Source organism: Zeus faber (assembly GCF_960531495.2).
Source record: "Zeus faber genome assembly, chromosome: 3".
Lineage (NCBI taxonomy): Eukaryota > Metazoa > Chordata > Actinopteri > Zeiformes > Zeidae > Zeus > Zeus faber.
In genome coordinates, this window is record NC_137190.1 from 27,070,244 (window position 1) to 27,142,332 (window position 72,089).

The 72,089-nt window shown below is 43.9% G+C and overlaps 1 protein-coding gene across 1 annotated transcript; it reads right to left on the reverse strand.

Moving 5' to 3' along the window:
* Positions 1–31,659: 31,659 nt before the first annotated feature.
* Positions 31,660–52,807, reverse strand: uacab (uveal autoantigen with coiled-coil domains and ankyrin repeats b). Its single transcript, XM_079998299.1, has 19 exons — positions 52,325–52,807; positions 51,497–51,627; positions 46,775–46,863; positions 45,594–45,658; positions 43,579–43,636; positions 43,334–43,404; positions 42,910–43,016; positions 41,816–41,997; positions 41,243–41,280; positions 40,316–40,381; positions 39,965–40,072; positions 38,325–38,357; positions 38,115–38,207; positions 37,440–37,470; positions 37,293–37,345; positions 33,702–36,416; positions 33,374–33,526; positions 32,604–32,669; positions 31,660–31,895 (listed from the first exon to the last, which is right to left on the reverse strand). Exons 1-19 carry the CDS (start codon positions 52,358–52,360, stop codon positions 31,824–31,826), a joined length of 4,167 nt encoding a protein of 1,388 aa, XP_079854425.1. The 5' UTR covers positions 52,361–52,807; the 3' UTR covers positions 31,660–31,823.
* Positions 52,808–72,089: the final 19,282 nt, after the last annotated feature.

Here is a 72,089-nt window from a genome sequence, read left to right on the forward strand (position 1 = left end):
ATTACGAATAATAATAACTTCTCATTATACTTATTGGTTCATTAAACGTATTAACTAATGAGTTAATAATTAAATAATAATATTAATAAATAATAACACATTTTATTTGTACAGCACTTTTCACAATGCTCACACAACACTTTCCTTTAAATTAAAAAAATGATTAAAAAAACTTGAAAATAAATAAATAAATCAAATGCATTAAAAAAAAATCTGCCAGATTAGTGCTCGGATGGGGCAAAAAAATGGCGGGACTCTTTTCCACCTTTGACAAATTTTGATACTGTAGGCCACACACACGCACACACAGCCAATGCCAAAACCAAGGCAGAGAACATCCTCTTTAGGACGGGCGGACACCCCCACCGTCGAAAACCAAGGTCTGCCGGTGCTCCAACTCAATGTCGAGGGCCTTACCATCGCCAAACTCGAAGTCATCAGGCATCTCGCCGATTCCAACAAAGTGGCAGCGGTCCTCCTGCAAGAGACACACTGGGTGTCAGATGAAAACCTCAAGCTTCCTGGGTTCTCCCTCGCTGGATCCTTCCACAGCAAGAAGCATGGAATGGCAACCTTCGTCCGAGATGGTTTGAGCTGGGCAGCCACCAGCCAATCTCCACCTGGCTGCAACATCGAGTGGCTGGCCACTAAAATCCAAGAAACATCTGTCGTGAACGTATATAAGCCCCCACCAACAGCGCTGACTGCATCATCACTTCCATCCGTGACTGCTCCTGCCATCTATGCAGGTGACTTCAACTGCCAACATACGGATTGGGGTTACCAACACACATCACAGGATGGAGAAGCACTGAGTGAGTGGGCCTCTAACGTTGAGGCACTACTGCTGTACGACCCAAAGGAGCCCCCAAGCTTCTGCTCTGCACGTTGGAACTCTTATACCAACCCAGATCTGGCCTTCGTCATATGCCGCAGTAACGACCTGAAACCGGAGAGACGTGTCTTGGACAGGTTCCCTCGCTCACACCACCGGCCATCCATCATCAAAGTACCATCCCTAGTACAGCCGGTAGCTGGCAAACCGGTCAGGAGATGGAACTTCAGGAAGGCGAACTGGCAGTCGTTTACGGTGGAAACAGAAAGAAGAACTGCTGGTCTCATGGACCCAGAAGCAGAAGACGTGGATGCTGCATACAGTGCCTACTGTGAAGTCCTCCTAAGGGCAGCAAAGCACAACATCCCACGTGGCTACAATAAAAACTATATCCCGGGCTGGGATGAGGAGTGCAGCTGCCTGTTGCGCCAACACCAGCAGGCGATCACCAGGGAAGAAATGGACGCAACAGCAACAACCCTACTGCAGAAGCTGGATGACACCCGAAGGGCTAGGTGGACGGAAGTAGTGGAATCCATTGACTTCACCCACTCCAGCCGGAAGGCGTGGCAGACCATCAACTTGCTCTCAGGGAGAAAAACAACACCTCGTAGGTGTCCAGTGACTGCAGATGCTATTGCTTCCCAGCTCCTGAAAAATGGTCGCTTCCCTGATGCGGACAAAAACTTCGCACGACTGACATCGTGTGAGGTATCATCCCTCTCCAGAGCAGCCAGCGCTGATGCTAATCTCTCAGGAGACTTCACAGCAGCCGAGCTAAAGGCAGCAATTAAAAAACTGAAGCTGGGCAAATCACCAGGTCGAGACAATATCCACCCAGAGTTTGTTATGCACCAAAGTGAAAGAACATCTCAATGGCTACGCACATTCTTCTCATCATGCTTCCGGAGGTCCAAGCTCCCGAAGACCTGGCGCCGTGCTTCCATCATAGCCTTGCCAAAGCTGAACAAACCCGCCGAAGACCCGAAGTCCTACAGGCCCATATCCCTGCTCTGTGTCCCGTACAAGATTCTGGAGAGGCTGATCCACAGCCGCATTGAGCCAGTGGTGGACCCTCAACTCCCACCGGAACAAGCCGGCTTCCGCAGAGGCAGGTCAACGGTGGACCAGGTAACGCTACTCACCCAGGACATCGAGGACAGCTTCCAAGATAATGAGAAAGCTGGAGTAGTATTCCTGGACCTGACAGCCGCTTATGACACCGTGTGGCACCGTGGACTACACCTGAAACTGTTGAGAACAATCCCGGACCGGCACATGGTGAGATTTATTATGGAGATGCTATCTAACCATAGCTTCATCCTACAAACCAGCGATGGCCAGACCAGCAGGCTCAGAAGGCTGAAGAACGGTGTCCCGCAAGGCTCTGTCCTCTCACCAATGTTATTTAACATCTATATTCACGACCTGCCAGACACAACATCCAAGAAGTACGGCTATGCGGACGACCTGGCCATCATGCTTCGATGCTCAACATGGAACACTATGGAAGAAGGCCTCAACCGAGACATGGGCATCCTGGCAGACTACCTCCAGAAGTGGCACCTTCAGCTCAGCATGGGCAAAACAGTGTCTGCAGCTTACCACCTCTACAACCGGGAGGCAAGAAGGGAACTGGACGTGCATGTTGGCAACATCCGCCTGGAGTTCCAGCAAGCCCCCAAGTACCTCAGCGTATGCTTGGACCGGACGCTGTCCTACAAGCAGCACCTGGATGAAGTGAAGGCCAAGACAACCGCAAGGGTCTCGCTCATCCGCTGCCTTGCAGGCTCGACTTGGGGAGCTTCCCCCCAGACCCTACGCATATCCACGCAAGCCCTGGTCCTACCCGTAGCGGAATACTGTGCCCCTGCCTGGAGCAGAAGTCACATGCGAACAAGGTGGATACTGTCATCAACAGCGCCCTCCGGATAGTAACTGGTTGTCTGAATCCCACCCCTGTGTCCTACCTGCCAGTCCTAGCTGGTATCGCCCCACCCAGTCTCCGACGGGAAGCAGCTACCCTCGCCCTGGCAAGGAAAGCCCAGAAGAACGACTGGCACATCCTACACAAAGCCACAACAACACCGGCACCACCATGCAGGCTCAAGTCTCGCCATCCCTACAACAAGGCAGCACAAGAGATGCTACAGTCGATTCCCTGACGACTTGTCCAAGGACGCCTGGCTGGCAGCATCCTGGAGACAATCGTGGGAGTCAGCTGCGCCCTCCCGCATCCAACGATACATCCGGGACCCAGGAGGAGGTGTAAAAGGAGAAGACATGCCACGCCACCTATGGACCTCGCTGAACCGCCTGCGTACTGGCGTCGGGCGCTTCAAGTCCTCTCTAAAGAAGTGGGGCCTATCCGACAGTGCGTCATGCGAGTGTGGCGAACCTGAACAGACTGCCGAGCACATAATCACCAGCTGCCCCCTATACAGCCCACCCTCAGAAGCTGGCCTTTTTGACCTAGGACTGGAGACGAGGGCGTGGCTATATGACACTGAGTTGGCCATCTGATGATATACGAAAGAAGAAGAAGACGCACACACGCACACACACACACACACACACACACACACACACACACACACACACACACACACACGGTCAAAGTCGAAAAAGAAAAAGACACTTGTTCTAAAAAGACACTGATTTATATTCCAAAGTGTTCGTGTCAGATCACTGCGTATAAAAAGGGTGTCCATTACTAATAAATGAACACGCGATAAAAACCAAAAGATTCCCTTTAAATCCGCCCGCGCGACTTGAATCTTTTATGCAAATGGATTTCCAACGAGGTGTGGAGCTATCTTCAGAGACCTTGGCTGTTTTTCCACAGCACCTCTATTAAAATTCATGCCACCGCTGATTTATAAATTTTATTAATAGCTCGACACCGAGGACGGGAAGCAAAAGTGATGAAACGGCTTCACCTCTCTCTCCCTCCCTCTCTCTCCCTCCCTCTCTCTCTCTCTCTCTCTCTCTCTCTCTCTCTCCTGGCCGACCAACTCCCTTGTTACTCCCTCTCTTTCGTAGTGATTTTCTAATTGGTCCCTGCTCATTGTTATTCTAAACCCTGCAGAACCAATTAGCGGCGGACCTCCTGACCTTCACCGCCAACGGAACGCTGCAAACTAAAGACTGTGGACGAGCGAAGGTCCGGGTCCTCCTTTTGTTTTTTCATTAATAATTGTGTCAACCCCATCGTGGACGTTAGAGAGAGATGCTCCCCCAACTTGACGAGCCTCTCCTTTTTTGGACTCATTTTCTCACTTTTTCCATTCCTTCAATCCACCCGCATGGTTTTTTTTTTTTCGTTCTTTTTGTTTTAACGATGACCGGGGCACTCCCTTCCCCGCGCGCTTGTCAGATAAATGTTGAGATAAAAGGATAATGAGACTGCGCCGGCGGCCCCGGGCCCCGAGAGATGCTGGCAGGTGACCCCTGCCAAAAGGTGGCCGTCAGGGAGCGACACACACAAACAAGCCCGTTTACCACTCCACCCCACCCCACCCCACCCCACCCCATCCACCACACTACCTGCCTTGTCGTGGAGTAGGGCTGGGGGGGATATACCGCCATAATACAGATGTCTCCTTTTACATTTTAAGCTTTATTGTAAAACAAATGTATTTTTATTGGTTATTTTTTGGTTTCATTATTTTCTTATTGTTTCTTTTTTTTAGGTCTATTTGATTATGAATTGTTTACTTTTAGGTTCAGTCTTTTGCATATTGATCATCTTTAGCGTCACTGTTTCCGGCCTAATTCTTCAGTTTTATTGTTAATTTTAGTATTGTTTTTCTTTATATTGCTTGTTTTTGTCGTTTTTTGTTAATTTCATCTATCTGCCTATCTATCTATCTACCTACCTACCTACCTACCTATCTATCTATCTATCTACCTACCTACCTACCTATCTATCTATCTATCTATCTACCTACCTACCTACCTACCTACCTACCTATCTATCTATCCATCCATATGATGACATGAGACTAGATATCATCGGGATTTTAGTTTTATTAACATTGCGATAGTTACTGTACATGTTCTCTTTAAGGTTTTACGAATGGTTTCTTTTTTTAAATATTTCTTGTGTGTAAATGTCGTTATGTCAACAACAGTCATCCCAAAAATATCGTCAAATTATCGATATTGGTCTTTCTTAATGTTGCCCCCCCCCCCCCAGCCCTATTGTGGGGGAATTTTTTTTTACCGCAAGTTTGCCAGTCAGGACAAAGCAACGAAGGAAGTGTGCGATTTTAAGACATGAGACATGAGAGTTCTTTGCAGAGTGAGTGTTGTTATTCTAGCGATAAAATCCAGAGAGTCTGTCGAATCAACATGGTGCTTCACAGCCCCGAGCCATAATGGATTAGACACGTATCTCGGCCCGATGTTCCCCAAGTCTGCGGAGCTGAACCTGCGGGGTCGCCACGGAAGGTAAGATTAGGATGAAGGAAGGAAGGAGGGGGAAGAAGAGAGAGAAATAAAAATGAAAGCTGCAAGGAGCCGCCAAGGGTAGTCAGCGTGTCAACGCCAAATACTGTAGAGCCACCGCCAATTCTGAGGAGCTCTGAGGGACTGTCACAAACGACGAGGGCACCAAATGTCAAAGCCCCATGTCAGAGTCAGTGTCTTTGATTTTTAGCTATGCTACGTGGACTCGCGCGACAGATGAAATATTGCAATGTCAAATCAGAATTCCATTGGCTATTATCTGAGACTTTCTTTCACCAATCCCTTCGATTTTCGGCAGCTTTGTTCAGACATATCCATGCAACATGCACGGCAAATGTGGTGGTGTTTGAACTTGGTTATTTGAAAGGTTTTGTGGGTCTCCAGGTCAAACTGGGCGGTGGGCCTGAGATTTTCCAAAATTTGACTGTTTGTTATAGCGCCTGCCTGTGGCAATTTCTCTCAGCAGCCTAGTTCATTACAAAATGAAATGTGGAAGACATTTCCCAATCTAGGACTGATATATAGCTGTTTTTCTGGCCGTATTATAACGATATTAATCCTACCAATAACAATAGGTATTCCTTTCCACGCTGAAAATACCTGAATAGGACATGAAAAAGAGAGAGGCACTGAGATGAAGGGACAAAAAATGTCGAATATTGAAACAAGAGTCAAATGAGAGAGAGAGAGCCTCCCCCCGAGAGGAGTTGATATCGACAAACATCATGAGACAGAGGACCTGCGGACATTGCGCCGGGCCGAGCCACGTGTCAAAAAGCGGCGTGACGGCGGCATCCGACATCGCAGGGAACGAGAAACCACGAGAGATGGCCTCAGGAGGTCTGTAGAAATATACCAGCGTGTGTGGGGGAGACAGATTGATGGAGAGATGGAATGGCATCTAGAGATGGACAGAGTGACAAAGGGACAAGGCATAACCCAGTCGGCCTTCACACTGCAGGTCTTAATGCCCAATTCCGATTTGTTGCCTATACCCGATGTTTTGAAATAAAATCAAGTCCCCATGCGCACCTCGTACTTCAGCCTCTGAGCACGGCCCTTTCGCCACCTGCCATGGGTGCAAAGTGAAACATATAATTCAAGCTATTGTTTTCCGAAGCATCTTCAGAGGTACACAAAGAATAAATAACATTTTAGGATAAAGAAGATGGTGGTGGCATGGTGAAGTTAGAACTTTTGACTGTGACCGGTGGGGCCAGTAACTTTCAAATGCCTGAATAAAGTTTTGTTTCATTTGGCACACTTTGAGTCAAAATGAACAATAAATTCCAGTCCATACGTTTAGATGGGAGTGGCATTAGCTGATACCTAATTGGCGTCCGATTTATTCCCACCTATGAACGTGGCCCAAAACGGAAAAAAACATATCCGAATCGTTTTTGTTGCCTGTTTAGACATAAGTATTGTATTATGTTAAGACATAATACACATCCCATCACATGTGAGCAAAACATCAGCATCATTTCAGTTGGCGGTGGAAACGCAGCCATCGAGACAGAAAATGTGTTTACAGACCAGAGCATCTTTATTCCCCCAACAATCTGAATCTCGAGTTTGAATTTATATTTTTCGGACGGAGTTGCAGGTACAAAACCAAAAAAAGGAAACCAACTAGGCCTGTGACTGCTGGTCAGTGGCAGCAGACTGCGTCTTCCACTCGCTGGACCGGTAGATGTTGTTCATTTTGATTAAATAGAAACGTTGACATTTTAATGAGATACGTTTTGCTGTCCTTTTGTATGAGCGGAGAGGGAGAGTGTTGTTGATCCTGGTGGACTGGACGTCACGCCGCCTCATATATTAGACCCTGAGAGACATGTTTCATACTATGGACCTGGATCCAGATGGAGGAGAGATGTTTGTGTCGCCCTCGGCATACATTTTTTTTAGACAAGACTGTGATAAACAGAAGGTAGCATGGCCATTTTATTCTCATTATATATATATATACACAGTGTATATATATATATATATATATTATTCATCTCATTATAATAAGAATTCATTAGGACTCCTCCGTGTTCGTACGTGTTTGTACGCGCGTGTGTGTGTATGTATTTACATGTCCGTACAAGCGTCTCGTCTGCACCCATCCTTTTATTTGCATGTTGGAGAGCTGTCAGAATGAAGAACACAGCAGTTTTTATAAGAGAGGGGTGTTTTTCTTTTCTCTCTTCCGGGCTGTGAGAGAAGGAAAGGAAAGTGAGTGAAACGCAGAGAAAGAGCTGGTTTTGTTGTAAGAAGAACTAATGACAGATGGGGAAGCAGCCTCTTGTTAGTCCCATTAGCTTTACTAATAATGAAGTTTGAGGCCTTTAAACAGCAGCGCTGGAATCCCTGCAGCTCACCGTGCTAAAGGCCATTTCCCAATGAATAATAGAAAGCTGCTTCCCCAGTCACTGCAAGTGCTTCCCTCTCTTGTGTAAGAAAGGTCAGATCATCTGCAACTGCTTTCTGCTCTTATTCAAACGACCAAGAACATTTATAAATGACTACAAAGCAACATGAGCACAGAAATATAAAGTAGATGCATCAAGCCTTGTTCATACGTGGACACTGTTACGGCTTTTTAAAACTGACATAAAGTCTCAAAGGTCAATGTGATTGATCCACACACACACTCTATGTATATGTACTACAGTATATATGTGTGTGTGTATACACACAATAAAGTGTAGCAACACTTTATTGCTGAAACCGACCAAAAAAGCACAAAACGAAACAAACTCCTCCAACCCCCATCTCCTCCAACCTCCACCTCCGCCAGCATCTTCCGTTAGTCCAAGTCGTCAGATCTAAGGTAAATACACTTTATGAAACCATTATATTTCACATTATATTTCTTTACATTCTATTTTATTACATTTTATTATGTTTTTCAACAATATTTGTTATTTATAAATACATTTTGCTTCTTTAAAAACACAACAAAATAAAATTGGGACGGTTTTTTGGGGGCTGGAACGGATTAATGGCGTTTTGAATTAATTTCAATGGGGAAAATTGATTTGCTGTACGAGCAGATTGAATAACGAGCTCTGTCACGGAACGAATTAAACTCGTAAGTCAAAGTACCACTGTATACATATATACACATATATGTACATATATGTACATATATTAACATATACCCTTATACATATACTCATACTTGTGTGTATGTGTATATAACACATATATAAACAGTACATATATACACACACATGTATATATATATGTGTATATATATATACACACACACACACACACACACACACACACACACATTTACACACACACAATGTCATTGCAACGCACCAGGAGATTACGCACAGCTCACATAGCATTTATTGATCTCATGTTTCTGCATTTTTATAGATGACTTTTTAAACGTTCTGTTTTTATGGCACTGTGTTTACATTTACGTTCCATCGTATTTTAATTTATGCCACTTGTCTGTTTGTGAAGCACAATGTAATAGTCTTTGAAAAAGTGGTTGGAATAATGTATTACAAATAAATACATAAATAATAACAGATAAAATATATTTTCTATATTAATATAATACAAATAAATAAATACAGTTTACTTAATACTGACATACTACACACACTAACTACCTGCCCTGCCACACATAATAACAGGATTTGAGCAAACAGCTTCCAGCACAGGACGTTATAATCAGTTACACACACGCACACACGCACACACGCACACACGCACACACACACACACACACACACACACACACACACACACACACACACACACACACACACACACACACCCTTTCTGCGGATCCTGCTTACGTTGTGCCTTCATCTCTCTCCCGTCTCTTACAAAAACAGATAGCCATCATTCCCCTTTGAATATCGCAATATTGCATTCTGGACTCTCCGCGTATTACCCTTGTTTACTCATATATTTCTCATTCTGTTTTTTATTTATTTTATTTTGTTCCATCTGCCCCCCAGTTTTTCTCCGTCTTGTTTTATTTAAATGTGAGGTCTCTTGGGGAGATAGGGGGGCTAGACAGGAGAGCAATTTGTTGTCAGGACATAGGAAATGAGACTTCCTGCGTTTTATTGCGCGGCTGTGCAGGGATCACGTGCTGCCGCCGCCGGGGGATGTGTGGCCTGTGGGAAGAGAGGGATGATTGAGGGATAGCTTTCAAATAAAAACCTCCAGAGGTTCCCGCAGACGCTGCTTTTTTTAGATAGGTATCTGCCTCACGTGCTCTCTCTCTCTCTCTCTCTCTCTCTCTCTCAAACACACACTGTGTATTTAACTGTGTGTTTTCTACGCAACATTTATGCCTCAACTATTTTTATTTTTATTTTTTTTTTACCCAGTATTCCCAGCTTTCTAGACTTTCCGTTGTAAGAAGGTGCTGAAAGGTCAAACTCATCTCCTCCGCTAAGAGGCCGGCGCGTCTGGAGGCGCTACGACAGCGTTCTCATTAGAGTTCCTCTCTCAAAGACCTCGCCGTGCTCGGGTGGGAACACTGGAACACCTGGAACTGGACAGCGTACAGCGTGAGACTAGAGCTTTCATTCAGCCGTGGTGGAGTAATGAGGGGAAGGGAGTCTTTAAGGTAAGGGTGGTTTTAACGGTAAGGGTAAGTTCAGTAAGAAGTTAAGGTAAGGGTACGGTAAGGACTAGGTTAAGTTAAGAGTTGTGATAAGGGCATATTAAGGCAAGGGGACCGTCAGGGTAAATTATGGTTTGGATAAGTTGAGGTAATAAGTAGTCGGAAGTCGTGTACAGCATCAATCTGAACTTTACTTTCAGGAGGCTGTTTTCTTGGAGACATGGAGGACTCTGTCGAGAGGAAATTGCGCTGTCGCAACAGAAGCGGCTCGCGCGGCCAGCGGGAGAGGAAGGAGGAAAGAGGAAGCTGAGGTCTGAACAGAAACCCAACGCAAATCCACCGAAAGTTCATCGCCAGCAAAGATGTGAGCGACAGATCCGACGTACGGGGGAGGGGGGCGGGGACGAAAAAGGGCACGGATGGTGCCGTGAAAGCTGAAGGGAAAGTGAAGCATTTAGGGAAGGAGGTACGACTCAATTTTGTCACGATGACTGGGCGCACACCCGCGCGCACACACACACACACACACACACACACACACACACACACACACACACACACACACACACACACACACACACACACACACACACACACACACACACAGCGGAAGTCAGCTTGTGAAAGAGCAATATGCTGACCGGAGCCTCTCAGTTCCACAAAATCCACACCAGGGCAGAACAGCTGATGCACGGCTGCCAAAGCTGCGCCGTCCCTCAGGCCGCGGGTGGACGTGAACAACTACAGTTTTTTTTTTTGTTGTTTTTTTTTTTTTTTTAAAGGACCGCACCGGTGTCACGTTGAGTTCCAGCCCGCTTTACTGGTCAGCGCTCATATTTCACATGACCGCGTAACTTCAGCAAAGACATGTGGCAACGCCTCGGTCAGCGCAACCAGGAGATCACTGGCTCCTCACAATTAGGTTAGAATTTTTCCAAAACAACACAATGGAGGCAACGCTGTCATCAAGGAAATGGGTTCTCGGGTGATGTAAGATTTGTGCATTGAAGAGTAAGAACTACATTTTCAGGTGGGATAGAACTTAGATACAGGCTGACATGCTTTTGTCAACGAATAGGAAGTCATCGTCAGCAAAGCGAGAGAACTTCCTGAGGGGGTCCGGCGGATGTCAACGCAGGACACCATGTTCTCGGTTCAACACAGCTTTGAGGCTGGTCTTTGAGGAGGTCACTAAGCCCAGACGTCTCAACGTCACGTTGCCCAACGACACGACCGCCCCCAAACCCTCAAGAACCACCCATCAGACGACGATCGTCAAGGTTGTTTTGCTCCGGAGACGATGTGACGCAGCGCGGTGCAACGCGGGCCCCGCACCGTGATGCACCCACACCACGGGGAATATTGAAGCCTCCCGACCACGTCCAGCTTAATTACCGCCACGCGGGTGGGATTGGATGTTAGCATTTGTGAATTTTAACACTTATTTCCGTTTGCTAACCACAAGGCTGGCGTTCTGCACAGCCCCTCCCTCCAGCCCTCCCTCATAAGGCCCCCAAAAACCAGCACCCCCTCCCTCCCCTCCCGCCTCAACGCCGGACAACTTCAGCAGCCTGCCATAAATCCTTAACAACAAACTCTATAAACTTCTTTGGGGTTGAATATTTATGGATGCCTGTGGTTCCCCAGAGTGCTATTTTCTGTCTGGGTTCGACACACCACAAAAACTTCTCTGGCACAGCCTCTCGCCCCTTCCCTCCCCTCCGCCCGACCTCCCTCCCTCCCTCCAAACCCATCCCCCCGCGCAGCACACAGCCTGCGAATGCAGACATGGTGGTCTGCTTGGCCCAGACCATAAACAAAATGGCCTCCTGCGGTGAGGGAAGGGTGGGGGGGGGACACGAGAGTTGGCGGATGTACAGTACAAAACCCCCGAAACAGAAGGAAAGCCTTAACCTCAAGCTGCCGTCAGCTGACGGAGCTCAGCCTCGATTAAAAACCCCCTCACAGCCGTTCAAAGTATGACACATTGGAACAGAGTTGTTATTCTAATTCTGAGAACCAATAATCAATTTTTCACAAAAACCACGGTAGTGCATGTCTTTGGTTAGATGTAATAACTTTGTGTTGGCCACATGAAAAAAATATATATCATACGCATTTCAACAAGGGAAAACATTTAATGACATTTTAATGATGTATCGGGCCAATAAAAAAGGACTAAGCCTATGCTACTGAAGCACAGGGCAGTTTTGGGGGTTTATTCATCAAATGACCGGCATTGAATCACAGTTCTACCATTTCCACGCAAACAGGAAAAATTGTTATCGTGTGGTATAAACAACACACACAAATTTAATATACATTTTATACATTTTAAAAAGGCGGCATCTCACAACCGTACGACATCATTGAAGGGATGACTGCTTTATTAATAGAACGAGTAGTACGGAAAGAATACACACGAGAGAGAGAACTGTTTCACTGGTAGATATCAGCATAATCCTCTTCCAAATCAATATTTAGTAATCTAGGAGCGGTTGGATCATTTCCATAGCCACAGCGCTGCGCTAACAACAGGGATGCCTGTTCGGAACGCCGCTCTGCCTTTTCACACGTTCTCCTCTGTCGCTGCACAGAGCGCCAAATGCTGCTACTTTAAAAGCTGCTAAACACCTCTGACCCCCAAGAGAAACGCTCAACAGCACCAAGATTTTTATTAGTCTTCCAGCACCTCATGGCACTAATGTCTTTTCATGTTTACTATCGAGAATAGCTGTAATTTCTGCTATTTTCTGTAATTCACAGGTAAGAGGCCCGAAGGGAGAAACACAGTTTCTGGAAATCCACCAGGGCCCCAATGGGGGACGTGGTAGGGGTGGTGGGGGTGGAGGGTCACACTTGCAGTTGTAATTACCACCCTGCAGTTTGTGGGCTCGGGAGTCGAATCGGGCCGATCTGACTGGTGGAACCGGCTGTTTGTGCCCCAGAGGAATGTTGGAGAACAGAGCAGCCATTGGCGAGTCGGGAGCACGGGGGGTTAACGTGCCGACACGATGAGAAGCGCAGCCCAGCGCCGCAACCAGCAGCCAGCAAATATATGCAGGCTTTCAAGAGAACAGGCCATCCAGCGTTCTAGGCCATTATGCAAGTATACAGTAAGTGCGCTGTGCGCCGTGACTGACCTGCGTTTGTCTAGCGATAAACTTCGGCTTCGTAGGAAATCGTAGCGTGTGGCTCCCACGTATCAACCGACAAATCCCCCCGACTTGAATTAAGAGTTGCCAGAGTCGCTCGAGTCAGGATTCCGGTACCAGCTGTCCAATGGAAACTGGAGGGAAGAGGACGCTCAAGGGATGTACCTCCCTTGAGTCGTGCCGTTCTCCCTCGCCTGGTGCCCAGGTCACGAGCGGTGGTCTTCTGCAGCTTCCACAGGTTCTACCGGTTCGGCGGGTTCTCCTGTTTTACGGCCGCCGAAGCCGTTAAACCTCGAGGCCTCGGCTGACGTGGCACCACCGGTTCCCTCATTACGGACGGCGCGATAATCCGTGCCGGAGCCGTCGGAATAATGACAGGTCAAATTTACGATCTCTCGAATCCATGACGTGAAAGCGGCAGAAAAACAACCGCTCACGTCACCAGAACCAAAACCAACAACAAATTTCGGGGGAAAGCCATCGGCTCCACTGGCGGCCCCCATCCGCAGGGGCCAATAACTCACCTTTCTCATTAAAGGAGTCACCTTTTTAACCAGGGCTACGTTGTATTGACCAAAACCAGATGCAGCCGAGGCTCATTCTTTCATCTGGAGGATTTTATCGACTGTACGTCATACGGAGCCAGCGCTAACTGGGCGTCAATTAGTGACTGATAAACAGCCATAAAAGGAAGGCACTCCTTTGAAACTGAGCCTCAATCAGAACCATCAATTTTCAAGAAATCGAAAAAACTCAGGGGTTTATTAGTGTGCAGGCTGCCTTTCACTAACAGCCAAATGGTATATAATTTATAGACTTTATGCAAAAAAAAAAACAAGAACAGAAAACGACACGAGCCGACGCACCTGAGAACAACGGCTTTAAAGAGTTTTTCTCAGCAGGATGAAATGAAAATGAAACCATCTCGGCTTTACAGCTTCCTTTTGCACAACACCATAGCATTCATACGGTATACTGTCTATCTACTGTCTATCTATCCACTGTCTATCTACTGTCTATCTATCCACTGTCTATCTACTGTCTATCTATCCACTGTCTATCTACTGTCTATCTACTGTCTATCTATCCACTGTCTATCTACTGTCTATCTACTGTCTATCTACTGTCTATCTATCCACTGTCTATCTACTGTCTATCTATCCACTGTCTATCTATCCACTGTCTATCTACTGTCTATCTATCCACTGTCTATCTACTGTCTATCTATCCACTGTCTATCTACTGTCTATCTATCCACTGTCTATCCACTGTCTATCTACTGTCTGTCTATCCACTGTCTATCCACTGTCTATCCACTGTCTATCTACTGTCTATCTATCCACTGTCTATCTACTGTCTATCTATCCACTGTCTATCTACTGTCTATCTACTGTCTATCTATCCACTGTCTATCTACTGTCTATCTATCCACTGTCTATCTACTGTCTATCTATCCACTGTCTATCTACTGTCTATCTATCCACTGTCTATCTACTGTCTATCTATCCACTGTCTATCTACTGTCTATCTATCCACTGTCTATCTACTGTCTATCTATCCACTGTCTATCTATCCACTGTCTATCCACTGTCTATCTACTGTCTATCTATCCACTGTCTATCTATCCACTGTCTATCTGCGATCTATCCACTATCTATCCACTATCTATCTGCTATCTATTCACTATCTATCCACTGTCTATCCACTGTCTATCCACTATCTATTCACTATCTATCCACTATCTATCTGCTATCTATTCACTATTTATCCACTGTCTATCCACTGTCTATCCACTATCTATCTGCTATCTATTCACTATCTATCCACTGTCTATCCGCTATCTATCCACTATCTATCCACTGTCTATCCGCTGTCTATCCACTATCTATCTGCTATCTATCCACTATCTATCCACTATCTATCTGCTATCTATTCACTATCTATCCACTGTCTATCCACTGTCTATCCACTATCTATTCACTATCTATCCACTATCTATCTGCTATCTATTCACTGTCTATCCGCTGTCTATCCACTATCTATCTGCTATCTATTCACTATCTATCCACTATCTATCCGCTGTCTATCCACTATCTATCTGCTATCTATTCACTATCTATCCACTGTCTATCCGCTGTCTATCCACTATCTATCTGCTATCTATTCACTATCTATCCACTGTCTATCCGCTATCTATCCACTATCTATCCACTGTCTATCCGCTATCTATCCGCTGTCTATCTGCTGTCTTTCCACTGTCTTTCCACTGTCTATCCGCTGTCTATCCACTATCTATCTGCTATCTATCCACTGTCTATCTGCTGTCCGTCCACTATCTGTTCACTGTCTATCTGCTGTCTATTCACTATCTATCCACTGTCTATCCGCTATCTATCCGATGTCTATCCACTGTCTATCCACTGTCTATCCACTATCTATCTGCTGTCTATCAACTATCTATTCACTGTCTATCTGCTGTCTATCTACTATCTGTTCGCTGTCTATCTGCTGTCTATCCACTATCTATCCACTGTTTATCCACTATCTATCTGCTGTCTATGCACTGTCAATCCACTGTCTATCCACTATCTATCTGCTGTCTATCAACTATCTATTCACTATCTATCTGCTGTCTATCAACTATCTATTCACTGTCTATCTGCTGTCTATCTACTATCTGTTCGCTGTCTATCTGCTGTCTATCCACTATCTATCCACTGTTTATCCACTATCTATCTGCTGTCTATCCACTGTCAATCCACTGTCTATCCACTATCTATCTGCTGTCTATCAACTATCTATTCACTGTCTATCTGCTGTCTATCTACTATCTGTTCGCTGTCTATCTGCTGTCTATCCACTATCTATCCACTGTTTATCCACTGTCTATCCACTATACTGTATATCCACTGTCTATCTACTGTTTATCCACTGTCTATCCACTATCCATCCACTGTATATCTATCTACTGTCTATCTGCTGTCTATCCACTATCTATCTGCTGTCCGTCGGCTGTCAATCTGATGTCTATCCACTATCTATCTACTGTCTATCAACTGTCTACTATCTATCTGCTATCTATCTACTATCCATCCACTACCTATCCGCTGTCTATCTGCTGGGGGTGAGACAGGGCCTATGACAGACAGACAGCCCACCTCTGCCGTCAATGAGTCTCGGCAATGCCCGTTCCTCGAAGAGCAAAGTTGACAAGCTCTGATTCTACCCCAGAGCTTGACACGGGCACCGGGATTGGTACCTGCTGGTGTTCACCGACTCGCCCGGTGCCTTGGAACGCCAATTTAGTCGAGAGTAAGGGAGGAAGGCACCTGTGTCTCATCAACCAAAAGTGGCGCTCTCAATTCACCGCGAGGGAGTCTGTCTGTAATCACGACGTTGAGCTGGTATGTCGAAGTCTCGGAACCTTTTATCTCCCCCGTGAATTTGGGAATATTTTATTATGTACTGTTTATATCCCGGCGAGTGGAAACACTGCCAAGGCAGCCACCACAATAGCAGGCTGTGTTCACAGAGGATTGAAGCGCACCCCTAAAGCGCCTTGTTTTATTGTTGTAATTTAACCATTGCAAGCTTGAGGCTGCGCAGCGTGATTCAAGCAAGATGTAGAATGAACTGGACAAATCCTGCGGCAATATTAAAGACGCCTGCACAGCCAGGGCACCTCTGACCATAATGTTGTCTATTTAATTCACACCTACAAGTCCCCGCTTAAACAAAGTCAACCACAAGTAAAAAACTGTACATGTTTGGAACAATGATGGCCTTTGAAACCTTAAAAGGCTGCTTCTCCCTGTACAAACTGTGCCCTCTTTCATAGCCTGGACTTAGAAGAGGCAACAGATACCATTACAGAGGAGATGAGGTTTTGTAGAGATAATGTGTTAACGCAGAAGTCAATAACTATGTACCCAAACGATAAACCCTATGTTTCCAATATTCCTAAGGAAATTTAAAAAGTTCAGAAAAAATAAATAAATGAAGAGCAGGGATGCTGTGGCTTTGAGGAATATTTAGAAGGAACTCAATCACAAATTAAGGAACGCTCGGACGAAGGAGAAATTTGAAACCTGCGGCTCCTCTGTGAACACCAAAAGACTAATTTTGATTTATGACAAACATGGCTCCAGCTAAACAGTGTCTGTGTTTTAAATGAGGGTGAGAAGGCAGATTACGAACGAATTGAACCACTTCTATGTGAGGTTGGAAATAGCGGACTTCTCGCAGGAGCAAAAACTGGCTCTCGATACATCACCTGAATGGGACTATCCAGAAATCACCGTTGACTAGCGTGTTGCACAGCAGAGGCTGTTCTCAGGCCCCTGCCCCAGGAAGACCCCTGCACCAGATGGCATCTCTGGGTTTGTGCTGAAGCCACGCAGGGAAGAGCTGGCAGAGGCCCGGTGTCCCATCTACCAGAAGCCTCTGGTCTTGCATATTATTTCTTTAATCTAGAAAACTCTATTATTATTCCTGTTCCACAAAAAAAAACATGCTGTAAGGAAAATAATGACTACCGTCCAGTTGCTTGGACCTCAGAAGTTATGAGGTGTTTCAAGAAACTCAATCAATTGAAAACAGAAGCTGCCGCTCACTGGATCCTTTCCAGTTTGCCTATAGGTGTAATAGAGGTACGGACGATGCGACCATAGCCGTGTTACATTATATATCCAAGCACTTGGAGGATCTTCCCTCATATGCACGTCTTTTATTTGTCGATTTTACTTCAGTATTTAATACGGTACAGCCGCATCTCTTGGATAAGATGCCTAATGTCCACCCTCTCATTATTAGATGGTACCACTGGTTTTTAACCAGTCGTTAACAACAGGTCCGTGTTGATGGTGCCTTCTCAAAACCTAGAACCTTGAGCATGGGAGCCCGTCGGGGTTGTGTCAGTTCACTTGTCCTTTACCTGATACACTAAGGAGTGGTGAAGCTATAACCCTCACAATCACATGATTCAATTCCCAGATGAAATTGCCACCTTAGCTTTAATGAAAAAAGGGATAGCGATCTACCTGACTCCTATGCAGAGGTACAAAGGTTTGTGAAATGGTGTGATGACAACCACCTTTTGTCTTGGGCGATAAAAAGACTGAGGAGACGGTGTTCGTCCTCAGGGGAGTCGGTCCGCGATGAAACCGTCTCACAGGTCTCCTCAAACAAACGCCTCTGTGTTGTTATTGACAACTCATCAACCTGTAACACTCATGTGGACAGTCTCTGAAGCAGGTTGCAGCAACGACTGCGCTTCAGGCGTCGAGCTCACGGTGTTGATCAAAGATGTATGTTAGTCTTTTATCGGGCGGTTTGAGAGCCTTATCAGATAGGGGTTGGTTTGGCAACCTCACCACGCAACTGAAGTCCTGGCTGAAAACCGGTCGGATCGTGGCAGACCGCATGGAAGATTATAGGGGCAAGACAGCATCCATCCTTGCGCTCTATTTACAAACAGGCTCCACTCAGGCGAGCCAACGGGATAGTTACTGACCCATCCCATGTTCCACACGCTGAGTATCAGCTACTGCCCTCGGGGAGTTCCCTGTTGGAGATTAAATGGATTAAAAAATGCATTTACCCCTGTGTCAATCAAACTTTTGAATGTCGGCAGATAAGAAAAGGACGAGGCCGGGACATTGGAGGATCTTTGTTTGTATGAAGGGTTTTATGCAGATCTTTGCTTTTGTTGGTGTGTCTGTTTTTCTGTTTGTCTGCAGGTGTGTTTATGAACATCGCTGTATCTTTTTGTTTTATTTACTGACATCTTTGTAATGGTGTTTTTTTTGTAAGTGGAATGTTTGTCTTCGCTCACGGCTGCAGCACGGGCGAAACCCCCAGCCGACTTTTCCACTATTTTGCGTAGACAATTTCAATATACTGGCCATCCACCAGGAAGTCAAAGTGTGACCTTTGAACAAGCAAAGTAATAAATAAAAAAAAAGAGTATTTACTTCCATGACAGGCATACTCGATAGGGTCAAGACCAATTCTATACTCGCGGGTCCATCACCGAATTAAGTGCGTTAGTGCCGTGCAAGGCCCCAGAGGGAAACAACGAGCCTCGCTCCGGTGACATTAGGGAAATATGCCTTGCAACAAACCGCAGAGTTATTTAAGAGATACATGCCACTACTTTTGAGCGTCTATCCGCTGGCCTCGGCTGGGAGGCATCGCTTCAATTGAGTTGGGGTTGCCAGGTAACAAACCGCAATGTCAAATAACTGACAACCCTGCAGCACCAACGCGTTCGGATGGATGGTCAAAAGTAGTTGAGGGAGTTGGAGCATTTTAAACAACGTTATATGCTTACAAGATACAGGATACATGATGGCGTGCGTCACGCGTTGGGTCACTCAGATGCGGAAACGGTTAAAAGAAGTGGGCCATAGGAGTTTAGAGTTCAAGAGTTAAGACAGAGAAACACTGACAGCCAGAGAAAGAGAGACGGTCTCATATAGATTCACTTAAGTCATTTGTTTCAAGCAGGTGAAACAAATGACTTGTGACTATTTCCCATCGTACCCACTCCAATCGTCCTCTTTGAGAATGAGCGTGGACATACTGTATGTCTCACTCCTCCCCCAAGGGTGTAGAGAGAGAGACGGAGAGGGAGATATTTAGATTTCAGATTACCGTCTCAAAGGGCTTAGCGTGTCCGTACTCATAGTATGTACTGACAAGGCGGAGAATAAAAGGCCCCAAAAAATTGAGGAGAACCGACTGTGGAGAGACGGATCTCCTTCCATGAAGCCGGGCCAGCTCACGCAATGGGCACCAGTTGGCAACACACCCTGCCAATAAAACAAAAAACCAAACAACGAAAAAAAAACAAAAAAAACCAACAGTGTGTAAGAGGAGGGAGGAAACGTTTAGGAAACAGAGCGGCACAAGGGGATTTGGGAAGGACGGCGAGTTCAACGAGGTGTGCAGCGCCGCTGAGCCCTGACTGTGTTTATGAGCGTGAAACTGCCAGAACAACAATGGCACAGCGGCCCGGTTTAAACATTCAACCGCTTCACTCCAAACGGTCGGTGGGACAAGAGCGGCCGGGGTTAATGGGGACCGGGACGGTTTAGTCGCCGGAGCAGGTCATTCGGGCCCGGAGAGAGGGAGCCATGGGCTTCCTAAATGTTTAAAAATGCAGGATCGGCTCTGATGAGCTTTCCACTAAAAGACGGCGAGTCCCAGTTACTGTCCGGGACGTGTGTTTCAGCGTGTGGATATGAGTTTGGACTGGATTGGAGATTTGGAGTGGACTGGAGAGCTGCACACTGCGCCGTTTTACGCACGTTTCGCCGCGGCCTCGCTGGGACGAGCTGAATAAATAAATCTCCCGTCTATGTGCTCCGAGAGAATATTTGAGGCTCGAGCAATATAGTCTTGGCCTGAAATTCCGAGAGAAGGAAAAAAAAAAAAAAAAAAAAAAAAAAAGGTCATCATTCTGTGGGGGCCCAGCTGCCCCGAGTCTTGTTACCACGTCTGCATGCTGCCGGCAGGGAGGTTAAAGGTCACAGCGGTCACCTGACAGCCAGAACAGGCTGTAATAACAATGAGGGTGCGTGTAGAACCGCAGGGACTAATCTGGAAGATTCATTCCCGCCCACTGCTACCTGATGCCTTTTTCCTTCCACCCACCAATCCAGTCCTTCCCAGCGCGAGAAGGGACATTTTCGAACGGCTTTGTTCCTCAATCGGCCGCATTAGCGCCACGACACCGCGGCCGCTGACTGTCATGAAGAGAGGATATTTGTACAAGACGTATCTTTTTTTTTTTTTTAACCCTTTCTTGGAAGTTATTTTGAAATCCTCCAAAAATTGCCACAGATCTCGTTTCCAAACGTCATTCAATGCAATAAGGAAGGGCACGTTGCAAAACAATGATGAAATTAAAGAAGAGACGGTGTAAAGAGCGGGCCCGCAGGACGCCTTTCCCTTGTCGCTCAGTGCCCAGATCAAAGCAGCTACTCTCTGAAGGGATGTCAGAGGAATCTCCCTGTGGTGCTTATTAAATCCGAAAACCCATCAAGCAGCCAAGCAGGTCCACAGCACTGAGCGGGGGCGCGCTGCCCTCTGCAGGCCGAGGGCGGTACTGCAGGTCCACCTCCCCCCACACACACACACACACACACACACACACACACACAAAAATAACCACTCTTAAAAATGTATAACCGTCATAACAATTAGACTTTAGTGAAGGTGTTTGTTGCCTTATGGAATTTCAATAAGTGCAACTCTGTCTAGAAATGTGCTTTTGATGATTTTTAAATATTTATGCAGGCTATAATTTGCCGTTGATGTAATTACACTTTTCACAACAGCCTGTGGAAAAATAATACCTAATACCTAAGTCAGTCATTTGAATGAGCAATTACTCAATATGCTGTACACTACATTACAAGATACTACTAGGTACGCCTCACCCTCTTCTGCGATGAGGATTGCATCTGTTCTACTGTTTTGTGTCTCAACAATTTGAAACAATAGATTACTATTATTATTAATTATTATTATTATGATTATAATATCCCTATTTATGAGATTCTCTGTTTTTCTCTGTCCGTTCTATATCTTTCCACCGTCATGTACATCAGCCTCCCACATGCATGCAGTCATCGCAGTTTGCCCTCGGCAGTAATTCACAACGTGCACCTCTGCAGCCGCACGAGCGGCATCTTGGGCGCTTTTTCGATTTCAGCAGTTAATGAGGAGTAACATGGCAGCTACTGTACGTGATGTACTGTAGGTAATGGAGTGTGATGCCAATGGTAATTATTCTTGGTCAGCCGCAAAGCAATGGCTCCTACGGAAATAACCAGACCTGCACATTTTCGTGGATTTTATTCTTTGTTGAAGTGAAAAAGCCAGGTTCAGCAGCAGGGGGGAACATTTTGAATGAACTCAAAAACAAACGGACGCGGGTCCGAGTGAGCGGCGTGATTATAAACGGCCTCAGCACTGGGAGGGAACAGCGACGAGCCTGCATGGGGAAGCAAGGTCTTCACAGAATTTAAAGTTGGTTTGACCCTTTTGCCTCAAACCTGTTCCAGATGCCGCAGCGATGGTAGGTTACCTTTAAAAATCCCAAAATGGTTGGTATCCAACCCAAAAACCTACGAGGAATACAAGAGATGACAACTCCAGTTATATCCTGACGTTCAGCACAAGAGCCGTCTAATGAACTTTGCTCTCATCAAATTTTGGAAAACTCAATTCTGATTGGTCAATATTTTCATTTATTTCCAGTAATGCCTGACTGTAATCGCATTACATTTGTCTGTAACACAGTGATGCATTGCGTTACTGTTCCTAAATTCAGTAATTACATAACAGTTATATAATAAAGTTACTATCAATTACAATCAATTACACCATTACTTTTTACTTGCGTTAGCGTACATAGGTTCTTTATCTGCAGAGTTGCTCATCCCGGACACTGCTGCTCTGTGTTTACCAGCAACTGCAACCTACCCAGGAGGGAGGGGGCGGGGCTTCTTTCTATATCAACAAACCTCAACGGTTAGAGGTGAAAGGTCAGCTTTAGGTCGTCCCAATTGGCTAGCTTTTCGTTTTGTGACTTTGGCTCGTGCAGGAGACGGGACAAAAATTGGGCCTCGCTCTTGCCACAACGTTTCTCTGTGAAGTGCACCTCTGGCTGTTTGGTTTTTTTTCGCCAACTTTGCTGTCTTCTTAGTTTATTAAAGAGCATAAAAGAAGGATTTTGTGTGTGTCCTCCTTATTAGGATAGGGATTTGTTGATTTGCTGATATATGGGCAGAGTAAGGTTTACCGTTAAATTGTTAACTGGCAGTTAAGTGTCAATGCATCTCAGGTGATGCAAAGGAAATGTAACGAGTAGTGTAACTAATTACTTTCCACGGGGAGTAATAAGTAAAGTAAGGAATTGCTTTTTTTTTTTTAAGTAACGAGTAATGTGTAAGACATTAATTTTGTTTCGTAACGACCCCAACACACCCCAACAGTCATGTGTAGGGCAACGTTTTGTTTTTTTGCCAAACTAATAGTTCCCTATGTTGTTGAGCAGAGGGTTTCCAACCTTTCAATCTTCACTGACCGGACCACAGCACTCGGGGTCTAAAGAAATTCCCACCCGCCTTCTCACGGCCCGGCGGCAAATACCCCGTGGCCCGGCTCCGGTGCACGGCCCGGCGGGTGGGAACCTCCGCTGTTGAGAGCGACCTTTCTTAGCGGAAGCTCTTAGACGAGGCAAAAAAAACCAAACATTTCAAATCAATATTCCTTCACAATGTGCTCTTTTATTGAGCAAGCAGCTGTGAAATAAGTGGGATAATGTACCGCCGGGCAGTCGCTATCGTAAAGCAAAGCCCGGCAGGATGATACAAGCGATAATGACCATCTGGCTGCACGTTATCCCTGTGGCGTATGTGCGTCTTGCCACGCCTCGCCAGAAAGGGAGGGTTCGAGGGGTCACTCTGAGCAGTGAAGGTGTACCTCCGCGCTACGGAGCAGGGCATCCGTACAGGGGGTTTCTGACACCGGCTACGGGTTCAGTTATAAATATTTCCCTTTGGTCTCACCCGAGGGTGCGGTACAAAAGGTCTGGACCGGCTCTCTGAAGTGAGGACATGAAAGACAAAATCCCTCGGCTACACATACACCGAGAAGAGGAAACACACTTATGTGCACGGACCAAGCTATATCACACACACACACACACACACACACACACACACACACACACACACACACACACACACACACACACACACACACACACACACACACACACACACACACACAGAGACAGAGACAGAGACAGAGAGAGAGCGAGAGAAGAGAGAAAGAGTGGTGATGCTCATCAAGGCAGAGCAGCCCTGATGGGGTGAGAAGGAGCGCTCCCTGTGGGAGTACAAACTGGAATGGCAGGAAACCTCCAATCACGGAGAATTTGCATCAAAGCACAAAAAGACACAAAGGAGCAATCACAGAGCGGCGAAGGCTGAGATCAGAGACAGGCCAACGCTCGCAGATCGCTCCATGATGAAAGCAGACATTTTAGACAGTTTTTAAGACAACACAGGGTGTAAAAGCCTCCAACCTGAACCCTAATGAGGAGAAAGGGAGCTGCCTTTTTCTTCCTTCCCCTTAAATCCCCGGACATCAAAAAGGTGAGGATTCGGCAAGGTTTAGAAGATGGGAGGCTCACTGAGAATGTTAATTCGGTCCGCCAGGAGGTTAACCACCTGCCTCTTTCGCTATTGATTTGCTGTTCCGTCAGCTTGTCTCTACAAACTAGCATTGCTGTGATGAGCGAGGGTGATATTAGTTTGGATATTACCACCCACCGTCTCCACGGGGAGGCTGGATTGTTAAGCAACTGGCAACCCATTATATAATCCCAGCAATTGGCAACCCATTATATAGTCATTACGGTACTTGACAAATTATAAGATCAGAAGAACGCAAAAAAACAACAAAAAAAAAACAAAAAAAAACACCCAAGTTTCATGCAGAGAGATAACTGTGCAGTGTTGCTTTATAGTGCAAAGTATCATGGTGGAACAGGTTAAAAATAATAACCATTTACCATAACCATTTATTCTTTACCATTTACTATACGGACTGTAAACATAAAATAACCATTTTCAACAACCTAGATGGTGAATGTCGAGGAGATGGAGGGCACAGATGTGGAATTCAACATCGAAACAAACGTTTTTCTCACATACACACACGCACACAGACACACACCCTTCCACATGAAAACAAGCTGCGTGTCCACATGGCCCATTTTTCTCCACTGTTATTTAGCCTTTTCTAAAGTTTCCATACTGTGGCTCCTTTTGGAAGACGACCTGCTTTTACAGTTTGTTCAAGACTTGTACATTTCTGAAAAAGAGCATGATGACCATCTCTTGCTCTGTCTATACACCAATCAACCACAACATTAAAACCACTGACAGGTGAAGTGAATTACATTGCTCATCTCGTTCCAATGGCACCTGTCAAGGAGTGGGATATATTAGGCAGCAAGTGACCAGGCAGTTCTTGAAGTTGATGTGTAGGAAGCAGGAAAGTGGGCAAGAGTAAGGATCTGAGCAACTTTGACAAGGGGTCACATCGTGATGGTTAGACGACTGGGTCAGAGCATCTCCATAACAGCAGGTATTGCGGGGTGTTCCCAGTATGCAGTGGTTAGTACCTACCAAGAGTGGTCTAAGGAAGAACAACTGGTGAATCGGTTAGGGTCATGGACACCCAGGTCTCATTGATGCGCGTGGGGAGCCAAGCTTAGCCAGTCTGGTCTGACCCCACAGAAGAACTACTGCAGCAAAACTTGCTAAAAAGACTAATGCTGCTATGATAGAAAGGTGTCAGAACACACAGTGCATCACAGCTTGTTGCGTATGGGGCTGTGTAGCTGCAGACCGGTCAGAGTGTCCATGCTGACCCCAGCCTACCGCCGAAAGTGCCTACAATGGTCACATGAGCGTCGGAACTGGACTATGGAACAATGGAAGAAGGTTTCCTGGTCTGATGAATCACATTTTCTTTGACATCATGTGGACGGCTGGGTGCGTGTGCATAGTTTACCCGGGGAAGAGATGGTATCAGGATGCACTATGGGAAGATGGCAAGCCAGCGGAGGCAGTGTGATGCTCTGGGCAATGTTCTGCTGGGTAACCTTGGGTCCTGGCATTCATGTGGGAGTTACTTTGACACATCGCACCTCCCTAAACATTGTTGCAGACCAGTACACCCCTTCATAGCACCAGTATTCCCTGATGGCACGGCCTCTTTCAGAACGATAATACACCCTGCCACACCGCAAAAATTGTTCAGGAATGGTTTGAGGAACATGAAAACATTAACATGAAGAGTTCAAGGTGTTGACTTGGCCTCCAAATTCCCCAGATCTCAATCCGATCGACCATCTGTGGGATGTGCTGGAACAACAAGCCAGATCCATGGGGGGGGCCCCACCTCACAACTTACAGGACTTAAAGGATCTGCTGCTAACGTCTTGGTGCCAGATACCACAGGACCCTGCCTCCTTGTGGAGTCCATGCCTCGATGGGTCAGAGCTGTTTTGGTGGCACGAGGGGGAGCTAAAAAAATGTAGGCAGGTGGTTTTAATGTTGTGGCTGATTGTTGTATACTGAGCAATATGTTGCTGATAAAACAAAGCGATCTGATGACTAGCAGGTTGTTATGGGAGTCACTGAAAAGCCAACGCATAAAGACGCATAACTTGATGCGAGGGAAACCAAACCTGGACCCCTGAGCGATAGAAGAAAAAAAATGTAATGGTCTGATGAGTCATCCTCCACCATGTTTCCCTGCAGGTCTACATTTGGAGGAGGAAACCAAGCCCACAATGATTGGTCAATGGTTGGGGAGCCCATGCTGGCGTGGTCAGCCATCTCCGGGTAGTCGTTGGGATGCACTAATTGCTCTTCAACGACCAAGAGCCGTGAGGCCGTTTCCCCCCCGTACGCACATCGCTAAAAAAAAGTTCAACAGTGGTTTGAGGAACGTATAACATATGTGCAAAAATATTGGTATTACACTATACATACTTCAATAAGCTAGTTAACATAGTCATAATTCCTATTTATAATGAACACCCTATATACCCTTAACAATAATTTATCCTGTGCATAGTATTGCATTTGTATATCTAAATATCGAACTATTTCTGATTTGTACATATTTGACAATTTTTATTTTGACTTCGCTTTTTTCGAATATGTAAATGTCCCTGACAAAATAAAATGATTCTGATAGGACATGTAGGATGCAATGAACCTCCTACCATGGCCTCCACAACCACCTAGACATTACTAAAACTTCATGGGTCCTTTAACATGATCTACATCAAAAAGAGACATGGGTACCGAGCAGTGGCACTAATAAAGGGGTTCCTGCATTGAGAAAATGTGTTGAAATTAACTCTATTTTCATTGAGATATTGATCCAGAAAGTTGCGGTGTGTGTTTATTCTAAACGTTATGAAACAAAGTAGTTTTCTTATTGCACATTATGGAGAGGTCCAGAACATTCACGAAGGAATCGATTTCTAATTACTAATTTCGAAGTCTAATTCAGACAACTTATGTACTTTTTTTTTTTTTTCCCGTTTATCCGTCTTTGCTTGAGATTTGTAAAGACTACTTGTTAAAAATAACAGGGCAAAAAATAAATAAATAAAGTTACATCTTCCAAAAGCCAACGCCGCAACACCTCAAACATTTTCATCCTGTTCTCATGGTGGAATCAGAAACAGGCTTTTCCCAACCGCACTAACAAGCTCCCCCATCCCCCGGGCTTAACCCAAACTCCCTTCAGATGATCGAAACAGCCCGGGGAGGCCTCGGCCATGTTTCCAAGCACCAGAAACCCTAGATTTATCCCATTTTAACCGCAAGCAGCAGACACGCAAAGGCCGGGGCTTATTTTCCGTTTGAGAGCGAGAGAAATTAGAGAAATTATTATAAAGTGGTGAGAGAGAGGGAGAGCAAGAGGGAGAGGGGGAGAGAGATAGTTGGACGCATCTGTTATTTGGCGAGCCAAAGGGAGGGGGGGCGAGCAGATATACTCGGCATTAGTGGCTAACCGAGTACTAATGAGGGGAAAAGAAAAACATTGAGCTCAGAAGAATCCATTTAGCGTGTAGCATAAAATGTCCTCACCGCCTTTCAAGGAAAGATTGCCAGCGCTCGTGCAAACCCCCCGAGTGCAATTACCACGAGGGATGGGGCGGGAGGGACGGGACCGGGGGGGCGGACATGTTACCAATCGGCATGTGTTAACCATTCTTCAAAGCACAAGGATCACAGTTTTTTTTGTTTTTTTACTTTTAGCTTTTTAAGCGTGTTGCATTCTGTACGTGTACTTCCACACCTTTGATATGGCAGCGGGATCTGGGGGGCCGGTTGAAGCACCCCCCCCCCCCCCCGCATGGCTCTTCCTTCATTATCAACCTTTGCCGCCACCTTTCGCCCAAAGCTCTGGAGTAAATCCTGGGAAATGAGACGAGTCCCCCCCCCCCCGTCTCTCCCGGGGGGGGGGGCAACCCAGGTCAAACCAGGATCAGACGCTTACACCGCCAAAAGTGTTAGAACGAGAGAGCGGGGAATTATGTTGGGGGGTAAAGCGGGGGAAGAATGGAGACGGGGGAAGGGAGTGGGAGAAACATGAGTCTGGAGGTGGTGGTGGTGGTGGTGTGTGTGAGGGGGTGGCACAACGAGATGGAAAAGCGGAGAGAAGGAGTCGAGGCGGGAACGCGAGCCATGCTGAAGCCATCCAACTCAAAATCAGCTCCATGTGTCCCTCCAGAGCCTTATTATCCCATAAATGAATTTTATTGAGGCAACAAAGTGTTTTGGAGCTCTGCAAAAACATTAAAGGGACGGCGGGGGTTGGGGTCTGGTCCGTCTCGGCCCGGAGCCAAACGTAGGCCGCCCCCCCGTGGGGACTAATGAACGGGAGAGGGGAGGGGTTGCCGGCCCTGTTCTCACTGGCCCCCAGACTCAGTCCTGATGAGCCATGGTGAGGAGTCACAACAGCGAGACATGGACGGCCAAAGAGCTTCTGACTGAGCTCTTTGGACAGAGGTACTGTATATGGAGGAGGAGGACACGGTGGACAGTGAGGCGGGAGGGGGAACCAGAAGAATCCCAATTCAGGAGTGAGCAGCAGTTCTCCAACACCCGTGCAGAACGGGAGGGGGGGGGGGGGGGGTTCATTCGGAGAGCGCAACCGGCCTCGTCCAGGGGTCGAGCCAAGAGGGAAGAAAGCTCAGGCGTGATCCCGTTCCCCAGCCCGGCCTTCTGGCTGGGAACAAGAAGTGGAAACGAGAAGTTATTTTAACGCAATCAAAGGATGACGGACTGGCAGAGGGAGGTGCGTGGGTCAGTGAGTCGGGGCGGTAAACCCAATTGCCCGTGAGCGGAGATATGGGAGCGATTAAGGGCCCTGGAAATAAGATTAAAAAGCGAGATCCAGCGGCAGATTGAATTGTATTTGCTATAATCACTGGGAACAGCTTATTCAGCGCAGACCGCAAATGACAGCGTCGTAAAAAAAACAAAAAAAAAAACGGAGTACGGTTTGGGGACGGAGCCACAGAAACTACTACTCTAGCCATTTTCGTCCAGACGTCAACTCCAGGTCTTGTACCGATTAGAGGCTGCTGCGTGTGTTGGCTCAGAGGGCAGAGCGTAAGCATGCATAAGCTCTTATTAAAAGCACTAAACGCTTTTCCTCGTAGCGTGGACACGGGATGGGGTGATTATTTTTATACACGTTTATTGGAATGGGAGTGGAGGCCAAGCCCACCACACTGTGCTTGTTAAAAAGGAACATTCTTCCCCCACTCAGTCATGAATCATCCGCCGTCGGATCAGAAAACGAGATAGCCGAGACCCCTTGCGTCTTCGGGGAGACATTTATATATCCCGTTACAAAGGGCTTTAATGAAAAATAAATCTTGTGAGGAAGGGGGGGGATGAAAGAGAAATCAACAGGCCGAGAGATAAAAGAGAAGAGAGTGTGCCAGAGAGGCACTCGCTCCCATTCCTGGGGTGATTGTAGTTCAATTGAAACCACATGAACTGTGCGTTTCCCCGCAAGTGGAAGAGGAGAGCGGCGGTAAAATCACACGCAGAACTGTTGAACATGTGGAAACAAAAACAAAACAAGGCTGTTTTGTGCTCCAGCGGCGAGGTCCAGAAGAAATTACAATGAAAATAAAAATGTGTTTTCTATGTTAGGCACTTTAATTGATTTTTGCACGACTAACCCACAAAACACAAATATATATATTTGCAAAAGAGAACAACCAATTTCAACAGATCAGGCTTTCGATTTCACAAACAGGGTTTAAGTTGTTAATGTAAATAACAGAAGAGACGTTGAGAAATATTGAAGGAAAAAAAAAAGATCTTAGACATTCCTTAAACCGTTGGACAAGACATTGCGGAGGACATGTTTTTCAGCACAGGTGTGAAGGTGATCTGGCGTGGAGAGAGCATTTGGCAAACACCTCGGAACATTTGGTAATTTAATTTTTCTGGGCGACGAGGACAGGACACCAGAGGGCTACGATTCAGCGAAAGGCAGCCCCGCACACACACACACACACACACACACACACACACACACACACACACAGACACACACACACACACACCCCTCATTAAATAGCATCCAACAGAAAATGTTACCCACCACGAGTGGGTGCTTCTACTCCAGACCTGCTGAATATCATCTAGTCATCGTGTGATAATCAAAGTTGTACAAAGCTATGAAAAAAAAATAGATCAGAAGAGACTGGCTCTACGGGTCACACAACACCCTACAAGTCCATAAAGAGTCGGCGCAGGGGCGCACAACAACAACAACAACACTAAGTCTTTCTTTAGTTTACTTTTTTTTTTTTGTAATTTTATTTTATTTTTTAAACAGTGATGGATTATCTGCTACGTGAATGAAAATGTGTTCGGCCGCTCCACGATTCAATTCCTCGCTCGAACATCAAGTTCAAACATTTTGGGTTTCCCCCCCACCGAGAATGGTGGCTGCCCGCCCCTGAGCCGTGCTTATCATTTCTTTTATCAACTTGGCCTGCCAAGTCTTACCACTAGAGGGCACTCTCGTTCCCACTAAAGGAAAGATGCATCACTGCAAACTGTAGGACACAGCAAAGGGATCTGGGATCTCACTAACACCCCCACCCCCCAAAAAAAAGGAAACAAAAGAAAACAAACCAAAAAATTAAAGAAAAAACAAGGGTTTTCCGTCCAAATACCGATGACTCAAATCCAACATTACCCCAAATATTGATATGTTCATGCTTAAAACTGGTAGTTTGACTAAAGCTGCCTACATCAAATCTGTATGTCTCCCAAATTTAAAATCAAGATAAACCGTCTGAGATCATCTGATCAATTTTTAAACCAACAAATCAATTGTTGTCCTTTGTAAACCGCCTATCTCAAAAAAGGCCAAGGGAGGAGGTTTGTAGTATGAGCGCCCAAAAAAAATGGTCAGGGCACTTTACTCGATGTCCCAAAAATCACAATTACTGCCAATGAAGACACAGACATTGTAGGTAGCTTGAGTGCTGGAAATTGAAATTATTAAGCACCCCCCCCCACCCCAAAAAGTTTTTAAAAAAAAGAATACAACAACAACAACAACTTGATAAGAGCCTTACAGGAGACTAAAGACATGAGGTCTGTCCATGTGGGAATGTGCAAAACGTCTTTGCTCGAGTGTCATCTATTTCACATTTTGTCTGGGCGGGTCGAGGGTTGATCTAGGAAGAAGAAGGGACCTCCGCCCGGGGACGGCCCCTAGAAACCGAGCGGGGATTCGATAGTCATGGTGTTTGTGAGAGACTCGGCAGAAAATGCAGCGGATACAGCAAATCATTTGGGGAAAATCTACATTTTCGAGAGTCTCTGAACCTTATCTGCGGTACAGCTACGCATCCAGCGGTAGTCTGCCCAAAGCACGAGGCTACAGGAGCTGACGTGCAGCTCTTGTACACACGGGGGGGGGGGGGGGGGGGGGGGGGGGGGGGGAATTACAAAATGGCCCACACATACACACACGCGCACATGCGCACGCGCACACACACACAGACACACACACACACACACACACACACACTCATGCGGCAGGGGTGTTTTTACAGCAGGGGTAAAAAAATGGTGGATTTGAGTCAGCAGGTAGCGCTGTGCTTGTGGCTGCGGGGGGAGCCTCAGCACACAAACTCCTGTCTCATGCGGATGATCTGCAGCAGAGCGGCCTGGACGTCCTCATCCATGTGGCCCTGGGAGAGAGACACACACACACAAGGTTGTTTCAAACTGTGAATGTTTTTCCCGTTTTTCTTTTTTTTTTTTTTTTGGCTTTGTTGTTGTCCCCCCGGCCGCCCGCCCTACAATTCATGTTGTGTTTGAGTTCCCAAAAATAATTGCCACACAGTGTCCAACTCCACAATACGAAAACATGGTGGCAGTCGGAGAGAGACGAATGAGTCTCTGGTTACGGTCTTTATACTTTTCTTAAAAGAAAACCCTTTTTAAAATCCTCACTTCTTTCCACCCCAGCCCCCAGATTATTTCACATTTGTTGAAGTATTTTTTATATAATAAATATATACTGAAATATATGTTGATATGACTTATCTTTGCATTATTTATTTACATGTCAGTATCATTTTTTTTTCAGACTGTTACGCTAATTGTCGGTAGTGAAACACACAAAATCTCAACCAGAACAAATTCCAAGTATATGTTCATACACCAAGTGAAAAAAACTAATTCTAATTCCAAAATGGTTTGTTACTAGTTTTCATTCACGCCTTCCTATGTTCTGGTCAGTGTTATGAAGCATCTTTATTTTCCAGAATTTGTATTGGAAGTGTTATCACTATTAGAATGACTACTACTACTAACCTCCATTTCTTTTATTCCCTTGTCATGAATATTCCCCCCCAAAACTGCATTATTTTAGACACCATTTTGGATTGGCTCACCTGCGCGGCACTAAGGAGGTGAGTTCGGTAAATTGAAACCACTTCACGGTGCTGCCTCTCAGCATCCTTGAGGAGAAAAGAAAGAAAGTAGAGACATAAACAACACAAAGTAGAGAGAGAGAGAGAGAGAGAGAGAGAGAGGGAGAGAGAGAGAGAGATACTTCAATGACTTCATAGTCCCGATGGAAAATCCGTCGGTATCATAAAGGGCAGCCTGCCTGCTTTTATTACACGTCTCCCGGCTATGGCATTGTCTCGCCGGAATGAGGGGCTAACCCCATTATAAGACAGAAAACATCGACTGCACAAAGCCAGAGAGAATGCACTTTCCCGTCTTGGCGGGGAGAGAGAGAGAGAGAGAGAGAGAGCGGGGTACATTCCAGTCTGATTGGTTGTAATGAGAAATCTTTATTCCCGGGGACGGGAAGCTGGAGCTTTTAATTCGCTGCCGGGCTTCAAAGGACAAGAAGCGGAAAGAGAAAGGAGGTGGACATGGTGAGGTTACCTTCCAGAGGAGACACCTGCTTCTTCGGTAAACAAGCTGACAGGAGTTGAGGCCTCTGATCACTAACAGTAACGCGTGGCGACGGAGGTGGCGAGATTGATGTGGGATAAATACCCATTTCATGATTTTCTCTGCACATGATTTGATTTTCAATGGCGCTTGGGACAACTACACATGCATGCTACGGCAGTATAAAAAAAAAAAAAAAAAAAAAAGCACCAGTGCCATAAAACTGAATTAATATCGAAGATGTGTGTGCACTCACAGCCAGCTGCTGCTGTAGGCTTTTGATTTGGGCTTGGAGTGTGTCGATATGCTGGGTCTGTCTCTTGTTGGGCGCGCCGCCAGCATAGGCCAGCTGGGAGAGACCGTTTAGAGCCTGCTTCAGCCGCTCAACGTCCGTCAGCAACTCAGTGATCTGCATACACACACATTACAGTCATTAATTCAAATAACAACACTGTCAATATCAATTACACACACACACACACACACACACACACAAAAAAAGGCATTTTCCCTTACCGAGCACAGTCACCAAAATGACTCAATAATTGACAACAAGCTGAACGATTTGAAATATGCGTCACTACCTTCTTGTCTTTGACTTCGGTCTGTTCGGCCGAGGTCTGGATTCTCCTCTGGAGATCGCCGATGGTGCAGAGCGACTCGTCGTACCTCTCCTTCAGCTCACGGATCTCTCTCTCGATGGCGTGACCCTTCTCCTGTACGGTGTTCATCTCCATTTTGGCCTTGTCCTCTGCCTCCTGGGCTTTGGCAGTCTCCCGGTGGAGACTGTCGCACTGGTCCGCCAATCCCAACAGTCTACGGCTCAGGTCGGCGACCTCCTCCTCTAGCCGCTGCTTCTCGGTCTTCAGATGGGCCATTTGCTCTTCCTTGTCGCGGAGCTCCTCCAGGGCCTGGGTGGCCTGGAGGAGCTCCGACTGCAGGGCGGAGACATCCTCAGCCCGCTGACCACTGCTTTCCTCTTCCTCCTGCAGCGCCACCTGGAGCTTGGCCACCTCAGCCTCCAGGGCCCCTTTCTCCCGGATGTGTTGTTGGAGGAGGGCGGACTGATCTCCGCGGCGTCCCTCCAGCTCCTCCTGCAAGGCGCACGTCCTCTGAGCCTCCTCGCACTGAGCCTCCCTGGCTTTGTTGCAATCGGACCGGGTTTGGTCGACGGTGCCTCGGAGGGCTCTGCATTCATTCTCGTACTCTTCTATCCGGGCCAACTCCGATTCCAGGCGCCGCTCGAGGCTGTGGATCGTAGTGCTGCTGAGAGCGTTCTGCTCTTCGGCTTTAGCCCTCTGGGCAGCTTCTTCCTCACACCGTTGCTCAAGGTTGACCAATTTTAGATTAAATTCCTCTATTTTGCCCATGTACTGCCCCTCCACTTCCTTGCTCTTCTCGCTGGTAATAACAGCCTTTTCTAGTCTCTTCTGAGTAGTTCCAACCTCGACTTTGAGTTTTTCTGCTTCTTGTTTGTAGTGTTCCCCAACTGATTTCTCCTCGCTGTACTTCGCTTCCATTTTCAATAGCTTTTCTTCGAGGTCTTTTACTTTAGTGTTGTGAGACTTTTCCTGCTCCTCAAGGGCTGCTGCAGGGATGAATTTGGACGTGATGGCCTCCTGTATGGTGTCAAGTTCCCTCCTCTGGGCCTCCAATTCTTGATTGAGCTTTGTTGCTTCCTCTTGAGCCAACGCATAGATTGCAGACAAACTCTTGGCTCTGCCCTCCGCCTCATCTACTTCAGCCCTCAGCTTGACCTTCACAGCTTCGTGATCTTTAAGGCTTACGTATTCACTTTCCATGTCGTAGAGAACTTTCTCCAGCTTTCCTTTCAACTTATCACTTCCCTCTTTCACATTCCTCAACGCTTCATCACTTTCTTTTTCCTTGCTCTTCAACTTTACCATCTCAGCCCTGGCATTCTCCAAAGCAGCACTCAGCTCCCTCTTCACTTGTTCATGCTGCTGCCTGGGAACGTAGCCCACATCCAACTTCTGTCCCAGAGACTCGCTCCGTTCTGTCAGTTGTGCAATCTCTCTCGCCCTGTCTTCACACTTCTTCTGCAAAATCTCCATCTCCATCACCAGGTCAGCATTTTGAGATGCCAGGGTGTCCATTTCACTTTGCCTTTTGTCACTGGCACTTTGGAGACTAGTGAGGTTCTCATGTAGCGAGGCTCTCTCAGTTTGAAGCTGATGGACTTGTGCTTCTGCTTTGCCAAATCGTTCGCTGGCTTCCACAAGTTTGTCTTCCAATTCTTCCATGGCCTTCACCATGTTCCTTCTGCCTTCCTCGTGGTCTTTCAGGGGTATAAAGTCCACCTCAATCCTGGCATTGAGCTCATCCAGCTGCTCTCGGAGTATCTCCCTCTCTTCCTCACTCTCCTCAACCTCGTGGATCAGTGCCTGGCTCTTCGTGGTCACATCAGCTAGTCTTCGTTTCAGCGAGGCATTCTGCTCCTCTAGAACCGCCCTGATACGCTGGTGCTCTTCTGCCGACACCGTCCCTTTCCCTCCCTGCGCAGACTGGTTGCTCAGCTCTCGATGGAGCTCCGCCACCTCCTCCAACACGCGGTCATAGTCGTCCCTTAGCTCAGCAAGCTGCCTTTCCTTTTCGTCCACTGCGTTGCTCAACAAGTTCTTCATGTTGTCAAACTTCTCAGCTGGCACCACGTTGTCGTGTTTGACCTGGGCCTCCTTCAGCTGGGCTTCCACATCCAACAGGGCATCTGCCAGTTCATCTCTTTCAGCGGTCAGCGCTCCTAGATCCTGGCTCAGCCGCTCTGCCTCAGCTGCTAACAGGCCTTCGCTGCTCTTGTACTCCTCCAAGGCCTTCTCGCTCTGCTTGAGGCGGTTGCGAACACGACCCACTTCAGCTGAAGCTCCTTCGTATTTGGCCTTGACCTCCTGGAGTTGGGCTCGGAGTTCTTCGGCAGCCTGCCCTCCCAGGTGTTCTTTGACTGCCACAACGTGGGCTTGGAGCTGCTTGACCTTGCACTCAGAGTCCAGCATCCTCTTCTGCACGTCCCCCAGGGCTTCCTCTAGTTCTTGTACCTGTTGGTCAGCCTGTTTACGGATGGTGTCTCTGCTCTGGGCCAGCTCAAGGCACTCCTGATTCTTGCGGGTCAGCGCAGATTGGAGACGGGCTTTATCATCCTCGGTCGCGTGTTGTCTTTTCTTCACCGTCTCCAGTTCCCGTCTGAGTGTGTCCATTTCGGCAGCCAGATCCCGTCCCACGCTTGGTTGACCCAGCTCTAAAGGTCTAGAAACAGAGCGTGATGTGCTGGCATTCTGGAGGATCTGTATAGAGAAATTACATTTACCAATTGACAGTCAAAGGTGACTGCCTCTGGTACTCCCAGAGAGTAAAATATGTGGAGGATGCACGGCACATTAGAGATTCTGGGAAATTAATAAAGCAATTCCCCCCTCTTTATGTGAAGAGAAAAGAAAGCTTTCAAACATGTATGTGGGAAAGTACATACAGTAATGGAGCCCCTCTTTTACTGTTCATTGATGCACCAAGTATCACTTTGGTGCCATGGACAGTGGGTGGTACTCCATTACCTCAACTCTGAGTAAGGCCAGCCTATTTCCTCCTCCACAAGTCCTTTGTCCTGTATGAGGAATTGCTTGTCTCCATTGCCCCCATGAGTCTTTTGAATATATTATCAATGTAAGTAATTTTGCCCTTCATTTGTAATTATTAATGACTATGTTTGTACTTCTCTGCTTTAATACAAATATTACATTACAAATTTTGGCCAATTAGTATTTGGGGTTAAGCCAAAAGTGTTGGCTTTTTCGTTGTTTTGAGAGTAGGCCTATTTTGATCAGGGTATATCCCTATGATTAAACGAACTATCTACAGTGCTAAGTAATTGTTTATAGTGATTATTATTCGGTGTTTATTAATTACTTAAATTGTAATTTACTGTAAGTTGGTAAACGTTTTGTTTATTTACAAATGCTGCTCAAGGCTCTAGTTTGAACTGCCCTCCACAACAATGCATATTATTTACTCTTTTCAGTACTTCAAAGTTTAAATAACGACTGTACCTAATGAGCAGACAGAAAATATCTTTTGATGGAAATGTCTGCTGCTTTGGTTTATTTTTTTATTTTCTTAAGAGTTGCTAAGCCCAAAGGCTACACTCTGGGAATTGTAAAGTTTACCTGAGTGGAATCCAAGCTGTGAGATTGTCTGGTCAAAATGTTCTCCTTCCCTGCTGAAGACACAAAGCCCAAGGGATCAACGTCTACTTACAAAAAGATATTCAATCTTCCTTTTATTATTTAATAAGTTGCATATAAAAGGCCTACCTTTAATAACCGACTGTCCTGAGTAATCTCCCTGGAAAGAAATTTCAATTCATATCCATTAGACTAAGAAAGAAAACTTCTCACAACTATTAATTACACAGTTAGATAATAATCGGACAGTCTGCATTGGAAATAGTCTCGGGTTTTGTATCACAAATCAAACTGCTTTATCTGTATTCATAGGACACACTTTAGTATTTGGGACTTTTGAGTTCCATGTGTCTGCAAAAACAATTAAATAAGAAATAAAATCAATATTATGATATGTTTTTATAACCCCTGATGGTTTGGGCTTCAAATAAATAAAGGCAATATCTGTTAGGAATTGTATTTTATAGTTAATTATGATTTACATTATGCATGAAAAGAAAATGTCTCACATTGAAAAATAATAAAATTTGCCAGTAAAACCGTTTACCTAAGAGAAGATATTAATATATGTTAATAAAAATATTAATTTAAATTGCACTGGTAGAAACCTTCCACATAAACATCAAAACTTTCCACATATTTGATTTCAATATTTTCAGTGACATGTATTTATAATTTCATTACATTTTGCATCACAGAAAACAAAGTCTCAATGTGTGCAATTGCCTGACAAGTGCTCCGGAAAGACAACCGAATCTCCAGCGGATGGACTAAGTTCCTACGGTATTTACTGTATTTACTGACCATTGTGCTCCGAAGCTGGACCTTGACTGTTTCTGGTGCACGGGTCCCCTCCTCTCTTTCCTTGGCGCCAAGTAAGAGTCTCAACTGTTCTTTCTGGTTCCAAACAAAATTAGACCAGATGAGGATTGTGACACTTTGAATTGTGGCGACTCATGAAAACATGTGATGTGAGGATATTGGCTTGGATGAGTCTTTTTGGATTTCCCTCACCTCTTTGTGAACGTCTTCCACAGTGAGTTTTTCCTGCAGAAAGAACAAATATAAGTTAGCATTTCAGGTCGGATTTGTAATCAACAGCTTCTTCCTCAGCACAAAACACTGTTGTTATCCATTTCTTTTATGTGGTGGGGATGGTAATTGAAATGCAATATATAAAGGTGTCAAAATAACATTAATAGTTAAACACATGCCCTCACCCACACACATTCCTATATATTAAATGACATCTTTTGATTAATGAAGTCCTTTTCTGTTTGTTAAACTCTTGATTTCAACATTACATGTAAACCCCCAGCAGGTTTAAACCCTTGTTTATCCTTTGAAAAGATTACTGAAATGTGACTCTGCAGACTGTGCTGCGACCCTGCTGTGCGCATACCAAGCAGCCACTTTCACTTTCATAGCGTCCAACTAAGTATTGATAACACGCTTGGTATTTTACAAATTCGATTTTGTTTATTTGATGTACATGGGCGCTGATACACGAAAATAAACAAAATGGGTATATTTATATATTTATTATTTCTTAAAAAAAAAAAAAAAAACTACATTAGGGGCGGTGGGCAAGTTATGTAATTGGTATATGCCCAAACACAGTGTAACCCCAGTAGCTACAGCAACCCTAGTTTATTATACTTATTTAAAACTTGGGACACATCGGCTGCATAACTGTCGATCTCGATGTGGTCAAAAAAAGTCAAATATTGGCCAATATATCGGTTGGGCACAAATCAAAATATGTTTAAATATCCTTTAAAAGTATACCTATTACTGTATGCTCCCTTTTACGCGTGTCAATATAGTTTTTTGAGTTCTCCCAAGAATTTTTGAATTTTTTTGCAGAAAAGGCCACTCAGATTATGCATTTCAGCCATTGGGACATGCCTCTTAACCTGGACTGTTCCAAAGTGGGCTGTTTCAGTGTGTGTAGCTTTAATTGTGAATGAGCAGCCTAGCTCCTAGACTTGAGCCAATGGGGTTTGAGCACAAGTTCCAGGCTCTGGGAGCCAAAGGAGTTTGAGCTTTACTCCAGGCTCCATTTTACTTACTCTGTAAACCTTCCCTAATTTCATCTTATCGGTACACTAAAATCCGAACATCTGAACAACTTTGAGGCGAGAAATAAGCAATCCAATTGCTGAATCTTCACTCATTTTAGATCTACAAGGTCAAATTAGAAAGTTAATTCTGACGTTGGTTGCAGTGTTCCAGGCTTGTGGGAGACAGCGTGATGCGCCGGGACTATCGCACGCAGGGATTTTTTGTTTCATGTAAACATTGGAAAATCAAATTTGAATAAATAAATACATCTACAATAAAAAATACTATTTTTGTTGGTTTTGTTTGGAGAAACGCACAGCAGATCGGATGGAGCAGATGACCATATAAAAAAAACCTGTGACGGGCTGATGTCAGTTCATGCAAAGAGTAGAAAAAACCTTTGAAAACCGAGTCCTCACAGCGGTCGGATACCTGAGCGTTTTGCTCACAGCGATTACTTTGTCATTAGTTTACCTCATTTGACAACTCATCTTAAGTCAATGCTCGCTCTAGTAGTCAAAATGTAACATTGTGAATAGCATTTGAATGAGAGCTCTCGCAGCAGCAGCAGTGGTGGCAGCGTAGTGTACCTGCATAAGTTGTTGCTGTAACATTGTGACCTTGTCCTGCAGGGACCTCTGCTCCAGCTGGAACTTCCTCAGACTTTCCTGTTGACTCTCGTTCTGCCGCTCCAGGTCCTGGCATATAAAACACACATACAACAGAAAAATCCACAGAAAACTATAATGGCCACCCAAATCTAATCCATGAAGTGAAAACATATTCCGAACAGCTTAATAAGTGTCACAAATTACATTGGTATGCAATTCCAGCATATGAGTGTTAGGTTGAATCCAAAAATGACATTCTTTGCATTAACGCAGGAAAAACCTGACTTCTGCTTCTTTTGTGTGTCTTAAGTGGGATGTGCTGTCACTCACGTGTATGACCTGCTCTTTTTTGCTCTCAGCTGAATCAGACCTTTCCTCCAACTTCCGCAGTGACTGCTGTGGAAACAAACAGGTTCTCCTAAGGATAGAATGCCTCTTAGGACCATTCAAGGACAGCAAATGGTCAAAGTATGGAGAAGTTTCACTTAAATCCACTAGGGGGCAGTCACGGGCTACAGGATGGTACAGTATTGAATATCAGGCTGTGGCTACCAGAACATATTTTGGTGCTAGTTAAAAATGTGACTCCAAATCATCATTTCATGCTGCCTTTGAGGTTTGGATTATCATTGATGAGCAGAATCAACTCCTGTCTGAGCTTTCAAGTGGTACTACAGAATGCTCAACACGCAGGGGTCCACTAAAGGGTTTAACATGCATCACAACCGTCTGAAATAAACCTAATTTCATAGCTTCTACACATCAACCCAGGTCCGCAAGCCATGCCGCAAGCCATAAAAACCCACAACCACCTAAATGTCAATTCATTGCTATTCACACCATGCTACAAGTCCAAATGGAGATCCCCTGACACGAAAATGTAGCTTGAGTGATTCTCATCAGATTTAAAGGAACATTTAAAGGAATACTTCAGGATTGTCTTTTCATCTGTTATTATTTTCATCCGGGGTTCATGATTTTCACGTCAATCCAACCGTCCCCAGGTGTAAGATCTATTTTCCCTTTAGTTATTTTTCACTAAAAATGGAAAGGTTGTTCTGCAGCGTTATATTACACTGTAGAAAAATCTTCAATCTTTTCACTTTATTTATTAATGGAGAAACCGCTCCCATCTCCTGTTGAAAGTTAGACTGCTGTGAAAATCATATTTATCGACCATGAGTGGATAGGAAGGGATGAGTGTCCCCTTGAAAGCACATTTGTTTAACGATACATAACGTGGCGGCTTCCGGTTACCTGTCGCTTCCTCTGTTCCAACTTGGCAACTTCTCTCACTGTGATAAAACAAAAAAAAAAAGAGAGAGACAATTTATTCACTTTTTCTCATGTTCCTTCTTGTTGGATTGAGAGCAATTATTGACAGAATATCACACATTTACAGAAAAAAACAAATTTATATGCTTCAAGTAAGACGGGTTTTTTAATACAAAATACAAGCATTTCTTTGATGATTCATAATTCACAGTATTTTCCTACTTTGTTTTCCCCAGTGCCAAGAGACATGCCTAATGTAGGTAACATTTACTTCCTGGTTTCGGGTTGCAGTTTAGCTTTGTTCTCCTTGAATACAATTGGTTATTAACATATGACTTACGTTTTGATGTGCATAAAGTTGACTGGCTCAACGATTACAAATATCCTAATAGAGTTACGATAGTAGCTGACACTCAGCTGTTCTGTTTTCAAGAACACCAGTATTGCTGCTGCATTTGACCGATGGAGGGAAGTTGCTTAGTACTGACATAGTAATAACATTTGCCGACCTAACCACTTGTGTCATATTTCCTTGAGCACTAGTGGGACTCTGACCTCTGTTGGCATTGTCCAGGTAGGTTTTGACCAAGCCCACAAGCTCCTGGCTCTTGTTGAGGCGGGCGTAGTGGTACGGGTCATGTCCCAGGCCGTCCACCACCGTCACGTCGGCCCCGCTCCGCAGAAGCACGTCCACCGCGTCTTTACAGCCATACTCGCAGCCCAGGATCAGAGCCGTCCTGTACACAGTTTAGACAGAAAGTATATTATACCCTGCAACTATCAAACTGTATCAACCTGTGACACTGTGCTGGAGGAAGGGTACACAGACTAGACAAACTATTAAAGGGTGGAAATAAGACCTGAAACCAAACATCCAGTAAAAGTGATGTCTCACACACACACACACACACACACACACACACACACACACACACACACACACACACACACACACACACACACACACACACACACACACACACACACACACACACACACACACATCAGAATGTGAATCATTAATTGTCTTAATACATGTACCTACCAGGATTGATTGACCGGATAGATAGAACTTTATAATCACAAAAGGAAACAGAAAAGGAAAGGAGAAATTTATCAGACGTAGATGAAATTAACGGAGTGGTGGATATAATGGATTGTAAGTGTGTGGACGTAGAATTCAGGGTAAAAGCAATTAAATTAATCCAACTCCATACTATGTCCAGATCCAAATATGTGAAAGCACAGGGTGTAGAATGTGGTGTAGAGTATATTCTGTACAGGCAAATGCGAGAAAGTACTCAAGGCAAAGCACCTTTTCTTCAAAGAATGCAAATGTAAGAATTATTTAATCAGACAGGAAAGCCGAGTCACAGCGTAGGAATCCTAGTCTAAGCGAACAAGTGGACACACCGCAAAAAGGCTGAAGGCGTGTATTCTCTAAAAAGAGCAGCCCAGCTGGCAGGTTCTCAACCTGGCTTTTCACTCTGGAAATGTCAGCCTGAAAACTCCACTTGTGGAAAAGTCAGGTGAAATTATTTTCAATGACTACACACACACACGCACGCACGCACACACGCAGAAATCTTTCCAGGTTCATGAAGCCAAAGGTCCGGCTTCAGTACCGGGTTCCAGATTCCACCTCTTACTTGTTCTGCTTGTCACGGACAGTGATGTCGGCCCCGCGCTCAAGCAGCAGCTGGCAGATGTGAGGGTGGCACATCTGAGTCGCCAGTATGAGAGGTGTCCTCCCGTCCTGGAGACGAGGAACAAAACAAAGATTGATTATTTGTGAAGGGGGTGGGTGGAGTTGGGAAACCGGACTTGGCGAAAAGGAAGTACACTAAGAGATATGGCGTTGTACTCGAATATAGGTTTTGAATCTTTCAGATTGAGAATAACTAAGGAAAATGGAGTGTGTTAACTTGAATAACCTGACTGAAACAAAACAATAGTAATACATATAGGCCGCATAAAAGTTTGGACGTCTATATAATATGAACCTGCAATCACGGAACGTCTCTTGAGTACCTCTGCAAAAGAACACAGAATTAAGTGAAAATCAATTCTCACAAAATCGCTGGCGTTCACAGAGGCCCCGCTGTCGCAGAGGAGTTTGACACTGGAGGAGCAGCCCGCCATGACTGTGGACAAAAACACAACTCAGTTAGCGTCAATGAATACAAAATAAATAAATTAATAAAAAAAAAAAATTTAAAAAAAAAAAAAAAAAGGAGAAATATTGTTGTAGTTCTGCATATAAAAGGTTTGGCAAACAAGGGGAAAGGTCTACAGCAAATGGTGGAAAAGTTTCTCACCGGCATCGTGCAGCGCTGTTCTTCCCTGGAGGTCCACATTCCCAACAGGACAATTGTGCTGCGAAGAAAGGACCAAGATTGAGAAGTTAAATTTACGGCTATCAAAACACAAACGGATGCCAACTAAACGTTAGAATTGCACGAAGACTTCGCTTCGTGCAAGGTAAAAGGAAGTGATATGAAGTGTTATAATTTTAGTGTTATTATTTCTGAATATGAAAATAAAATAAATGAAAATAAAATTAATTATTTATTAATTATTAATCAAGAAGCAAAATTAATTATTTCAGGAGGTGGGAGTTCCTGGGAACGGAAAGTCTCTAGGCTGAGAGGAAACATCACAAGTTGCTGTCAAAACACGGATATTTATTTTTCGGATATTTGCCACGTACAAATCAAGGTATCTTAACTTGTTCCTCTATTAGGATAACAGCACGCCTCTGACTATTTTTATTTTATTTTTTTAAAGGAAGAATCATTTATCGTCTTCGAGGAAAACAAACAAGGACCCCCTTCCTAGTGCTTGATTCCAATTAGAACAACTTTGAAGTTGTTTTATGGTTTGCTTGCTATTGCCAATTTTTCCTCCTTAAAATAAAGCAGTGTTTTAAACTTGGAATCGCAGCTGATAGTTTCTAAACATTGGACTGGGGAGAGGAGTCAAAGAAAGCGCTCTCAGAAAAGCCTTTTAGTGCCTATGTATTATTTCCTATGAAACAGACCAATTTAACCAAAGAATAAATCTAAATGAGGAAAATTTGTATCGCAATGATCGAAGAATAAGTTTTAGGTTAAAAATTTGGTGATTTTTCCTTGGAGTTGCTGACTGAACCGTGAACATCCGTAGTCCTCCAGGTTTGCTTTGACTGTTTCTCGTCATTTTGGTTTCTCGTCGTGTTGGCCAGAGCAGAGCAATAACAGGGAACCACTGCGTAGGGGCCACATTTAATAATGGCTGTAATCACACCTGCCTTTTTTATCGACTGTTGCTTTAAATGCCTTCTTTCCAATACAGTTAAAACTACATGAAGCCTCAACTAAAATAACTCTTGTCTTGGTCGAACACTGGCTTATAATCAGTGTCTGTGTTGAACGCTGCCATTGTTCTTCTGGGACGGGGGCAGCTCTTACATTGTGTGGTTTAATCACCTGACCGGTTTCAAAACGATCATCTGACTAGTGTTGGATGTAAGTTAATGCCTTTGAATGGTTTGAACAGAATTTCCCTCCTCTATCGCCCTCTGGTGTTAGCGTCAGTGGATGCAGGGTGGGATGGGGGGGCAGCAGGGGAATCCTGTATCCAGAGGGTTTAAGTTGACAGAAGGGAGACAGAGTGGTGATAGCTGGTGGAGGGGTGGCAGGGGGCTGCAGGGTGGGATTGGGTGGGGGTGGTGGGATGGTTGGCTGCTGGTGAGCGTCCAGCTACTATCTTGGGCTCGATGACGGCACCAAGAATGGACAACAGCCTTTTCAAGGGGGCAGACTTGTCAACACCACCGACATCTCCACTAGTAACACCTACAGGTAGATTACATGAGATCACTGCCACACCATGTTTTTGAGTGGAGTGGGGCTATATAAATTGAGGAAGATTTGGGAGTCCAAGTCCAGACGGTCTACACTCCATTGACTTCATGAAAGCATGTAATGTTTGACACACAGTCATTTTGCTCAAGATTGCTTTACAATACACACAGTTCAGCACACAAAGTTCCAACAAGTTGAAAGGTCACTCATATATAATCCTGCAACAACATTAATCATAGTGAAACTGACTATTTGCAAGCAAATAACCAGAGCAAGCAAGGCAAGAACGACACAATTCTTAACAAGCCCAGCCTCAATGACAATACTGCACCAGCCCCTCCTGCTTCCAGAACATTTTGATTGGGGAACACAGCCTCGTCCAAACGGAATTGTCCCGGCAATAGGGTCACAAACATCCGGGGATGTTTGTGACCCGCTACTTATTTTGCATCAGGGTTTAAATCTCAGGTGGGCAGGCTGTACTTTACCTGCAAGAGCTTCTGCACACAGAGAGACTGTGCGTTTCTTGAGGCCAAATGAAGTGCATTTTTCCCTAAAAGAAAAAAAAAGGAGGTAAAAAAAAAAAAAAGAAGAGGGAAAGAAAATTAATGCAAAACCCACTAAATGTGCAAATCCACAAACTGAAGAAAAAGGCGAATGGAGGCTATCAAGGCATACAATCATTTAAGGACCTTGGGCATTTGATTGCACAGTTTCAAAATATAATTGGCACAATTGTGATTTTTTTTTTGTTTGCAGGGCTTTCAACAGACACCATGAATCTCTAATCAAAGGATGTTCAGAAGTGACAAGCTTGACAATTTATCATCGATCAACCAATACAGTTACATCTGTGTATGAGCAAAAACCAATGAACAATTAGTGTACAGGTATATGTACGGCCGTAAGGTAGTTTATAGTCTACATTTAACACCAAAATTAATATTTGGATACAACTCCATCAACATCTTTTACGCTTCTGAAGATAAAAGCTTTTCTTTAAGTTCGAAGCAGTCATTCATTATTCAGCCTTATTGCCAGTTGCATAATGAATTCCCAGCTGGTAATGGATTGGGTGTGATTGCAAAGAGGATAATAGAGTAGCAGTAGATTATTACATTACATATAATGAGACACATTCTCTTCTAATTGCAACCTTCTATTAAACCCAAATCATGCTCCTGGTTGTAGCACCCACCTCAACTTCCAACATGTAGGAGAGGAAAATACCCCTGAGAAACCAGGGTCATGTTGAGAATGAGGATTCACGTGGCGATGGTGTCAAAGGGATGTGTTTATTTCAGGGTAATGGTTACATTAGATGACTTGCCAAGCCTTTGTTCACTGTTCTCTCATTAACAAAAATCATATGTCTGCGCTGCATCGCCATGTATTCAGATAGCTCCATTGTGGTCCTTTTAACCCTGACTTGGATAGTACCCGGCTGTCTCAAGATGCAAAGCGCAGAAGCAAATCACTGAAAATAGTGCATTGTGTTGGGTTTTTGGTGTGAGAAATCTATCAATTATTGGAAAAGTGTCTGAATTTCACGAGTAGAATCTCTGAGAATAACAAGGGCCAATAAAATGACTACATGAATGAATTAATATATTTTTAAACAAAATGATTTCCACAAGAGACGATGCAGTTTGTGTGCCTTACAGCTTACCAGTGGCATCTGTTGCTGTGATGTCCACATTGTGTCCCAGGATCAGATTGAGGCAGTCCAAGTGACCCCGCGTTGCAGCCAAGTGGAAGCTGGAAGAAGGAAAGAAAGATAGAAACAAGGAAGGGGAGAGAAAAGAAAAGACAAGCGATAAATAGAGAGCCAGAGGTGGAGCAGGGCTGCCAATGCAATGGCAACCTTCCAGCCTTTGCGAGTTTTGAATTGCGTTTTATTTCATTGCGATTGCATTGTCTGTTTGAATTATTGTTTAGCCCTTATTACCACAAATTATTTTCCAGGTTGGATCCTTTTTCCATGTGAACGAGGTGGAGTCTATTAGCCAAGGGTTACCACAATGCTATCTTGGGCTAACAACGACCCCGATGGTGGGACCGTAGAGGTACGCAGATGGAAAGGGAAAAAAATGGTGGTGGGGACTAGGTGAGATGAAATGTAAGGACAAGATAAGTAAATTGATGCCCACCACCGTGCTCTTGGCAAGATCAGAATTCTGAAAGCATTTGAACAGCAACCTTCAGCATTGTAATGCCTGCGGGTGGGGTTGAAGTGTGATTCCAGCAGGAGGGGATATTCATAGTACTCTAAATTTTATAATACCTACGAATAGGTAAAAATTGCATCCTGTACAAACCCTCACACTGGATAAGGACCTAATTAATAATCTCTTGAACTTTGAACTTTGTACGGTACATAATTGTACATTGTTGTCTATTAAACCCCCCCCATGCTCAGGCTAAAGCTTTGTTCCATTTGGACTAAAAGTGACAGGACCTGAAACCCTCATATTGAGGGAGCATGTATCAGGATCTCCTCATTATTATATTATTATATATCATATCATTATTATATATTGGTGAAAAAAAGAAAAAAAGAAAAAAAAGAAAATAAACATCAATTTACAATGAGACGCCAGATTTCACTTCCCCACATTTTAGGCCTCAGTATTATTGAATTTCCTTAAACAAAGTCAAACTATTAGCTGCAATAGCTGTAATAATAGCAACTCCTTGTGCTAAAAACTCCCTTGTGCTCCTTGTGCTACTTTGTGTGCTTCAGAGGAGGGACTCATATCTGAAATTGGGAAACCACATTGTTTCCCATGTGAGGGCAAAAAATGAATCCAATCTTTAAGTCACAAAACGTAAATTCCTTTTTGTTGCATGAAATTCTAAATCTTCTATCAGAAGTCTGATCCACTGTGATTTCCATGTTTTTACAAAGTCACTAGTTTTGACCCCTTACCCAGCTCCAGCCTCCTGTGGCAACACAGTCGGCAGGACACTTGTCTGTAAACCAATCCGAGTGTGTCACCCAACAAGCTGTGCGGCCTGTGTATTTACTAGCCTGAGGTATCTGCCGCGGAGACAGGAAGGCGGACACCTCAACACTGACTGGGGGTATAAAAAGCTGTGTTGATGGCCGGGAGACGCTGGATCTCATGTGCGTAGTGAAAGGGTCTGACCTTGCAGGGCAGAAAGGGGAGGTAGGAAGCATACTCAAGCTATTCAGTTTGAAAGGGGTGGGGTTGGGGTTAAGCAGAACCATTAACAAATTTTGGGTGGATTAGAGTGGACGGTACTGGGGAGGAGTACTCCGAAACAAGGTAAAAAAAAAATGTCTGTGAAGATATATTATTATCTAAGCTTGGTATGATGAGGTCACTACATGATCAACGCATAAGGCAAAGCATCAAACCCCCTTATGAAAGTAGGGGAGTAGTAATGACAAAGTAGGCAGTAGTAGTAGTAGGAAGTAACTACAAAGTAGTCAGTGAACAGCATAACATGTAAGCCTTTGCCACCTCTATCCAAAGAATTTTCCATTTTCCATTTTTTTTTTTTGCATTTTCTTTGATGGAAACAGGCAGGAACTTCTTACAAGGGTAAGGGGGCAGAACCAGGCTCAGACTCGACAAAACAGTAAAATATACTTTGAAGTGCAGCCATGCAATAATCCTGACTTTCTAGATGCAATGCAAGGTTGTGAACATGTGAGAGATGTGAAGTCTTTTAGTTTGCTCCTTAGAACATGACTGCTATTTTGAAGTGATTGAGGTGACCAGGTATAGTATGCCTCCCCATGAGCCTGTACAGTGGCTCAGACTTCTCAGTAAACCTACTTCGTGGACATCCAGCTTGTTTACTATTTAAAAATAAAAAAAAGACAGTTGAGGGAGAAGAGTCATCAGTGCTAATCCTGACAAACAATGGGTGCCATCTTTCATAAAGCCAAATGATGACAGAACATGAGAGGGATAGCCTAAAGTGTCGTGTTGTCACCTGGCTCAACATCGCTGGAGAGACGTAGCAGCCATCACAACTGCAAATGAGCAGGTGGACTGGGTGGGCCCAACAACCTAATGACACCACCAGCTAATGGCAGTGAAGATACAAATTGTTTACCTAGCCGGAGACAGCGATAGGGTGGTGGAAGGCTGGATTTGCTCGTCCAACATGACCAGGCTAATCGAGACCATGCAAAATTATACGGGTGGAATAACAGTTTGCAATTAGTCTCCCCACAGAGGCAGATGATTATAATGGACAATGATTCTGCAGCACCCTGCTTGTTTTAGGAGTGACCAGACTGCTACACACATGCTTCTCTGTGTGTGGCCCGCTGGTCTATATTGGGGCTTGCTGACTCTGTAAAGCAGCACACATAGTTTTAGGCTGGGCCTGGTGAAAGTATTGCCGCTTTTCTTTACATGTTAAGAGTGTAGCCGAAGCAAAATGTTAATCTTTATTTGCATCAAGTAAGATGAAACAAATGAGCAGTGAGGGCTTAATATGATGGAATTTAGGGACGCTGACTGCTGCTCAGTCACTTCAAAGTGGACATGCGTGTTTGAGGTTGACCACAACACTGGATTTATTCCTGACAAATTCTAGCACCTTATTAACAGACCAGGCCTTTCTTTAAGTGTGTACGTGTCTTTAATTGTTTATTTATTTGCTTTCCACGTGCAGTTATCGTGCAGTGTGTAAAATGTTTTGGTCACTGAACAGAACCATTAGAGAATTTCACACACTGCTGAAAATACTCAGCTCTCAGCCTTCTGGAATTTGGAGCACCATGGCCGGATGTCGCAACAAAGCCGAGGGCAAAATAATGTCTGCAACATGGATCACGGACTGGTGACTTCTCCGCATATCTAGGATTAAAACGGAGGCCTAGCTACCCAAATGCTGGCGTTGGAATCTGGTTAAATTTATCACCGGTGAAGAAAACAAGTCACACGGCAGGTTTGCACATAGCTCAAGGCGGTCAAAATCATATTTATACATTTAATCCCGTCTCAAGGTTGAGGGCTATTGAAGGTCGTTGGTATGAAGCAAATACATAGAGACAATGAATGTAAAAATAGGGAGTTGTGCTAATATGCTGCATCTTGTTTTGTTAAAACATCCTACCATGCAAGGTTTAAAGGACTGCCAATCCATTATGCTCTATTGAAAATGTGAATATTCATGTTCCCTAAAATCACAGGGGATGAGGATATTCAGTAGCTCAAGAGATAAAGCAAATTAGATTCTTGGCTTCTCCTGGAAGGGGGCTGAAGTGTCCTTGAGCAAAACACTTAACCCCTAATTGCTCCTGATTGCTGTGTGGCTTTGGACAAAAGCATCTTCAAAATGATGATGTAAAAAGATTCAGTAAAAACAAACAAATCTAAAATGCATCTAGGGTTCATGGTTCAGGGTTCAGCCCCCCAGCCCCCCACCCACCCACCCACACACCTCAGATGTGTACTTGCAGACAGTCATTTCCTGTGTTGGTAAATGATAAACAGCTCCAGGCCAATGTGGTCAGGTCATGGTCTGTGACCGAAAACACATTTCTCCTCTGACCCAACACTTAAACCACCAAACTCTTACATTAACCTCAAAAAGCCAGAATGATACTCCTGGGAGCAAATCTGAACACACAATGAGATGGAACTGAAATTGGCTCCATGTGGAAAAGGAGGTGAAGAGTCAAAATTTGTTATTGAAAAACATTGACTCACCCTAAAGGAATTCTCTATTTGTAGACATGTGATTTGTTAAAAGGTGTTGATAGCTGTTGGAACGGTCCTTGCCGTTAAAGAGGGCGAGTGATACAATGCATGGAATTACTGGGCTGCGCTGCTGTTGCTGCCGATGAACATGCCAGCTTGTACTGTATATAACAGCACAGCATGGTTAGAGTGTTCATATCATGTAAAAGTGGTATAGTGGTATGAGATTGATAGACATAATTAGACAGACAATTTTATATTTTATAGTGATGTTTGCAATGCATTATGCTTCTGTCTCACATCCATCAGCATCTATGTTTATAACGTTTTATCACGTGTCTTCATGTCCTTATGTGACTAGCAGAGCTTTGTGTGCAAGTGTGACATATTTAAATGTCTTGCTATGTGTGTTTGCATGGGAAGCGTATGTTTACACATGAGGGCATCGATATAATATTTATATTGGGATACGAGACCAGATTTCGTCAAGGATTTTGGTTATAGCAATTTTGTAATGGAGTTAAATGTTGTCATTAAGACTGTTAAACACTTTGAAAACACCAATAGCCATCCCCAAAATATTCAATATTCGCAATATTGAGGAATTAGGTTAAAATATTGTCATAGTAGATTTATCCATCGGCCACAGGTAATACACGTGTCTTTATTATGTACAGTGTGTGTGGGAGTGTGTGTATACTCACGCAGAGCGTCCCTCCACATCCAACTTGGTGGGAATGATGCCCTTTTTGCTGAGAACGGCGGCCACCTTGTCCACTTCACCTCGCTCCACTGCCTTCATCAGCCGATCATCATACTTATTCCAGTCTGTGTTCTGAGAAAAGTGAAGTACGTACGTATTTAATTGAGGGTTCTCAAACTTTCTTCCAAAACCAAACTTGACGCCAGGAATCTTGTTTTTACAGAAGTACATCAACAGAGGCAAGCACAAATTTACATTTCTGTCTTGAGACACAAAGGAACTGAGTCAAACCTGTAACTGGATCACACATTTTTGTTTGGAACCAATGAATGAAATGAAAGTGAAATTTACACTGAGCTGTACAGCTCACACATCCACTCAAGAGAATGTCATGAAACAAAACCAAGAGGCACGCCAAAGTCTACTCCTTTAGGAATATAACAAGAAAAAAGAGGCCTCAAATCAATTTGTCCAAGAACTTACAGTAATGTACTGTAGCACTAAAGATACCATCACTGCTTGTGGCCAAAGAACGAGAACAGTGAACTCTTAGGGTAAGAAGGAGAGTTTGGGAGGCGCAGAGAGTGGGTGGAGTGCTGCATAATTTGTATATGATTTAATCACCACTCATTGGCATATATAGCAGGGATAAGCATTAAACTTGAAATATTTCGTGATTGACTAAAATAAGTAGCTTTTGATTTGTTTTAAGGTTTTGATAAAAAAATAAATAAAACACAAATTAAGACATTTTTAACTGCTTTTGTTGAGTTAGTTCGTTTGATAGTTTGCTTCATAATCTACAAAATTGTCACAAAAGAATACCTACAATGTGCATGGAGGTGCATTTTAGCCAGCGGCTCATCTTTGGTGAGTGGAGCTGGTCCTTGCACAGTGTTACTACAAAGGATGCCACGGTTCCGGTTCAACACAACACAGAATGAAGAAAAATATGCACGAAGAAACGTTCCCCCAGATTTCTAGATGCACTCAACCAGTGAGTGTAAAGAAAAATCCTGACCAGAAGGCATCGGGGGTGATACAGAAGATAAAAAAAATGTGTTGAGTTGAAGTGCTCCTCTTCAAGTGAGGCCAATTCTCTCTTGTTCCTCAGCAGACGGAGAAAGGTTTTGAAGATGTTGTTGTGAAGCTCGGTCCACTAGGCGATCACTGTGCAGCAGTTTGGTCGGAGGCTAAGATGAGGAAAGGGAGGAGGTCCAGAGGAGGTGGGGATGGAGGGGGAGAAGCAGTAGGGCCAGCCCTGCCAGCCCTGGGACCAGCCCTGGCTGGCTACTGCAGCTCCTCCTCTGGAGTGGAAGTCAACTCAGCCTGGCTCCCCTCTCGCCTCCCCGACGCCCCGTTTTCCTTTATCCCCCCTTTATCTTCAAGCTTTCTGTTCTGCTCAGAACCCCTCTTGCTTATTTCAGGTCCTTTGCTCTGTGCACTCCTGGTAATCCCTACCCCCCTCTCTCTCTCTCTCTCTATTCCCCTTGCTCCTCCTCGTCTCTTGATCTTTCTTCTAAAAGCTGCATGCTCAACTGAGGAGCTCCGCACTCTTCCCTCTCTCTATCAGTGGTCTCGTCTTTGCCCCGCCAAATGGCAAGGTCAGTCGAGCCCTCCGGGGTAGATATGTGAGCTGTCCAAGGTTTAAAATATCACCCCCTCCCCGGTAAACAGAGGTGGCGCAGACAGCCCCGCAGACTGGTTACCTCTTTATTTTTTGACCCTCCAACCCTTCTCCAGTGACTGATAGGAAGACAGGGGCTAAGAATACATTCTGGACATGCCTACACCGTGAGTAATAGTGGTGGTGTCTATCACCACTGCCAGCATGAAACAAGGCCATCCAAGAAGACCTTGCTTACATCGCCCCCGCCTCACCCACCCGCTCTCACTGCTCATCTGAAAATATTAACGTCAGCGGGGGATTATGGTTTGCACATTTGAAGTGGTCCTGGCACTGACCCCCGTGAGACGCCGCTGGGTCAGAGGCTGTGGTTATCCACTCCATCTAAACTGGGTGGTACGGCAGCAGAGCCCCATGATCCCAGCTGCACGGTAGCAAGATTAGGTGTCAGCTTTTTTACAATCAGCAACCCGCCCCCCCTTCCTCACCATACAAAGGCAACACAGACAACCAGGCAATGCAACTGCCTCTCCATGCACTCTTGAAGCTTGGTGTAAACATTGCATAATCGTACTACAACGTCATGGTCATTTTATTTATTTATTATTGTTATTATTATGTTGTTTGTTTTCGTGCAATGATTTTAGTTGAAAAAATAAATAAATGGAAGCAGAGATGAAGTCAGAGTGAGGAGGCAGAGAGACAGTTTAATTTACACACCCTGCGCCAGCTCCTTGCAGGCTCAGGTTACTGTCTGCTGCCAGACTGGCGTTAACAGAGCGACAGCGATATTCACAAACAAGCAAAAAGGCCTCCTCCACATGACATGTCATACGGAGCGCTGGGTGTCAACTTACTAAAACTGCTCACCCTTGCATGGAAACAAAGGCGCCAAAATGGGCCCTGACCAGGCGCCATACAGTACGCCAGTCACGTAAATATCCCATATGGGTGTGTTTGTTTGTATTCTGTTCCTCCACCAGTTAGAATTAGACAGCATGCGGGTCTTGCCAAAGAGAAGAAAGTACATCTTCTCCAGTTAGCGTACACTTTCAAAAATCTGCTGGAATATCTACTAAAGTGAATATGTTCCCATGAAAACATCAAATTGTTTTTATTTGTGCCTTTAAAAGAAAAAAATATTCCAATGAATATCGTTCACTGCTTAAAAAAAACTGAAACATTTCCAGATTTACCTTTTTTCTGGAGGTCAAAAAAATATTCCAACACTTGATGAGCCCAGGGAGGCTTTAAAATGTCCATTCCATTCTAATGTGTCACGAATGACACTCGAGTCATTGACCCTGATCATCCTCAGGTCAGATTGGCGGTGACCTTTGCAGACCTCATCTTACTACATCACCTCCGTATCCCTGACATCTTAAATCTTTGGCTAAGCTAATGATTCTCTTATTGAATGACAGATTAAATCCCATTAAATCACACATCACCACAAACCCAGACAGCCATTCGAGAGCAGCTGACATGTGAGTTCAAAAGCCAAAGGATGAAGTACTTTACAGATATGTGAAGGAAAATCAAGGCCAAGGAACATATTGTTAATTCGTTGATTCTATGAGATTCGGGCGACAGGGAGACTTTTATAGGAGCCATCTGTGGAGCAACTTAAATGGTACCTTGAGGTAACAACCTTACGCATTTATAGATGTGAGAGGAGAAGCAGTTGTTGGTTTGGTTCAATAAGAGGATAACGGACAGAATATTTAGTCTTGCTTGCAACTGTATCATATACAAACCTAAATTCTAGGAATTACAGCCTTTGAACCTGGGGTAAAGATCGGAAATTTAGGGGAAAAGTTAAAATAAAATCTGAAAATGGTAGTGTTAGTTGGGTAACCCTTGTTGGGTAGAAATGAAGAGCTAAAACCACCAGGCCAGTATGAGAGAGCATGTGGAAAAATGTAATGAACTGTACTTCCAACTATGTTGGAAGTGAGAATATAATGGCCCTTAACACTATGTACAAAGATACAAAAGTATTTCATAAAATCTTCCATTGTTCATTGATAGTTAAATAGTTTACAACAGGAATGCACCAATTGTGAAATTCTAGGCCCATACTTATATTTACAATAACACTTTTGCCAATAGCCAATGCTGAATCAATGTTTTCCAAGTTCCCATGAACGCAGCATCACTTACAGTTTTCCGAGTTCCCATGAACGCAGCATCACTTACAGTTTTCCGAGTTCCCATGAACGTAGCATCACTTCCTGCTTGGAGCGCTGCAGAGAGCTGTGTCCGGGTCTTCTAAAATCGATAGCGGATACGTCGTTCTCTCGGAGGGATAAAAAAAAATAAAAATAAAAAATGGGTCGCCAAATATACTTTGGCGGCCGTTAGGCTTGGGCCAAATTACGATTAAATCGTCTATCGGCAATGAACTCCATCAATCGCGAATTGACATTGATGACAGTTTTTTTTTTTTTCCCTTTTAATCCACCAGGAAAAATCAGGGAATTGAAACGGTGTAAGTGTAGTTTACCGTGTTCTGGAGCCGAGAGAGGGATGGGGATGGGGGGGAAGAGGGAGCGAGGGGGCGGAGGATGTCTCCCTCTCTGCTCAGAGCTGCTGAGCAACCACTGGTGTTTGGGTCTCACTTCCCCTCTTCCATTCCTGTACAGAAACTTTGAGGGGTAGGTGCTAATTTAAGAAAAAAAAAAAAAAAGGCATATGGCCCTTTAGCGCCGGTTCTAGGCATTTTACGGCTCTTGGCAAATGCAGCAGCACAGCAGAACCACTGTGCACACATTGCAGATGCAGCAAGGTTCGAGATTCATGAGGAGTACTTCATGAATATACAGTATGTTGCCCAGACAATCCGCTAACTCTGAAAAAAACTAAAAAACGCCTGATAAGGGCAACGTGGGGTCCAAGGGGCGTGTGCTCGGACAACCCCCCCGAAGATGCCTGCCATTCAACATGCAGATCTTGTGATTATAAAATAGCAATATATAATATCACGTGATAGAGAAAGATTTTGATTTATTTTGTTTCCTTAGTTTCTTACTTGTGTGGAAAATTAAAAACGTAAACCTAACTCAGAGAATGGCGCGCCAGCTCCCGTGCCTGCCTTTTTATTTTCGATCTATTTATTTTGTTTGTTTGCTACATGTATGAAACAAACATTTTTAAACACAACTGAGTTAAGGGACTGTCCAAGTTCTTACTCAATACTGTTTTAAAAGAACCGGTGCATCCCCCCGGGACTGAAAGTCTGCCAGTTGCTATGGTACATAATTTAGTAAAAAATGGATTTCTTTTGTGTAAATACTTTACTTGTAAATAATAAATCCTGCAGTTCTGGAACAGGGAGGCCACATTTGCCACATTACATTACGTAACGTTCTCTGCGCACACACCCCCGATAAAATATTATATAGCTGTCCCCAACTGATCGGCAATTGGAATTTTGCATGATCGCCCAAGCTTGGCGGCCATTAATATACTTGGGTGGCCCGCCCAAGTAAGTCTATGTGTGGGAAACACTGCTTGAACATTGGCCACTGCCATCGGTGAATGTCATTAGATTTGTGTTGTTGTTTTTTTTTTTACACACTGGTACACATTTATCTTTCCATTGATTGCCTCAAGTCAAAAACATCGCAGCTTCCCATCTGGATGTCTCTCTGTGAGGGGCTGATTTATCAGTGGATCGCCACCCAACAGTGAAAGAGGCAGAACTCAGTCAAACATCAGTGACGACATCCCAACCATACAAATAGCAGTGACAACGGCATAGAGAATTCTGGTCCTTTAGGGACGGGGAATTTCAGAACAAACAACAGCTATAGAGATATGTACAGCCAAGTGTTGTGCCACCCAGACCTTTCATCCAGGCCAATGTGAAAACAAATGAACACAATGAGGGCAGCGCGGTATCCTGCTGGCGATCAAATTAGGAATTTCATTTTGTTTATTAGGCTGAATACGTTTCATTGGAATAATTCATGTGTAATATGCAGTCCTTCTGATAAAAAAAAAGAACATTTTTTAATACATAACTGCCACATATTTGTTGATTTTTGAAGAACTACTCTGCACTCCTGTAATGTATTCACCATCTGACGGTCAGAGAGTCCATATCTTAAACATGACAATCTCACGCATGAATACACTATTCCTGTAATAATCAACAATAGACGTAACCCTCGCAAACACCACCAGCCTATTTCCTGTACAAGTTATTATAACCCTGAAAATGTAATAATTATAACACCCAAAACCCAAACAAGTTCCAGGTTGCCATCTACGAGTAAGCCCTCTTGTGACTCTAGGCAAGTCTTATTTAACCCAGACACTTAAATCCATAAACGGCCTGGGGTGGATGCATTTAAACATCTGAAGCCTATGCAAACAATTTAAATTAGATCATCTAAGAACTCTTGTATCACAGACTGACTCCGATATCCTGGTTCTGACCGCTTAAGCAGAGTATACATAATTCTGAGGTTTCCCTAGATAATTATAACTTGCACAGGATATACAGAGTTTGAAGAGGGGTTGGTGTAGCTATTTATGTGAAGTAATGTTCGTATCCGTTTTAAATGATGTCACTGTACCTCATTCCTTTGAATGTATTGCTCTGAAAGTTAAGTTATCTAGAAATAATGAAATTAATGTGGTGGTTGTTTACAGACCACCCTCAGCTCTCTTTAGTGCAATTAATAAATTAGCAGACTTACTTGCTCAGTATAATAATTCAGATGCTGGTTCTAGGTGACTTTAACCTAAATTGGTTGACAAATGATTCAAATAGTTTAAAAGAGATATGTAACAACCTCAAACTGTCACAGCTGATTTGTGAACCGACCAGACCTTATTTAAAGGTCCGTTCAAAATCTACTTTGATAGATTTGATTCTGTCCAATAGGAAGGACAAAATTACTGCCTCTGTAGGTTTTGCTCTTGGCATTTGTGACTATTGTCTTCTAGCCTAGCCTAGTTAAAAGTGCCAGACTGGAAAGATCAAGCTCTCTGTCACCAAAACGAGCCGTTCAGCTTTGTGCGCAACCGGACCCGCTTGCATCAAGGGTAAGCGCTAAGCATGGGAACTGCTCTGTTGTTGGCTTACAGACCAGCACAAATCTTTTTAAAGAAAGAGTAATGTCAACTGTCCGTGACAAAACTGCAGACGAGGGAAATGTAAGCATTTGCTGTGTGTTTCTTTCTGTGTGTGTGTGTGTGTGTGTGTGTGTGTGTGTGTGTGTGTGTGTGTACACCGAGGGTTGACTGTACTGTAGGCTACGGTGTGCATTCCACTCTGCGTTTCTCCAAACAAAACCGTAGATGTATTTTATTTTATTTTCCGAAATATCTGTTATTGACCACAATAAAAGATCCCCAAGTGTATCCCCCGGTGCGCCAAGCTCCACACCGCAGTGAAAGTCGGAACAAACTTTAAAATCAGGCCTTGTAGATCTAATGAGTGATGATTCAGCAACTGGATTGCTTATTTCTTGCCACAAATTTGTTCAGAAACATATTTTACTGATAAGGTGAAATCAGTGAAAATTTACAGAGAAATACAATGGAATCCGGAGTAAAGCTCAAACCCCATTGGCTCACACAACCCGGAACTTGTGCTCAAAACCCTTTGGCTCACAGAACTAGGGGCCTGGCTGCTCACTTACATTTATAGCTACACACACACAAAACATCACATTTTGGAACACCATAGTTTTGAGGCATGTTACAATGGAACGTGTTTTGGGAACCTCAGAGACCATATATTAACTTGTTAAAAAAAAGGAGCATAGTAGGTCTCCTTCAAAAACTTTTAACAAACAGGTTTTCCTAAATGACCTTGCTGACAGGAATATCCATCACATATCCAAATTACCAGATGTAGAACTGGCATTGGAATATTTTACAAAATCATTACTGACAATCACTGATAAACATGCACCGACTAAAAAGCTTAGGTTTTAAGATATATCAAGCCCCTGGATCGCCACAGAATTAATAATGATGTTCAAGGCAAGTAACAAAGCCTGGACTGTAGCGAGGTGTACTGGTGAAGCGATCCACTGGGTAAAATTTAGACAACTCAGAAATAAATGCACATCCTCCTTGAGAAACACAAAAGCCAATGAATTACATAGAATTCATCTCAAGCTCTTCTCCAAACCCGTCAAAATTCTGGAAAGCAGTAAAAAACTATTTTCCTTCCTATGTCATGTTTAATGACTTGGCTGGGCTTGATAAATCAGACACTAGAGATTTGCCTTGCCTTAAACACAAATTTTGCGACTGCCAAATCTGTTTGATATGGTGTACTCAGGATCAGCTCTAAATAGTCAGCCCTTGGCTTATGCCATGGGCACACTACATGACTTTCAAAGTCGTCACATCTCTGTACTATTCACACCAGCGTCTCCGGTATCCAATAATTACCAGATTTTGACCGAAAAAATCTGTTGAAGTCCGACATATTTAAATCCCTCCGGTCATAATTTCCGGTGAAAATAATTCTGTCTAAGCAATATTTTAATTAATGCTGGACGATAAAATAATAAGTTCAAGTTCAAGAGATTATTTGTCACATACATATACATACGTTCATACATATATGCAGTGAAATGTCATGACACCCGGTGATAAGGATAATTATTGTGATAGTTTTTTCCTCTATCATAAAATAAAAGACTATAATTTTGCTAAATAAATAAATAAATAAATAAATAAATAAATAAATAGATAAAAATAAAAATCTGCTTATCTCTTAATTTCCGCGTTTGGCAAGTTGCAACGGAAAACCAATCAGTTTGGAGGATCTAAACCTGACCTTTCACCTCTAACATGTTTGTCGATATAGAAATAAGTCCCGCCCGCAGGTTGCGGTTGTAAACACAGTACACACCGAGACGAGACAGAGCAAAGAAGAAGACGAGACAGAGGACAGCATCCAAAACTCAGAGAAACAGAAAGATGATGGACACATACATTCATAGTTATGGCGTTTTTTTGGGATATTTAAGTTCCGATCTAAAGCAGACGGTAAATATTCATTGGTTGTTAAAAATATTGACAAGAAACCATATTATTTATTTAGACAGTCATATTTAATTTGTTTTTGATATTATCAAAATTTTATTGAAGTGAAATGTTTATTTTCTCCTTTTTTCCCCCCCTTTCTTTTTTTTGTTAAACCTGTGCCGTCAGCATGCTGGGCATACAACATCGAGTATTTGTATGCTGTTGCATCTAGGACAGAGTTAGTCTGCAAGTGGAGTTCAAGTTCTCAACCTGCAATGCAACTCTTTATTCATTCTTTAATCATCTGTCCTGTGGATGACCTGTAGGATGATAAGAGCACAGTTTTTTGTTGTACAGAACCGCCACCAATCCCCCTCTTTGGAGAACTATTTTACCATGTTTAGGTCTATAAACAACCAATCACTACTACAAGAGGGAGAGAATCACCATGGGTGAGACAAATGAACATAGAACCAAACAACAACATATACACGGAAAAACATAAACATAGAAACATCAGATGGCAACATGTATTGACAAAACAGAGTTAATTAAGTCCAGGAAAACTGGAACAGCAATTTGACCTCTTCCTGTCATAGTTATGGCAGTAAATGAGGGAAAAAGGGAGAGAGATGTAACCAGGAGGGTGCTGGGGGTGTGTTCAAAGCAGGTGCTGGTGGCGTGTGTGTGTGTGTGTGTGTGCCTGTGATGCGTCCGCCTAAGTGAAATGTTAATTAAAGCAGCTGCACTTGTTACTTATTGTTCACGAATAGAAATGATTTGATTTAGTAATATTTGAAGTGGTAATATTCATAATATATATATATATATTTTGTTTTTAAATAGCTTAACTGACGAGACTTATTTTATTTTGAATATTCAATAAAAAAAAGATAATAAATTGACATGCCTTCACGATTTTGCTCTTTATAAAACCTGCCCAACAATTGTTTTTAAGCTCAACAAACACATAATATTTGACCAGGATCTCTCCCTTTTGTCCAGGACATTGAAATCTTCCAGGACACGTGGACTGGCATCAATTTGTTCTAATGGACACTCGGGTTCACACTACACAACTTTCTGTCTTGTGATCGGGAGTCCTGTACCCCTTTCCCACCGCACCCAACACCCGCTAACAACCGGAATTTGTCACAAATGGGAAAGGAAAAACCCGGGTCTCAGTCCCGGGTCAAATATACCCAGGTTTTAATCGGCTCCACCTCCGATCGGCTCTGGTGTGAACTGGACACCCGGGTCGACCCACTAATTTTGGCCCCTTTACCTGTGCGATGCGACATGCATTGAAGTTCCAGACCCTGCCGCATAGACAGACAGGAAAATCCATGTATCATTCCATCATTTCATATCCCAATTAGAATGAAAAATCAGAAGTTATTGACTTTGTTTCTCATGGGGGACCGCATCGTGGGGAGCACAGCGGAGAACCCCCACAGGCCCCTTCGGTGGCCCTTTGAACGGTTCAAAATACTTATGTTTATGTTGTTGTTTAAGTTGCTGTCTCGTCTACGGTTTAATTCCCAATCATACTGGAACCATGACAAACCCCTTTTCCAGCATGTTTGGGACGTCGAACATGAAGCACCAGAAAAAATGGCATTTCTCCTGGCAATGGGAAAGCTGTGAATCACCTATTTTTAGCGGGTTGACCCGCAAATTTTGGTGTGAAAACGGTAAAAGATCCTGAACTGTTTCACACTTCAGAGGCGGGTAACAATGGGTGGGAACAATAGATGGTTAACTCCACCCCTAACCACTCCCCCACTAGACTACCAGGCATTCTCAGTGGGTTAAAGTGTGTAGAGTATAAAAAAAGAACACGTGACAATATATAATACTCTCCCTAAGTATATTATGTATGTTTTAATTTTCTGTTCGTATTTATTTAAATCCTTAATTTATAAAAAATATTGGAAAATGCATAAATCTAGTTAATCCTTTAATTTTTTTTTCCTTTACATTCTAAGTTCATGCTCACAATAGTAGCATGAACTATAGTTACACTATAATTCTGTAACTTCTAAACTTTCCCATTTCCTGCCTTTATTCTTTTATAACAATAATAGTTTTAAAAACTGGCACTTTTCAGATCTTTCACTTTTTGAACCTATCACCAGACATTTCCCAGGATGCAAATGGCGGCCATTTGCATCCTGGGAATTGGTGTTTTCAAGATTCAAGAGGTTTATTCGTCACATACATATACATACTTTCATACATATATGCAGTGAAATGTAATGCAACGCACCCGGTGATAACACACAATATGTCCTAGGAAAGATTTCTTTCTAATAGACCAACTAACTGACTCCTAAAACATAATACAATAGGTCGAATACCTATAGAATAAAGTAAAAATATATAGAATAAAATAAAATACAATAAAATAAAATGAGATAGAATGGAATAGATAAAAGGAATATGCTTATGTATATGGAATAGGCAATTATGTATATACGGATATGTGCATTAAGTGAGGTAGTGTTTGGGATAATACAGCACAGTATACAACAGTACGGCGCAGCAATACGGCATCACGAACAACCCTGAACAGTGACACAGTATGCGGTACAGTATTCTACATATAGTACAGTAGGTAGTGGAGCCTATGTGTGTGGCTCAGTGAGGAACCCTGGTGAGGTCAGCATTGACAGTCCTTATGGCTTGCGGGAAAAAACTATGACTCTCTGTTCCCACTGTGTGACTGCGGAGGCGCTTGCCTGACCGCAGCTGCTTCAACAGTCGGTTGTTGGGGTGATGAGGATCCTTCATGATCCTACGGGCTCTGCTACTACACCTCTTGGTGTATAACTCCTGCAAGGGGGGGAGGGTAGCTCCAGTGGTATGTTCAGCTGAACGCACCACCCTCTGCAGGGCCCGCCTGTCCTGAGCAGTACAGCTCCCAAACCAGGCAGTAATGTTGCCTGTCAGGATGCTCTCCACTGCTCCACAGTAGAAGGACTTGAGGATCCTCACCGAGACCCGGAATTCCCTCAGCTGCCTGAGGTGGTAAAGACGCTGCCTCGCCTTCCTCACCAGAGTGTCTGTTTGTACAGTCCATGTTAAGTCCTCTGTGATGTGGACTCCCAGGTACTTGAAGCTGCTCACCCTGTCAACAGAAATCCTGTTAAACACCAAGGGCGCGTGCGTCCTCGATTGTGATCCTCACCTAAAGTCCACAATCAGCTCCTTAGTTTTGCTGACGTTCAGGTGGAGGCTGTTGTCCTGGCACCAGAGTGACAGGTCAGCCACCTCCTCGTCGCAGTCGGTGATCAGGCCCACGACAACGGTGTCATCAGCAAACTTGATGATGGTGTTGGAGCTGGACCTGGCCACACAGTCATGTGTTTACAGGGAGTACAGTAGGGGGCTGAGGACGCAACCCTGGGGGGGATTCTGAATTCAGGGTGAGGACACTTGACGTGTGCTTCTCCATTCTGACCACCTGGGGGCGGGCTGTGAGGAAGTCCAGGATCCAGGCGCACAGCGGAGCATTCAGTCTGAGCTTCTTTAGCTTGACAGCCAGTCTGGTGGGGACTATGGTGTTGAAGGCTGAACTGTAATCAATGAACAGCATTCTCACATAGGCCCCCTTCTGGCCATCCAGATGCGTGAGCGTGGTGTGCAGTACCTGGGAAAGCGCGTCATCCGTGGATCTGTTCTGCCGGTACGCAAACTGCAACGGGTCCAAGGTGTGGGGGAGGGAGGCGCAGATATAATCCTTAATCAACCTCTCTAAACATTAGTCATTCAGGCAGGCAGGAGAGGTGATCTTCGGGACAGGAACGACGGTGGACCTCTTGAAGCAGGACGGGACCACTGATTCAGCCAGGGAGATGTTGAATATTGTGGTGAACACCGGGGCTAGCTGGTTAGCACAGGTCTTCAGTAAACGCCCAGATATGCCGTCTGGGCCCGCAGCTTTCCTGGTGTTCAGCCGCATCAGAGCCTTTCTGACCTCGTGCACGGACACAGAGTGCGCGCTCATCCCCAGCGGTGTAACTCCAATTAGCCGGCGAGCTAGCGGTGCTGTTGCCAGACTCGAACCGCGCATAAAAGGAGTTCAGTTGGTTGGCTAGGGAGGCGTCCACACTCGTGGCTGGGGAGGGGCTGCTCTTGTAGTTTGTGATCGTCCGCAGCTCCTCCCACAAGCGTCTTGTGTCCTCCCGCTCCATCTGTAGCTCCACAGTCTCGCTGTACGCCCGTTTAGCGTCCTTCACCGCCCTCCACAGATTGTAAGATGCCGCTTTGTAATTGTCCATATTTCCGGATACAAGACCATCGTTGGAAGCGGCCGTGCGAGCATTCAGAGCGCAGCGGATGGATTTATCAACCCACGGTTTCTGGTTTGGAAATATCTGAACTTTCACCATGGGAATGATATTATCTGCTAGGGTAGTCACAAAACTCATTGCTACCTCCGTAAACTCGCTGACGTCACTTGAACTTGATTGGAACTTGAAGCTGAAGCGCAGCCTCTGATTGGTCCGTCCACCGCATCACTTCCCTCGTCACCACCAGTTCTCGCGCGATCGGAGGCCTGTAAACGGGAACCAGCGAGATCGTGGCGTGGTCGGGGTTGCGTCCTCATTCTGACCCGAATGCCGCCTCGTTTACCTCGGTGCTTCCTCGTGAGCCTGCTTGTGGTACAGCGGCTCCATTTTTGTTGTTTGTTGAGAGTGTTCCCGCGTAGGATTTCCGCCGGCCACTCTGCTTCCACGGATAAAAAGTCCCAAATTTTTTATATCCATGAGTGCATCGCGGTCGTTATGAGGTAACTGCCGATGCTTTTTTGGCGTACATTATGTTAAAAACGGAAAAAATACTAAATGTGTGCAAAAAGTCAACCGAACGCCAGCGCAGGGGGCAGTGCCACAATCGCCATTCTGGGCGATATAAATGAGAGCTTCTGCCCTTTTTCTTATAATCCAAAAGAACTCGGAGAGGATATGTTTTCACAGAAAATTTGGTGTTTATTTGTGCTTGTTTTATTAAAAATAATTCACGGAAGTGACGTCAGCTCTTCTTATTCTTCATGTCCTTTTGAGCCTGCGTCTGCGGTGCAACTTTCTTTTTTTACCCATACGAAGAATATCCGGTGTTCATTTATAACATTATTTTGTCAAACGGTTTCACATTCTGACATGACATCACATGGAATATCAAAACTTAATCTTGATCTGCATGTGTGCCTCAAAGGAACCATAAGATTGCGGTTTGTGCTATTGTTCTGAGTTCAACAATGGGTGAGTAACTCCAAAACTTGATTTCGAAAAGAAGTTGAGATTGAAAACACTGAGGAACAAATGCACAATTGGGGGGAAAATATCATGCCATTTTTAATGTCCAATAGCCCACCGAGAGACAGAGACTAAACAGGCGCACTTTGGCGACAAAGTATTTAGTGATCCTAAAACTGTTGTTTGTTATATTGAGTGGGTTCTTCAACATTTCAATTTTCATAATATGATAAGAAAATGAAAAACTTCAAAAATTTCATGTTGATTTCCAGGACTTCGAGTTTCCCCACTTCGTACACCTTTCACCAGTTGTTGTCACCAGTTGCAATGCCCATCTTTATGTGTTCTGTATTGCTTTTCTGATACTTCACACTCAATCACTGAAATCCTACAAGCCTTTTTTTTCCAAATTGCAAGATGCACTTTTTAATTAGAAATTAACCCTGAATTCAAACAAGACTAAATATATGCTGTTCTCTAGAGCTAGAGATATTGTTGACAATAGTTTGCATATTACCAATGTGAATGGACACAATATCGAGAGGGTCTCAGAAAATAAATATCTTGGTATTTGGCTGGACCAAAAAGTTACTTTTAAATTTCACATTGACACACTTGTCAGCAAGCTACGACAAAGTCTAGACACACCTCTGTCTCCACTCTTAAACCCCTAGATTCAGTTATCGCTCCGTCCTAAGATTTATTACCGGTGACAGTTATTCCACCCATCATTGCGTCTTATATGAAAAGGTTGGCTGGGCCTCTCTTACAGTAAGATGTGACAGGCATTGTTTTTTTATTTATTTATAAAGCCCTAAATGGCAAGTTGCAATCATATATCACCTCATTATTAAAATGGTCCTACAGTCATTATTGAACTCGCTGAAATGATTGGCTAAAACTCGGAGTCCCGCGTGCAAACACTTTGAACAGTTTATTTGCTGGACAGAAATGGCAGTGTTGCACTCATTGAGACAGCACCTCCTAGTTTCAAATTCATCCAAACCACCACCACCACCACCACCACCACCACCACCACCACAGAGCTGATAAGAGAGGCGGAGGAATAGCTGCGGTCTTCTCTGATATGTATAGCTGCAAGGAAATCCCCCTCGGAGAATTCACATCTTTTGATTACCTTGCTTTATCCATAAACTGCAGTGGTCGGATTTTAATCATCACTGTCTATGAGCTACCAAAATCTAAATGTGGCTTTCTTGATGAATTTTCTGCGCTACTGTCCAAGGTCTCCACTGATTATGACTGTATAATTATCTCAGGTGATTTTAATATTCATGTTGACAATCAAACAGAGCCAGATGCTCAACACTTCATAAGCCTATTGGAGGCATTTGACCCTTACTCAGCATGTTTGTGGACCCAGCCACAATATGGGGCACACTCTGGACTTGGTCATATCAAAAGGACTTAATATCACTGTACCCTGTGTCATGGCTGTTGCTTTCTCAGATCACTGTTGCATATTCTTTGACGTGTCTGCTTTTCCTGTACAACAGAGGGATACCTGAACAATTTAAAAAAACGTATCATTAACAATAACACAATTGAAACCTATAAGAGAATTGGAAATGAGTTACGGCTGTTCATGGCATCATCAACTGAGGATCCTGTGAACAACCTCAACTCAAAAATACTAAATATCATTGATAACATTGCACCTGTTAAAACTAAAAACATAGAAAAACAAAAAGCCCCCTGGAGAAACGGAGCGGTTGCTAGGCAGCTTAAGAGACTGTGTCGCCAGGCAGAACCAAAGTGGACAAAGTCAAAACTTCAGGTTCAAATTGACATGGATAGACTCAATCAGTACAACATAGAAATTAAACAGGCCAGACAGTCTTTCTTTGCAAAAATAATAATGAAAATATCAACAGTCGTAAAGGGCTCTTCTCCACTGTTGTTCAACTTATTAATCCACCATCTACAACCCCATCAGAGATGCTCTCAACTGGAAAATGTGAAGAGTTCGCTACATTTGTCAACAACAAAATAATAGCTATCAGACAGAATATTAGTGCCTCAACATCCAAAGATGAACCAACACTCCAGTTCCCCAGTAATATGACTGCTTCCATGTCTCACTTTGTCCCTTTAAACATAAACTGGACAATATTGTTGGTCAGCTCAGGTCCTCCACCTGCTGCATGGACCCTCTCCATACCACATTTTTTAAAACTGTTAACCGCCTAGCACAGAAATTTTAAACAGCTCTCTTCAATCAGGTATATTTCCTGCAGCATTTAAAACAGCAGTCATTAAACCACTCCTGAAGAAGAGCAATCTTGATGCAACAGTTATTGCCAACTATAGGCCCATTTCCAACCTGCCATTCCTCAGCAAAATACTTGAAAAACAGTTTACTTTAAGCTTAACAACTATCTAACCTCAAACAGCCTTTTAGACACTTATCTGGTTTTCGACCTCACCATAGCACAGAAACAGCACTTATTAAAGTTGTGAACGATCAACATATAAACACTGATTCTAAAAAACTATCTGTCCTTCTGCTCCTGGATCTCAGTGCTGCCTTTGACACTGTTGACTGCTGACCATCATATTTTATTAGCAAGATTACAAAAAATGGTGTCGGCCTATCTGGCCCGGTTCTAAACTGGTTCAGAACCTACCTACAGGACAGGCAGATCTTAGTGTCCATTGGAGATTTTGTCTCAAACAAAGTGGATATTATATGTGTAGTGCCCCAAGGTTCGATTCTTGGACTATTATTGTTTGATCTCTATATGCTCCCACTTGCACATATTATAAAGAAACACAAAATGAATTACCATAATTATGCAGATGATTTACAACTGTACATATCCCTATCTCCTGATGACCCACCCCCGATACACTCCCTCACTCAGTGTATTAATGATATTAAAGCATGGATGTCACAGAACTTCTGACAACTGAACAAAGATAAAACAGAAATACTTATCTTTGGTGCAAAGGCTCAGAGACAGAAAATTGCAGCTCATCTCAGAACATGGTCGCTGGAGAGCAAGAGTGAAGCCAGAAATCTGGGTGTAATCATAGACGGCGAATCAAATTTTAAGAGCCATATCAATCACATCACAAAATCAGCCTTCTACCATCTAAAAAATATTTCAAAATTAAGAGGCTTCCTGTCAAAAGCAGACTCTGAACAATTGATCCTTGCATTCATAATGAGTAGATTAGACTACTGTAATGGCCTATTCACCGGCCTCCTGAAATCAGCTGTGCTGCAGGTACAGTTAATCCAAAATGCGGCTGCACGCATTCTCACTGGGACTAAAAAGTTTGAACACATCACACCTGTTCTTAGTTCGCTACATTGGCTCTCTGTTGAAAACTAAGATTGATTTTAGGATTCTGCTACTTGTTTATAAAGCTCCAAATGGCCTTGCACCTCAGTATATAAAAGACATACTCATTACACACGAACCAGCAAGAACTCTCAGGTCCACAGGCAGTGGTCTTTTAACCATCCCTGGTACCAACTCTAAAGCTGCCTTCTGTATCTATGCCCAAAGAAAATGGAAGATTTACTGGCCTGAGGACCTGAGAGAGGCCCCCACACTGAACACTTTAAACAGCTGGTTAAAAACCTTGCTGTTCACTAACTGACTTCTGTGTGTGTGTGTGTGTGTGTGTGTGTGTGTGTGTGTGTGTGTGTGTGTGTGTGTGTGTGTGTGTGTGTGTTCTGTATGTTGTCAGATTTATGTGCGTGTTCTGTATGCTGTGAGATCTGTTAATTCCGCACTGACTGTTCTTATGATTGCACAGACATTTTATATATTATCTTTGACCGTATTTCTCTGTAAAGCGCATTGTGTTGCTCTGGTATGAAATGCGCTTTATAAATAAAGTGTGACTTGACCTTGAGGTCAATTTAGGTCCATGATTGAAAATGCTCGGCACATGAATGTTACTGTTTTGAACTGTGTTTGACTGTGTCCTGTTCTTGTGTGTATTTATCCATTAATTCTGATGTACTCTTGTCAGCATTGTAAATGAGGGCAAGCCCTCAATGATTTAAGAATTAATAAAAGTTAAATTTATGAAGAGATTGTAAAATTGTTGAGGAAATTACAAACAACGCCCCACACTATTTCCACACTGGCACTCACAGAAAGCAGGATTTTCATGATGGTCAAACTTAAGTACAGTTTGCAGTAGCTAACTTTAGTTAGTTTAGATTTACCATCGCTCTTGCAGGGATGGTTGAGCGGGGGGTTTATTTAGCCTCTAGCCATTACAACTCAGGAGCTATAGTGCACATACTTGTGAGTTGGGGCAGAGTATTTGTGAAGTGAAATGGTGTGCATCTGTCTGGGCATTTACAGTGCAAGTGAAACCTTCGGCAGCAAACTAGCCAGAGAGGGAGAGCATAAGCAAACCTGTGGGATGAGCAAATGTGTCAAAGATCCAGTACAGAGGTGAGAAAGTGACAGGAGAGAGCAAGATCGCAGTCAGTTTGTCATTGTGGCAGAGGTAAATTGATGCCTGAGTTTGCAAGCCCCCCCTCTGAGCAAGCCATGGTTGATGATTTAGGCCAAGTGTCTCAGACAGGGAAGAGATACTCTCCTGTTGCTAGGCATGGTTGTCACAAGCTGAATGCCTGGATAGCTCTTCAACAACCGCTATTGCTGGGCAGAGCTGGTTCCCAATTCCCAAAGCCCTCTCTCCATGTTTAACACCCCCTCTTGTGGTGGACAAAATCTATAGCATTGGTGCCATTCATTTAAACTCTTTAAGGGGATTAAAGGAGAGTTCTATCACACTTACATTGTTGTTATTTTAATCACAATGAGGGTTAGGATTGCCAGTTTATCACATCAAAATGAGTAGAAATGTTATTTGGCTTTCAGTGAAATGTGTGTAATTGTAAAATTAACCATAATCTCAAAAGCAACATTCTGGCACTTTTTTTCTTTTCTTTTTTTTTTAAACAATATGATCTCCTTAATCAAGGTTGTGATGCAAATCCTCCCAAAAGCCTATATGAACACAGCAACAGATGGCTAATGGCCAAATATAGATTTGTTTTTAGATATTTGAGTAGAGTCCATTAGCCAACCAGAAGGATGTCCCATGAGGTTAAGTGGGACTGTGGTAGTTCCCCGCTGTCCTTTAAAAAAGTACACTTAGCCTATACGGATCCAAAGAAGTGTAGGGGTTTGAACGGGTCAGCTGCTGAATGACACTCATTTAGCTGACCTGGAGATGTTCATTGCTATTTTCTTCTACTTCCGAAAGCTGCGACAGGGGCAAGGGATCAGCTTTCAGATGACCCTCTCCTCCTGACCTTTGACCAGAGCTGGGTAGAAATGGTTTACGTGCAATCAAGATAATAATATCAGATAACAAATAAGAAATTTTGATTAGAACAGGTTGTATTTGAAAATAAATGGGTTATTTCATCATAGTTACATTTTGAAGGATTAATGTTATCAATACAAATATTAACATTACAGTTTATATATTTTTATTACTTTTCATTCCGAAACCTTTTGGTATTAGCTACAGTGTTCTATTTTGATAATACCAATTCTGAACCTTCAAATTGTTTACACCTCATGCTTCCTCAGTTTTTCAAGTATTCACTTGTTCAGAACATCTGTCATGTTAAATGCATAAATACATCTGTGGCATAACTCTATAGGGTCTATAGGGCATAACTCCCTCACAGCTGAAAGAACAGTACTCCACATACAGCACCCACTTTTGCCTTGATGTAGTGTAAACCTACATTTTGAAATTCTGGACAACTAAAGAATCCAAACATGATTATGTTAAGATTACTTATTTTTGGTAATCAAGTTGATTGCATGGCTTATTACAAACATTGCCTTGTAGTTGCTATTCAGTAATTGAACATAATTTTTTGAAGAAACCTGATCCTGGCCAGCAACCCTGTAAAGATGTAATGTCAGATGCAGAATAGAGGCTTTCTGTTGTTCAGTGAGTTTCTTATAGAACCACTGTCGATTGTTCCCTTTACGCAAAAACCTTTCTGGAATTTTTATGATCTTTATTACCTTATCATTTGATATGTATAGGCGTACACCATTCCCCTAATTATTTTTTGAAGCGCTCTGCACTGCCACGACAGACGAAGAGTACAACTGAGATTCCAATGTAAAATTATTCAATTAGAAAAAATTGTTCATTGGCCGTGCATTATTAAATAATTTCAACGTTTTTGATAAACACTAACTTTCCGGAGCACATAAACCATTGGTAAATTTGCATTGCGGTTTCATCACAATATTCATATAATGGAAGGAGAGAAGTACATTATCATCGATCGACTTCCTCGATCGCGATTGACATTGATGACAGGCGATTAAAATAATAAAAAATGATCTGCCAGCATTAATCTGAGCATTGAAACGGTGTAAGTGCAGTTTACCGTGTTCTGAAACGGGAGCGCAGAGAGGAAGCTCTCGCCCTCTCCGCTCAGAGCTGTCTAGTAAACACTGGTGATCGGATGTCACTTCCCTGCTCTACAGTCCTGTGCAGAGACATTAAAGGGGGCAGGTGCTCAAAAAAAAAAAAGGCACATGGACCCCCAGCTCCGGTTCTAGGCATTTTGCCGCTCTGGGCAAACAGAGCACCATGGCGGAGCGCAGATCACGGGCGCCCGCGATGGTGCGCACCGGAACGCTACACACATCGCAGGTGTGCTGAGGATACATTCC

Bases quoted from the DNA above. Each gene is read 5' to 3' on its own strand.
- uacab (XM_079998299.1), bottom strand. From the start codon at position 52,360: ATGAGCCGCTGGCTAAAATGCACCTCCATGCACATT. The intron at 45,659-46,774 runs GTAAGCTGTAAG...TTTTTCTTTTAG, and splicing joins CACAGCAACAGATGCCACTG to GGAAAAATGCACTTCATTTG. The intron at 38,208-38,324 runs GTGAGGGAAATC...GTTTGGAACCAG, and splicing joins TGGAAGACGTTCACAAAGAG to AAAGAACAGTTGAGACTCTT.